The following is a 71,801-nucleotide window of genomic DNA, read 5'->3' on the forward strand; positions in this document are numbered from 1 at the left end:
GAAATAAATGGTTACAGTTTTTTAAGTATTTCATGAAATGTTGTTTTTAGAAAAGGGCAGTTTTTTTTAAAGTACTGGGGTAATTGCCCCCCCCCATAGTTACCCGGTAGAAAATTATTCCACGGGGTTTCAAATCCACTTAATCAGTCTTATTTCGAAATTCTTTAGTAAGTAATACTTAAAAGCTAAGTCTAGTTGTCTTGTTTTAATTCTTTAAATAAAATATAGGGGGGATGGTGTTGCACATGTCACCATTAATATCCGCACTATGAGGAGATTTAACTTAAAGTCCCTCTTTTTAACTCACTTGCACATTAATTTCTTTGTTCTTTGTTGTTCCTTTTCCATACAATCCATTACGTACAATTGCACTAAATATTATTTGAATAATGCAAAGATTTTAAATCTCAGCAGTCTATAATGATGTCAGTGCTTGAGGTGTCACTACAGACACCCTGGTTCGATTCCAGACTGTATCACAACCGGCCCGTGATTAGGAGTCCCATAGGGTGGCTCACAATTGGCCCAGCGTCGTCCGGGTTAGGCCGGTGTAGGCCGTCATTGTAAATAAGAATTTGTTCTTAACTGACTTGCCTAGTTAAATAAAGGTTACACACACACACACACTCATCCAACATATTACTACTTTACTCAAAAATGATCTAAATGTTTCTGTCTAGACAAGTGGATTATTTATCTTAAGGCTTTCCTACTTATATATTTAAAATCTCTCTCTATATATATTTTAAATATACAAGTAGGAAAGCCTTAAGATAAATAATCCACTTGTATATTTAAAATCTCTCTCTCTCTGTCTGTCTGTCTGTCTGTCTGTCTGTCTGTCTGTATATATATATATACACAACGTTTTCAAAATTTCAAAACATTTGATCAATTTACCACAAAATTATTTTGTTGAAATATCTCCAAAGTTGTGATGACACAGAGGACATTTTTTGTTAAGCAAGAGCAGTGGCAGCCAGGGAAAGTGTTGGTAAAATAATTTAGTGACATCTTGTGGTCTTAATGGGAATTACAGGGAGGGAGCAGTTACTCCAGTGTGCTAGTTACCCCCTAGTACGTATTTATCCCCGGAAAAGGGAGTGGTTTTGGATGGTAAATCTCGGTAACCGGGTTCCCGCCATTCAACCCTAGACAGCGTGTTCCCGTTCCCGCCAATATCCAGCAGCGTCGCACAGCCATTGAAGAGGAGTGGGACAGCATTCCACAGGCCGCAATCAACAGCCTGATCAACTCTATGCCAAGGAGATCTGTTGCACTGCATGAGGCAAATGGTGGTCACACCAGATACTGACTGGTTTCCTCATCCAAATCCCTACTATTTTCTTTAAGGTACAGTATCAGTGATCAACAGATACATATCTGTATTCCCAGTCATGTCAAATCCATAGATTAGGGCCAAATGAATGTATTTCAGTTGAATCATTTCCTTATATGAACTGTAACTCAGTAAAATATTTGAAATTGTTGCATGTTGCGTTTTATGTTTTTGTTTAGTCTAGTAGACCCATATCTTCTGCACATCAACCATTCCAGTGTTTAATAGCTATATTGTAATTACTTCACCACCATGGCCTATTTATTGCCTTAACTTACCTCATTTGCACTCACTGTATATAGACTTTTTGTTTTCTTTTGTTCTACTGTATTATTGACTGTATGTTTTGTTTATTCCATGTGTAACTCTGTGTTGTTGTATGTGTCGAATTGCTATGCTTTATCTTGGCCAGGGCAGTGGCAAATGAGAACTTGTTCTCAACTAGCCTACCTGGTTAAATAAATAAAGAAAAATATGTTTTACAGTATTGTACAATGGCTATAGATATTATTATTGAGCTGAGTTCAGTGTATATTTTCCCTTGTACATGCAGATGGATGGATGGATGTACAGAAAGGGTGAGGTAGGGTGAATCAGCATTCTCTATGTGTTATGGGCCTTTTGAGATCTAAAGCAGTCTTTTGAGATCAAAGAGAAAGACTGGGAGAGGTAAGAGAGAGGGATACTAAGCCAGGCTGGGTGACTTTTTGGCCTTTTAGTTCTTCCCCAACATTTCTGTCTATGTGTCTATGTTCTCCAGGGAAATCTAGAGAGGGCATGAGAGGAGGGAGAACAAGCCTGAAAGACAGAGAATTTGATTAAATTAATTATTTGGGCTCTGAGCCAATTAGATGGCTCTGATGATCTCATAGCTCTGACGATGATATGGAATGTGTGTGTGTGTGTGTGTGTACAGAAGCATATTTTGTGGCGTATTCCATCCATGGACATGATTGTGAAAAAGCACTGAACTCCCTCTGCTGGTGTTGAAGGGTAAGGACTAGAGATATGGCGCTGTCTACCTACTGTAAACTATTACCACAGTAAACTCATTATATGGTGCCTACTTTGCAATTCCAGAGCACTTTGATAAAAGGGCTTAAACTGCATTGTAGGGGTAGGATGAGAATCCTGGTGGAGGTTGTAGCTAAGTGTTTGACTTAGTATCACCTGTTGTCCCCTCTCCTCCATTCTCTTTTGATCCATTTTAGTTCACCAGCTGAGGTATGCTCTCAGTACAGGCCTGAGTCTGAGTCTTACCGGTGTATCACGTTTCTAAGACACCTGTAAGTGTGGTGCTGCTGAGAATGTGTGGGAAGGAGCTCCTGCTTGTCATACCGTTGGTGACAGTTTAGGTTTCACTGTTGAGAGCAGCACAGCCGGTGGCCTTTAACATGGCATGATGATTAAATATTCTCTTACATACAGTTTAAGAGAGAGAGAGTTATGGAGAGCAGAAGTGGGGAAGAAGGCTAGTCCACAGCTCCAGTACTCCCACCACTTATAGAGAAACCCCTTCTGGGAGTTGTCATTACAGTTAAATGAGGAAATACTGAGATATTCAAGTCCTGTTGAGAACCAGATTCACAGCCAAACACCAACCCCTCTGAAACATGTTTACATTCAACCAAGAGGGGAGGCAGTACTGTATATGAACGGGGAGAGGATCTACAAGAACAACAAGCGATAAAGTGATTGAAGGAGTGAAACACCTATTTATTCTACATTGATTTACTCCTCTTCACTCTCACTCCATCTTCTTTTAGCAGATTCCCTCTTTCTTGACTTCACAGGAATGTGCTTTGGCCCTGTGTGTATTCTCCAAGGTCCCGGGCTGCCAGGGTGGGGTGGTGGGGAGTGGGAGGCTGGGTTAACCCAGGAGAAGAGAGGGGGAGTTGGGGTCAGCCGGGAGGGAAGGTGGGCTTTTGTAGTGGCAGGGGCCTCTGTTTAAACTGAGATTAGTTGCTGACCTGTCCTCTGTCCTATGAACATGAAGCCCTCAGAGGTGCCCTGTTCCATTTCACAGCCCTTACCACCACTGTTCAGAACTCATCCAATGTTCTCCAGAACACTTATTCTCAAACCTTTTGCCTTGGGACCCACCACAAGCATCTCATCTATTAAAGTGACTTAGATCTCTTTTCCAACTGTTCAGTCAGTTTTTGTATATATTCATACCTGTTCATACTCGATATGCTGCTTGTCCACCATTATAGGATTTATTATCAAAACTCAGTCTGTCAATAGTAGACCTATTACTACGATATGAAAATGTGTCTGGTAACACAAGATTTAATTAAACACTGCCATAGACATAATATTTCCAATCTGCCAAAGACATCAAAGTCTACTCCAAGGTCCACAGTGGATAGCCATTGTTACTTTGCTTTCCTGGTTTGTGTTTCCTATTTAGAAGACCATTGAGAGGATGCCCAGACTTGTCAGACTAGGGGATTTTGTTACTATACTCTGCAGCCCAGCCAGTGAGAGAATCCTCTTGTGTAAAACTACACACATACTTCACTGATTACAGGCTTACTATACAGCAGTGTATACAGTGTGGCAACGCGTCATTCAAGGCAGGTGGGCCTGTTTTGCATGTTATTTTGACATTAATACGTGTCACATATCAGTTTGCAAACAATGTAAAACAATTAATAATTGAGTTAATAAAGACGCATAAAAAAATCTATTTTTTGCTTTCTTGAGTAAGGCAGCTCCAAATGGCAGGTGTTTCAGCCTAGCTCAGTGCTTTCTCTGAGGGAGCCAGCAGAAAATACAGAGGGTAGAGGTTGTTAATGTTCTCTAGTTGCGCCGTTATTGGCTCAGTGTTTTGTCATTCATGAGGACACTACGTCACCGCAAAATCTATAGGTAGAGCTAAACAATACAAGCCCCTTTGGTGCTGCCATAGATTTACATTAGAAGTGCCCATCCAAGAAGGCTCAAGGTCATCAGCCACAGATAAAATCACATATCTACAGTAGCTTTGATTGGACTGATGCCCATGTCAACAACATACTTTCAAAATCTTAGCTAGCTAGCAGTCATCTTCATGAGTCAAGTCGACAATCTACTGGCAAATCCTTTTCAATCCTTGTCATATGAAGAGAAATTATAGATAAAACATATCGGTGATCATCGGCCATTGGACATTATCATTAAACAAGAAGTTGGAAATTGCAAATTCAACAATGAATGGTTTGGAAGGAATCAGTAGCTAACTGCAAGCATTGCAAAGCAATCAGTAGCCTGCTATTCAGTGGAGAGGGTGTGTATTCCAAACCGCGCCACCTTCCTGTTCACGTGAGCACAGCACAACAACGTGAGTCCAAAAATGTATTGTATGCTGCTGCATAAATTACGTAATATGCCAGGGAGATATGTATACTGTAGCTAAGAAAGTAATACTAAGTGTATGTTGTGTATTAGTAGCCCATGTGCCTCACCCTAATAATTTGGTCCCTTTCCCCTTCATAACTTACATTTACATTTAAGTCATTTAGCAGACGCTCTTATCCAGAGCGACTTACAAATTGGTGGATTCACCTTATGATATCCAGTGGAACAACCACTTTACAATAGTGCATCTAAATCTTTTAAGGGGGGGGGGGTTAGAAGGATTACTTTATCCTTACTACTGTTCTGACTTGGTGGTGCACATGTAGCCTATAACCTTTTTTAAGAAATGTCATCATTGAATATTGTAAGAGCTTTCATTGTCTGCTTATATGCCCCTTTTATTTATCCTACAGTTCTGACTTGGTGTACAGGGAGAATACTGTAAGAATGGCCTATGTTCTGAATTCTGCCGTTGTACATTTCAAAAGTGCTGAACAAATAGTTATATTGACTACTTCCGTCTTAGCTTGCTCATTAATATCTTAATCAAAATTACATATTGCATCTCATCTGCTCATCGTCCCCTCATGCCATAGTTTGTTCATCTCAATTGTCAGTAGAAGCAAAATTTGTTTAAGCAAGTCAGCCATATCAGCTATGTTTTTTAAAAAGGCAGTAAATGAGGCTGAATGAACTGTTTCACTGACAAGGCTCCGCTGATAGCAAGGTGTAGTGATGGTAAGGATTCACTTCATGGTGCTGAAAGAAAGCTCTGCTGTTGAGACAGCTTTATGTAGGCCCTAACAGTTTGTGGGCACAGTTTGTCGCCGTTATAGTGCAATTAATGTATTGCTTAGTGTTGTGCTGTGTAGTGGCTTTGCTGGCATGTATATACAGTACAGTATATCTGATACTGAGTGAAACTATTTATTTTATCATTACTGTACATTTAATTAGAAATGGAGGTGGTTGTTGATGTCCTATTCCAAGAAAAGAATCATACAGAGATACGTTCTCATTAGATAGTCTTTATTGGGTAATTAGCTGAGGAACAGTTTGTAATTTGTGGGATTATCTCAGACGTTCCTAATCCTACAGTCCCTGGTTCGAATCTAGGCTGTATGACACGCAGCCGTGATTGGGAGTCCCATAGGGCGGAGCACAATTGGCCCAGCATTGTCCGGGTTTGGCCGGGGTAGGCCGTCATTGTAAATAAGAATTTGTTCTTAACTGACTTGCCTAGTTAAATAAATGTTAAATAAAAATATAGACTCTAACATCTGACCCTGTGTAATCACTGTGTAGTGTCAGATTACCAAACATCTGACCCTGTGTAATCACTGTGTAGTGTCAGATTACCAAACATCTGACCCTGTGTAATCACTGTGTAGTGTCAGATTACCAAACATCTGACCCTGTGTAATCACTGTGTAGTGTCAGATTACCAAACATCTGACCCTGTGTAATCACTGTGTAGTGTCAGATTACCAAACATCTGACCCTGTGTAATCACTGTGTAGTGTCAGATTACCAAACATCTGACCCTGTGTAATCACTGTGTAGTGTCAGATTACCAAACATCTGACCCTGTGTAATCACTGTGTAGTGTCAGATTACCAAACATTTGACCCTGTGTAATCACTGTGTAGTGTCAGATTACCAAACATCTGACCCTGTGTAATCACTGTGTAGTGTCAGATTACCAAACATTTGACCCTGTGTAATCACTGTGTAGTGTCAGATTACCAAACATCTGAAAATGAGCTGATTGAGCAGAGGGCACTACTGCCATGACTATCCTAACACACGCACGCACGCACGCACGCACGCACGCACGCACGCACACACAAACACAACCACGCACAGACACACACACATTTATCAAAAGAGAGAGCTGAGGACCGTGAAGGGGTGAAGAGTAAAATGAGATTCGTGAGGTCCCAGGGGTACGGACAGGTGGAAACACAAACACTGAGAGGAAGAGAGGGAGACTAGAAAAGTATAGCTGGATTAAGATGACTGGGTTTTACTGCGGTCCAGGGGGTTGTCATTGGACTGAGGAAATTCACTATCACGCTCATGTAATGACTCCCGGACTTTGTTGATATCTATTTTGTTACAAACTTATTTGATGTTGTTTTGGCACATGCTTTGGTGACACAAATGGATTTCTCCATTGCCAATAATACAACCTGAAATGAGCTAAGACTGAAATGGGAGTGGAAATGAGAGTAAGAACTAGGATTAAAATATAAGATTGTGAAAGGGCATATGTAATGTAAAACATGTTGTGGTGTTCAGACCAAGTCGAAACACTGAATCTGAGTTACTGAAAATCAACTTGCCAAATGCCTTTTGTCATGATTATTATGGCTATTATAAAAGAGAAATATACAGTGGTGTAAAGTACTTAATTAGAAATACTTTAAAGTTCTACTTAAGTAGTTTTTTGGGGTATCTGTACTGTACTTTACTTTACTATTTATATTTTTGCCAACTTTTACTTTTACTTAGCAGGACAAGAAAATGGTCCCCTTCACGTACTTATCAAGAGAACATCCCTGGTCATCCCTACTTCCTCTGATCTGGTGGACTCACAAAACAGAGAACATCCCTGGTCATCCCTACTTCCTCTGATCTGGTGGACTCACAAAACAGAGAACATCCCTGGTCATCCCTACTTCCTCTGATCTGGTGGACTCACAAAACAGAGAACATCCCTGGTCATCCCTACTTCCTCTGATCTGGTGGACTCACAAAACAGAGAACATCCCTGGTCATCCCTACTTCCTCTGATCTGGTGGACTCACAAAACAGAGAACATCCCTGGTCATCCCTACTTCCTCTGATCTGGTGGACTCACAAAACACAAATGCTTTGTTTGTAAACTATGTCTGAATCCGTAAATCTGTAAATTAAAAAAGAAATGTATATATATATATTCTTGCCATCTGTTTTGCTTAATATAAGGAATTGATACAAGTATATTTTAGCAATTACATTTACTTTTAATACTTAAGTATATTTAAACCCAAATACTTTTGGACTTTTACTCAAGTAGTGTTTTACTGGGTGACTTTTACTTGAGTCATTTTCTATTAAGATATCTTTACTTTTACTCAAGTATGACAATTGGGTACTTTTTCCACCACTTGCAATACAACATCTTGGTCTGCCCTGTCAAGGGAATAAAAGAAAAACACTGAAAACACTAAATAAACATTCCCCTGATGATGGCAAATATCGTTCCACCTTATTTTCCTCCTGTTGAAAATCTGTCACTCAATGATGTCCTTAAGAGAGAAAGAGAGATAAAAGAAATGCGGCTGTTTATTTTTCCAATCTGGCTGGAGTGTTTGTGCAGATCCCTTTGGATAACAGAGGCAGATGCTGCCAAGAGTAGATTGGTCCGGGACGGGGAAAGGAGCGTGTGTTGGGATGAGCCCTCTCAGTTTTCAGACTTTCCATGTCTCACAGCTTCTCGCTCTATCAAAGGAATCCCAAATCCCTCAATTTCTCTCCTCTTATCTTTGTCTGGAAGAAGGCCTGTGTTTCGTCAGGGGCCATGGCCCTCATTACATCTGACTGTCCCACCGCATTACGAAAAACAGCCTTACACACACACACGAACACACACACACACACACACACACACACACACACACACACACACACACACACACACACACACACACACACACACACACACACATACACACATACAAAGACACACAAAGACACAGAGACAGACACACCGACAGAGACAGACATACAGACACACACAGACAGGGGGGAGGAAGAGAAAACACCCAAAACAGCAGAAAACACCCGGTCCTTTGTTTGGCTTCTTCCCTCACGAGGCAGAGGGCCTGTTTTGGCAGATTTACAGCCAGGCCAAAGACCAGAGAGAGTGCCAGGAAGGCAGGAGAGAGGCAGGTGGGAGTCAGGGGGTCCACATCACCTGACTGATCCTGATTCATTTCTCTAGCTCTGTTGTTCACCAGTCATACAGAAGCTGATGAAAGAGTCCACAGATCTCAGAACAGCCAGATTATATAACAAACAGCCAGGTCATCTTCCATAGCAGCCAGTCAGTCAGGGAGCCCGAGGGCTCTCATTCAACTAAAATACTAGATCTGTTTTGTACCTTATTGTCACACTTTTGCTGCTTTGCTGAATGTTCTAATCATAATGTAAGATTTATTGGAATATCAGTCCAGTATCATTAGTATCATCAGCCATCTTGCCTCTATAAAGCCATAGGCAAAGCAATATTTCCTACCAGTTTTGCAGGAAACCTATTTAGTTTTTCATCTGTTTCCCTCCCCCCCCTCCCTTTTTGGTCTCTGTTCCACAATTAAACTTATATTGTTATGTCTGTACATTTACATTCCAACTCACATTCTTTAATATAAACTTGTAAGTGTCACCTCAGCCCTAGCTAGAGTGGGCCAAGCTCCCGGTGGGGAGGCTAGACAGAGAGGGGATAGAACATGTAGCTTCTATAAACCAAACCATTATCTCTCTCTCCCCATTAATAAAATAGAAAGGTTTGATCTGAATGGCCAGAAAGGGAAATTAAGTCAAAGATTAACAGGTCACGAGCCGGGCAATGTTATTGGTAGAAAATACAACAAAATATGAACATGACCTTTTAATATTAAAGTAACAAAACAGAAATGTGACCCCAACTGTCTCCAAAACATAAACAGGAAGATAAACCCTGAGATCTCAAAGTGGGGAGTCAGAACGTTAAACAACATGATTCCCCTTGTTATGTCTGGGTCAATGATACATGTCTTTATTAATGTGTCCTCAGTCATCATGGGATCGGGTAGGTCTTGAATGGGTCTCAAGTACAGACGCACTATCTCTGTCCGTCTCTCCCTCTCTCTTCATGATCTGGCATGTCTTTACAACAATGTACAGTTCATGAAGTCAACTGTCGTCAGTGGTGTAGTGGTGCCTGGAGAAGTGGATATAGTCTAATTTTGCCAAAGAATTCCTACACGTTCCACCTGGTGAAGGAAAGGTGTGAAACACTCTATGACAAACCGTGACATACACACTCAATGATAAATCCCGTATTGGTCTTTCACAGTCAGGCCAACCCAAGTCGTACTGTGCAGGTAGACTAATAGTAGGGCAACTATTGAAACAGATAAATGAGGCTGTCAACTGTACATTTGCTCATAGGCCTACCGCCATTTGCACATTGTTGTGCTTAAAATGTTAAGAAATAATAGTTTATCAACATTTTAAGCTAAACATTCTGATGTGTCTCTCTCTCTCTCTCTCTCTCTCTCTCTCTCTCTCTCTACCTACCTACCTACCTACCTACCTACCTACCTAATTTCATTAGCCAGATCTGGCATTGTGTGGGGGGACTAACATGTTGTCTAGAGTGATCTATGATTTTAAATGATTTATAACATATTTATTCAACCGTTATTTTAAACCAGGAAGTCACATTGTTTTAATATAGAATCTAATTTTCCACTTGACTAAGAAAACAGACCTGGGCCTGTACTAAAACAGTACCAGCATAGTGTTGCAACACTGCATCTGATCATCAGCCAACAACATTAAAATTCCTCACAAGTACACAGTATAGGAAAGTAGAGTACTCATTCCAGCAGAACCATCTGGCTTGCTCTATCTCTGACCCTGGCTGTGTCGCCCAAATCCTCTGGCTTATAGCACAGCTAATGAGACCATGTTAGAAAAGAACTCTCTTACAGATAGAAAAGAAAGGACACACCATATATTTTATTATATCATTCAGAACTCAACGAATTTGTGTTATATGGGCATGTGGATGGACTACTAATGGTGTATTTGGACAAATATATAAATGTTTTTCTCCATTCTCAGTTTTGACTGTTCAAATTTCTCAAAAATATTTTGATAGATGCGGTAAAGAGGTCACTGGAACTCTACCAAAACAATGGAAATGCCATGGAAACGCATGGGGAGAAGATGCTGAAGGGGATTTGTTGGCTTTACAAGGTGGCTGTTATTCAGCAGGATAATTCCATTGAGAAGGTAGATTTCTATTAAGGTAAAGCAAGACATTTACTGCAACACAATAATGCCCTCTTCTGGTAGGCTTGTCAATTCATTCTAAATAGGACAGGATAGGAGTGACACATTATTTGTGATAAAAAATTCAGATATACTGTATTGGTCCCTTTAAATCTTGATTGCTGAGTTTACTGTAATGACATTTAGAAAATCTATATACATAGGCTATCATGCAACCTTGTCGAAAATGAACTTTCATTTCATCTCTTAGGCCTATGTTGCACTCATCTTCAACCTAATAGTTTGTGTCCTGGATGACCAATGTTCTTAACAAATGTTGTCAATAATATCTATTTACACATGTTTATGTTTATTTTACGCTATGAAGAATGACATTTAATAAATTGTCCAACCTTGCCCTTTATACTGTGACGTCAGAGACAGACATACAGATACATTTTATTTGTCACATGCTTCATAAAACAACAGGTGTGAACTAACAGTTAAATGCTTATGGGCCCTTTCCAACAACGCAGAAAGAAAGAAATAGATAAATAATACAAAAGTTAAACCGTGCTTGCACGTACATGTCCACCATCTATGGTTCAACCCCCCAGAGCTGAGGCTCAACACTTGCCAGACATACAGTGACCTCCTTAATTATTGGGACAGTGAGCATTTTTTCTTCTTTTGGCTCTGTACATTTCTAAACACTTCTACACTGAACAAAAATACAAATGCAACATGTAAAATGTTGGTCCCATGTTTTATGAGTTGAAATGAAAGGAGTATTTCTGGCTGTAATAAAGCCTTTTTGTGGGTAAAAATTATTCTGATTGGCAGTGCCTGGCTGCCAAGTGGGTGGGCCTATGCCCTCCAAGGCCCACCCATGGCTGCACCCCTGCCCAGTCATGTGAAATCCATAGATTAGGGTCTAAGTAATTCATTAAAATTAACATGAACTGTAACTCAGTAAAATCTTTGAAATTGTTGCGTGTTGCGTTTATATTTTTGTTCAGTATACATTCATGTGGATGCTACCATGATTAAAGATAGTCCTGAATGAATCATGAATAATTATGAGTGAGAAATAGGGTTGAATGGCAGGAACCCGGTTACCGAGATTTACAGCCCATAACCACTACCTTTTCCTGGGATAAATAACTGTGAAAAACTAGTCAATTATAATAAATTATTTATATGAACAGCATGGTGTGAAATGGAACTGTTAAATGATATGCGATGTCTAAATCTGGCTTCTCTACATCCTCTGCGTGATGAATCATCAACGTTTAGCCTGGGGACATACAGCCCATCTCAGTCTGGAGCGCAGTTCACAACGCATGTAGACCTATCTCATCAGGGTAACTTTATTTATTGTGACAGGTAGGCCTACATTTGCTGCAGCATAGTCTATGCTACAGTAATATAAAGACCGAATGCACATCTAATTTACCCTTATCCATCTGGCTTTTGGGGGTCACCTTATTTTTATTGTAAAGATATATTTTTTAAATTGCAGCTGCAGAGTTTTAAAACAGCCTATCACTCGAATATCGTTGCTTTAAATCAGAGCACGCATGAGCACTCTGTCGCAGTCTTTCCCTTGCTCCATCAACTCCATTCAAATTACATCCAAAATAAATCATCCTGTTCTAGAGGTATATATAGTCCTATATATACCCTGGAGCTGTCCTAGACTAGGTATTACATTCAATGCAGTATTAGCCTTATATTCACCTAATTAATGATGGATTATGCATATAAGCTTCTAACTTATAGCCTCTGTCTCTTGCGCAATACGCACGCACCTGTGCTCCGCTGGCCTCTCTCCTTAAAAAAAGCCTTCTGCATCTAATTCTAGTTCTATAGTATTCAAGGATGTCATTAGAATGATGAAGATAATGACCACGAAACGTATTTAATGTCACTGTTGAAAGCAAGGAAGGAATGAAGCAACAATACAGAGAGAAAGAGGAGGTAGGCTAATAACATTAGTGGAAATATTATGAAAGGTATATCAGCCTACTAATTATACAAATATTATATTTCAAAATTACAATCAAATTTGCGTGTAACTTTGTAGTCCGCATGTGCTGCACCAGAATAGCATGTTCTCTCCCGGTATTATCATGGTTTGAATGATGTGCATAATTCCAGACATATAATACAGTACATTAATATAGTCCACACTCTAATAAATAAGCCTACTGGAGCTAGTTTCATGTATTTACCCAAAAGAGCATATTGCTACAGTAGCTACATCTATGGGCTTTTATGTTTTTCTGTCATGTGTAATGTGCAGTAGCATATATCAAATATGTATTGGATAACAGCACAATCATTTGGGCTTTTTTGGTCTTGGGCTCATAAAAAGTATTTAATATATGGTTAATCAGGCTCAGGTAGCATCAGGCTTGAATTTTCAATCAAAGCTCTAATCAAATCCAGACATACAGTGCATTCGGAAAGTATTCAGACCCATTGACTTTTTACACATTTTGTTACGTGACAGCCTTATACTAAAATTGATCAAATAGTTTTTTTTTCTTATCAATCCTCACACAATACCGCTTAATGACAAAGCAAAAACAGTTTGTTTTTTAATGTTTGCACATTTATAAAATAAAAAAACCTGATATCACATTTACATACATTTTCAGACCCTTTACTCAGTACTTTGTTGAAGCACCTTTGACAGCGATTACAGCCTCAAGTCTTCTTGGGTATGATGCTGCAAGCTTGGCACACCTGTATTTGGGGAGTGTCTCCCATTCTTCTCTGCAGATCCTCTCAAGCTCTGTCAGGTTGGAACGGGAGCGTCGCTGCACAGCTATTTTCAGGTCTCTCCAGAGATGTTTCAATCGTGTTCAAGTCGGGGCTCTGGCTGGGCCACTCAAGGACATTCAGAGACTTGTCCCAAAGCTACTCCTGTGTTGTCTTGGCTGTGTGCTTAGGGTCGTTGTCCTGTTGGAAAGTGAACCTTCGCCGCAGTCTGAGGTCCTGAGTGCTCTGGAGCAGGTTTTCATCAAGGATCTCTGCACTTTGCTCCGTTCATCTTTCCCTCGATCCTGACTAGTCTCCCAGTCCCTGCCACTGAAGAATCTACACAGCATGATGCTGCCTCCATCATGCTTCACCGTAGGGATGGTGCCAAGTTTCCTTCAGACGTGACGCTTGGCATTCAGGCCAAAGAGTTCCATCTTGGTTTCATCAGACCAGAGAATCTTGTTTCTCATGGTCTGAGAGTCCCTTAGGTGCCTTTTGGCAAACTCCAAGCCTTTTACTGAGAAGTGGCTTCCATTTGGCCACTCTACCGTAAATGCCTGATTGGTGGAGTGCTGCAGAGATGGTTGTCTTTCTGGAAGGTTCTCCCATCTATACAGAGGAACTCTGGAGCTCTGTCAGAGTGACCATTGAGTTCTTGGTCACCTCCCTCACCAAGGCCCTTCCCCCCCGATTGCTCAGTTTGGCCGGGCGGCTAGCTCTAAGAAGAGTCTTGGTGTTTCCAAACTTCTTCCATTTAAGAATGATGGAGGCCACTGTGTTCTTGGGGACCTTCAATGCTGCAGAAATGTTTTGGTAACCTTCCCCAGATCTGTGCCTTTACACAATCCTGTCTCGGAGCCCTACAAACAATTCCTTTGACCTCATGGCTTGGTTTTTGCTCTGACATGCACTGTCAACTGTGGGACCTTATATAGACAGGTGTTTGTCTTTCCAAATCATGTCCAATCAATTGAATTTACCACAGGTGGACTCCAAGTTGTAGAAACATCAAGTTGTAGAAACAACAAATTAGGATTATCAATGGAAACAGGATGCACCTGAGCTCAATTTAGAGTCTCATAGTAAAGGATCTGAATACTTATATAAATAAGGTATTCATGTTTTTTTACTTGTAATAAATGTGCAAAAATGTCTAAAAACCTGTTTTTGCTTTGTCATTATGGGGTATTGTGTGTAGATTGATGAGGGAAAAAAATATTTAATCAATTTTAAAATAAGGATGTAACGTAATAAAATGTGGAAAAAGTCAAAGGGTCTGAATACTTTCCAAATGCACTGTATCTATTTTGTTCAACTTATTTTTCATTTGCTGTTGTTTTGGCACGATTTGGTGATGCAAATGGATTTCTCCATTGCCAATAACACAACCTGAAATGAACTAAAACTGAAATGGAAGCAGAAATGAGAGTAAGAACTAGGATTAAAATATATAGGAAGATCGTAAAAGGGCATGTGTAATGTAAACATGTTGTGGTGTTCAACACTGAAAATCGTTCCACTTTATTTTCCTCCTGAAAATCTGTTGCTCAATGAAAGAGAGATAAAGGAAATGCGGCTGTTTATTATTCAAATCTGGCTGGAGTGTTTGTGCAGATCCCTTTTGATAACAGAGGCAGATGCTGCCAAGAGTAGATGGGTCAGGGAGGGGGAGAGGAGTGCTTGTTGGGATGTGCCCTCTCAGCTTGCAGGCTTCCTCTCTTGTCTTATCTCTGCCTGCAAGAAGGCCTGTGTTTCATCATTAAGTGCACTGATCCTCGAACATAATGACCACCACTTGGTCCCTCTGCGTTAGGAAAAACAGCTTTACACATACCCACAGAGATGAAGACAAAACACCAGGCCCTTTGTTTGGCTTCTTCCCTCATGAAGCAGAGGCCCTGTGTTTGGCAGATTTACAGCCAGGCCAGAGACCAGGAAGTGGCGAGTTGCTCCCGAGTGGCGCAGCAGTCTAAGGCACTGCATCTCAGTGCAAGAGGCGTCACTACAGTTCCTGGTTCGATTCCAGGCTGTACCACATCCGACCGTGATTGGAAGTTAATAGGGCGGCGCACAATTGGCCCAGCATCGTCCGGGTTTGGCCGGGGTAGGCCGTCACAGTAAATAAGAATTTGTTCTTAACTGACTTGCTAAGTTAAATAAAGGTTACATTTAAATAAAATTACAAATGAAAAAAGTGAGGCGGCAGGTGGAAGTCAGGGAGTCCCAGGGCTGCCGAAGGGGGCCACGTCACCCGATTGATCTCTACGGCTCTATTGTTTACCTGTCACACAGCAGCTGATTAAAAGAGCCCAGTGATCTCAGAACAGCCAGATTATGTAATAAACAGCCAGGTCACCTTCCATAGCAGCCAGTCAGTCAGGGAGTCCCAGGGGTCTCATTAAACTGAGATACCAGACCTGCTTTGTAACTTGTCACAATTTTGCTTCTTTACTGAATGTTCTGATCATACAACATTATTGCTACAAAAAAATAAAAACATGACCTTTTAATATTAAAGTAACAAAACGGAAATGTGACCCCAACTGTCTCCAAAACATAAACATGAAGATAAACCCTAAGATCTCAAAGTGGGGAGTCAGAATGTCAAACAATCACATTTATTTATAAAGCCCTTTTTATATCAGCAGATGTCACAAAGAGCTATACAGAAACCCAGCCTAAAACCCCAAACAGCAAGCAATGCAGATGTAGAAGCACAGTGGCTAGGAAAAACTCCATAGAAAGGCAGGAACCTAGGAAGAAACCTAGAGAGGAACATCTGAGGGGTCAGTCCTCTTATAGCTGTGCCGGGTGGAGAATATAAGTACATGGCTATTAAGGCCAGATAGTTCTTCAAAAAGTTCAAACGTTCATAGATGACCAGCAGGGTCAAATAATAATTACAGTGGTTGTAGAGGGTGCAACAGGTCAGTACCTCAGGAGTAAATGTCAGTTGGCTTTTCATAGCCAAGCGTTCAGAGGTAGAGGTAGAGAGAGAGAGAAAGAGAGGCGGAAACAGCAGGTCCAGGACAAGGTAGCACGTCCTGTGAACTGGTCAGGAGTCATCAGACCAGGTAGTCCTGAGACATGGTCCTAGGGCTCAGGTCCTCCGGGAGAGGAGGGAGAAATAATAAGAGGGAGCATACTTAAATTCACACAAGACACCAGATTAGACAGGAAAATTAAACCAGATAGCCCCCCGGCACAGACTATTGCACCATAGATACTGGAGGCTGAGACAGGGGGGGTCAACAGCAGTGGCACTGATGAGATGTGTCACACAGATGTACACACACAGTACACGTGCATATATACTTTGTATAAATGCATATATAGAACAGATAGATTTACATCCCCAAGATACATTAATACATGGTTTTGCGTAACATACAGTGCATCCCCCCCCTCAATCTACGCACAATACCCCATAACGACAAAGCAAAAAATGTTTTAGACATTTTTGCAAATGTATTAAAAATAAAACTGAAATATGACATTGTAACATTCGTCGTCTGAAGTAGACCAAAATGCAGCGGGAATGTGTATACTCATCTTCTTTATTAGAAGGAAAAACACAAATAAAATACTTATACAAAATAAACGACGAAGACAGTCCTGTAAGGCAACAAGCTATACATAGAACAGGAAACAACTACCCACAAACACAGTGACAAAAACCCTTACTTAAATATGACCTCCAATTAGAAGCAACGAAGAACAGCTGCTTCTAATTGAAGGCCAAACCAAAAACCCTGAACATAGAAATAGACTAAATAGACACAGACATAGAAATACACTAACATAGAAAATTGCCCAAAAAACCCCAAAACACACTAAACAAACACCCCCTGCCACGCCCTGACCAAACTACAATAACAAACAACCCCTTTTACTGGTCAGGACGTGACAGACATTAACAACAGTACTTTGTTGAAGCACCTTTGGCAGTGATTACAGCCTTGAGTCTTCTTGGGTATGACGCTACAAGATTGGCAAACCTGTATTTGGGGAGTGTCTCCCATTCTTCTGTGCAGATCCTCTCAAGCTCTGTCAGGTTGGATGGGGAGCATCGCTGCACAGCTATTTTCAGGTCTCTCCAGAGATGTTCGATTGGGTTCAAGTCTGGGCTCTGGCTGGGCCACTCAAGGACATTCAGAGACTTGTCCCGCAACCACTCCTGTGTTGTCTTGGCTGTGTGCTTAGGGTAGTTGTCCTGTTGGAAGGTGAACCTTTGCCCCAGTCTGAGGTCCTGAGCGCTCTGGAGCAGGTTTTCATCAAGGATCTCTCTGTACTTTGTTCATTAGTATTTATTTACAGTACCAGTCAAAAGTTTGGACACACCAACTCATTCAAGGGTTTTTCTTTATTTGTATTATTTACTACACTGTAGAATAATAGTGAAGACATCAAAACTATGAAAAACCACATATGGAATCATGTAGTAACCAAACAATGGTGATAAACAATCGATATATATTTTATATGTGAGTTTCTTCAAAGTAGCCACCCTTTGCCTTGATGACAGCTTTGCCACTCTTGGCATTCTCTCAACCAGCTTCATGACGAATGCTTTTCCAACAGTCTTGAAGGAGCACTTGTTGGCTGCTTTTCCTTCATTCCAAACCATCCCAATTGGGTTGAGGTCAGGTGATTGTGGGGGCCAAGTCATCTGATGCAGCACTCCATTGCTCTCCTTGGTCAAATAGCCCTTACATAGCCTGGAGGTGTGTTTTGGGTCATTGTCCTGTTGAAAAACAAATGATAGTCCCACTAAGCGCAAACCAGATGGGATGGCATATCGCTTCAGAATGCTGTGGCAGCCATGCTGGTTAAGTGTGCCTTGAATTCTAAATAAATCACTGACAGTGTCACCAGCAAAGCACCCCCACATCTCCTCCTCCATGCTTCACCGTGGGAACCACACATGCAGAGGTCATCCATTCACCTACTCTGTGTCTCACAAAGACACGGCAGTTGGAATCAAAAATCTCACATTTGGACTCATCAGACCAAAGGACAGATTTCCACCGGACTAATGTCCATTTCTCGTGTTTCTTGGCACAAGCAAGTCTCCTCTTCTTATTGGTGTCCTTAAGTAGTGGTTTCTTTGCAGCAATTCGACCATGAAGGCCTGCTTCACGCAGTCTCCTCTGAACAGTTGATGTTGAGATGTGTCTGTTACTTGAACTCTGTGAAGCATTTATTTGGGCTGCAATCTGAGATGCAGTTAACTCTAATGTACTTATCCTCTGCAGCAGAGGTAACTCTGAGTCTTCCTTTCCTGTGGCGGTCCTCATGAGAGCCAGTTTCATCACAGCGCTTAATGGTTTTTGCGACTGCACTTGAAGAAATGTTCAAAGTTCTTGACATTTTCCAGATTGACTGACCTTCATGTCTTAAAGTAATGTTGGACTGTCGTTTCTCTTTGCTTATTTGAGTTGTTCCTGCCATAATTTGGACTTGGTATTTTACCAAATAGGGCTACCTTCTGTATACCACCCCTACCTTGTCACAACACAACTGATGGGCTCAAATGCATTAAGAAGGAAAGAAATTCCATAATTTGACTTTTAACAAGGCACATCTGTTAATTGAAATGCATTCCAGGTGACTACCTCATGAAGCTGGTTGAGAGCATGCCAAGAGGGTGCAAATCTGTCATCAAGGCAAAATTCCAGTGTGTGTGTGTGTGTGTGTGTGTGTGTGTGTGTGCGTGCGTGTGTGTGTGCGTGTGTGAGAGATATCTAATGTGTATTACTGTTATGACTTCATTTGAATGCTCATGGGGCCAGAAGGTTTTCCTGTCAACATGACCTGACAAGGAAAACCTCCAGGCCCTGCTCATAAACAGCAGAGAGTTGACTGATTGATGCATTACCACCAACACCGTTGTGTCATTGGGATGTCATCAGTAGTGATAACGAACTATTGTTCGTTTGCCTCTGTCCACAGGGGCGTTAGTCAGTGGATTCCCAACTGCGTGTTTGACATCCCGATAAAGTTGGTTGGGTTCTCTCTCTCAACGCAGCTTTCCTGTAACACCCCATGTGATGCGCTCACACACACAACGGGAATGCGGACGACCCAGCTTGCAACAGGAAAGGGACAGACCAGTGTGGGGGGCGAGGGTGGGGCTTGGACAGGAAGTTGAGAGAAACATTAGGAAGGGGAACAGGAAATTACCTCAGACGAGACAGGGGGAAGGGGTGAGAGAGGGGGAGAGCAAGAGAGAGAGAGAGAGAAACGAGCGAGAGGGAGAGAGGAAGGAGTGAGAGAAAAGAGAGAGAGCGAGAGGAAGGATTGAGAGCGAGTAAGAGAGCGAGAGAGAGGAAGAGAGAGTAAGAGAGCGAGAGAGAGGAAGAGAGAGCAAGAGAGAGAGAGAAAGGAGTGAGAGAAAAGAGAGAGAGCTAGAGGGAGAGAGGAAGGAATAAGAGAAAGAGAGAGCGAGAGGGAGAGAGGAAGGAGTGAGAGAAAAGAGAGAGAGCGAGTGGAAGGATTGAGAGAGAGAGTAAGAGAGCGAGAGAGAGAGGAAGAGAGAGAAAGAGAGAGAGGGGAAGTAGTGAGAGAAAAGAGAGAGCGAGAGGAAGGATTGAGAGAGAGAGTAAGAGAGAGAAAGAGAGAGAGAAAGAGAGAGAGAGGGGAAGTAGTGAGAGAAAAGAGAGAGAGAGGCAGGAGTGAGAGAAAAGAGAAAGAAAGAGAATAGATAATACACACCAGGACAATACAGTACTATACTGTATATACTGTAGGGTGATGAGATGGTACGTCACAGAAACTTTCTCCAAGGTATCCCATTGTATTATAATGAGCTACTCTACGTTATAAGTTAGAAAGTAAACATCCACCAATACCCTAAGTCTATATTTACATCTCTAGTTAGGAAGTGACTTCATATCCAACATCATCCTCCTCCTCCTTATCCTCCTCTTCCTCCCCAGTCTTACTCTCTCAGGCGAGGAGAGTGACGCATAAAAATAATTCAGATCACGAACAGAGGGTCAAGAGAGAATGGGGGTACCATTCTATTTTTGGAGGGCTACCATATTTCATTTTTCAAATGATAGGTCATGGCCGGTCCCTCTTGTGGTAGATCCTGGGTTGTAGTTAAAAACATGGTTTTATCTATTTGGTGTTACAACCTTGAAATTCTTTGGGTTGGTCACTAAGAAAACAAGTTTTAAAACCCCTTCAATATTATTCGATAGCCGTCACGAACGTTGTTGTAATGATTGGACCAAGGTGCAACGTGGAATGGTTTCATCATCTTTATTCGAGTGAAACGCACAGAAAACAATAAAGAGCAAAACGAACCGTGAAGCCAATGTAGTGCTCGCAAGCAACTATACATAGACAAGATCCCACAACAAACAGGTGGGAAAAGGCTGCCTAAATATGATCCCCAATCAGAGACAACGATAGACAGCTGTCTCTGATTGGGAACCATACCAGGCCAACATAGAAATACTAAAACTAGAGTACCCACCCTAGTCACACCCTGACCTAACCAAAATAGAGAATAAAAAGGCTCTTAGGTCAGGGCGTGACAATAGCACAATAGATTTGTGGTTTGGGGGCCTCTACAAAAGCCTATATTTCAGCCCTCTACAGAAAATGGACTCGGGTGATATCATTAAAATTACTATTTTCCAGGAGAGCCCAGCTCAAGGAGCAGAGAGAATACAGTATATGGTGAGAGGGATCTATATGGCTGATGTGTTCAGGTTGGGTGTCAGCCAAAACCCCTATCCATTAAAACTCATATGCACAAATTTCAACCACCTCTCACTGGGGAGAATGAGAGTGTTTGAGACACAATGAGAGAGAGAAAGAGAATGAGTGAATGGGAATGAGGCCAACACCAGACCAGCTTTAGTCAATGGGGCAGGATCTGAATAATGACTGTTATAAATTATCCTGCTAAAACGTGAGAAATGCATATTTAAACTTTTGACCATAATGTAAAGGAAAGCAAGAGGAAGTGGAAAAGGATATAAACCACACGGGATAAATGACTGGTTTGATGGCGGCATGGACATAATGGAATAGCAGTTCAAATGTAGTTGATTTCCCTCTGACTGTGGTCATACATTTTGACCTGACGACGTCCCAGGGAACTAAAGATGAAGCACCATGTTGACTGTTGTCCATCTCAAGGTAACAGCTGAGACAAATAAAATATGTTTTCTCTAGTTAAACACAGAGAGCACGCACGAACACACACACACCTGTTTGAACACTCACAAGAGCAGTTCCCTTTCAAAGAGTATGTGCCCTTCACAGATGAGGAAAAACAAATGTACTGTGTGTACCAGCCAGATAGGCCAAACTTAAATGTCCTGTCACTGCTAATGGTGTATTCTGGGACACAGAACAAATTATACTGTGAAAACCGTGAAAGAATATTGTAAAGTACAGAAGCTTAAAGGATTAATGAACTGAAATACCTAGTGTGAGACTATGTTGGTAGCGTGACTGAATAAGATCCCCTGTGTTACCATGTAAGTGTGAGATCACCTCTGAGTAGAGGGGGTCTGTTATGGAGTCCGTACCATCTGGGAACCCCCACTGTGACAGGGGTCTTGGGAACAACCTGCCTGGGTTGAGAGGAGGAAGGATGAGGAGATGACACACAAAATAAATGAATGAGCAGAAACAACAGGAGGAGAAGAGAAACAAACAAACACAGGGCTAGTCTTACAGCCACCTGCTCCATAGACCACTGACCCTACACCCTAAACCGTACTCAGCCCCAGTAAACCTATAGCTATTAGTTGTAACTGCCAACTAACCCTAATCACCAAACCAGATCTTAAACCATTACAATCCACCAGTGCATAAAAGCCCCTTAGATATTAATTTCGAATCCTAAAAATGTAATTAGATCTACAAGGACATTTTATTGATCTGCCAGTATTTTCATTTAGAGATTCTGGTAAATTCTTTGATGTTTCCTACCAATTATTATTGGATTATTTACCATGGCAACCACTTGTTAGTATAAAAACAAAACTTATTTCTCAGTTCGGTTGGCTTTTGTGGAGATCAGACCGTTTTCATTTGCAGGGATATTTGTGAGTTTTTGACCAAGTACTGGGCTTCTGTGTCTGTCATCACTCTTTGACCGCAAATTAAAAACACCTCAAAAATCCAAAAACTTCCATTTTTCAAACATATGACTATTTTACACCATTTTAAAGACTCTCCTTTATCTAACCACATTGTCTGATTTAAAAAAGGCTTTACAACGAAAGAAAAACATTAGATTATGTCAGGAGAGTACCCAGCCAGAAATAATCACACACCCATTTTTCAAGCTAGCATATAATGTCACAAAAACCAAAACCACAGCTAAATGCAGCACTAACCTTTGATGATCTTCATCAGATGACACTCCTAGGACATTATGTTATACAATACCTGCATGTTTTGTTCAATCAAGTTCATATTTATATCAAAAACCAGCTTTTTACATTAGCATGTTTTGTTCAGAACTAGCATACCCACCGAAAACTTCCGGTGAATTTACTAAATTACTCACGATAAACGTTGACAAGAAACATAACAATTATTTCAAGAATTATAGATACAGAACTCCTTTATGCAATCGCGGTGTCCGATTTTAAAATAGCTTTTCGGTGAAAGCACATTTTGCAATATTCTGAGTAGATAGCCCGGCCATCATGGCTAGCTATTTTGACACCCACCAAGTTTGGCACTCACCAAACTCAGATTTACTATAAGAAAAATTGGATTACCTTCGCTGTTCTTCGTCAGAATGCACTCCCAGGACTTTTACTTCAACACCCAATGTTGTTTTGGTTCCAAATAATCCATAGTTATATCCAAATAGCTGCATTTTGTTCTTTCGTTCAAGACACTATCCGAAGGGTGACGCGCCGGTGCGTATCGTGACAAAAAAATTCAAAATATTCCATTACCGTACTTCGAAGCATGTCAAACGCTGTTTAAAATCAATTTTTATGCGATTTGTCTCGTAAAATAGCGATAATATTCCAACCGGGAGACCTTGTTTTCGTTCAAACACTGAAAATAGAAAATGGAGTCTTCACATGCACGCGCGCACCAGTGTCATTGTTCTCAGAACGACCACTTTCCAAAAGCCCTACTGTTTTTCGCCCAGGGACTGCAGAGTTATCATTCCCCGTTCTGGCGCCTTCTGAGAGCCTATGGGAGCCTTAGAAAATGTCACGTTACAGCAGAGATCCTCTATTTTCGATAAAGAGGCTACAGAAGGCCAAGAAATGGTCAGACAGGGCACTTCCCATATAGAATCTTCTCAGGTTTTGGCCTGCCATATGAGTTCTGTTATACTCACAGACAGCATTCAAACAGTTTTAGAAACTTTTGAGTGTTTTCTATCCAAATCTACTAATTATATGCATATTCTAGTTTCTGGGCAGGAGTAGTAACCAGATTAAATCGGGTACGTTTTTTATCCGGCCATGCAAATACTGCCCCCTATCCCAAACAGGTTAACTGACTTGCCTAGTTAAATAAAGGTTTAATAAATAATGTTTGTACCATGTTGTGTTTTCATATGTTGGTATATGCTATGTTTATATGCTATGTTTTCTGACTTGCCTAGTTTAAAAAAATTATGGTGAAACTTGCCAGCCAAACAGAAAAGCTAGGCGAAGCAATTCAAGCATTTATGAAAGTCGTAATTGAAAAAAAGTATTTTATAAGACATAAGGCGTTTACAATTATTAAGTGGAACTTTATAGTCACGCGGGAACATCACGTGCCCAGCATAGTCCTCCCTTCAAAATGATTTGGCAATAATTATTTATTCGAAAAACACAGTTCCCATCATTTGTCGAAATAAGAAAGTTTAACAGAAGAAAAATCCGCCCGTTGGACAGAAAAATGCTTTGCATTAGAAAATGTCTCATATCTGCTGTTTCCATTACACACATCTAATGATTTTTTGTGGTTGTTGCGACATTGCTTTTGTCGAATAAACCTGGGTCCCGAGTGAAGCAGCGGTCTAAGGCACTGCATCTCAGTGCTATAGGCGTCACTACAGACACCCTGGTTTAAATCCAGGCTGTATCACAACCGGCCGTGATAGGGAGTCCCATAGGCACAATTAGCCCAGTGTTGCTTATCGACCAACACCACCACATGTATTACTAATCACGTTATGAAGATTACCACCTATCCCCATGGATCGGTTTGAATGATGATGTATTAGTGATCAATTTCTACCCCATCAGGTTTGGAAGTTGACCTAGATAAGAAGCTTTTTGGTCAACATATTGCCTCCAGAGTCATCCTTAAAGCTATAACGGGTTTCATGAACAATAAAACCTCTAAAATGCCCCTGGTGCTTTCTCTACATGGCTGGACTGGTACGGGGAAGAACTTTGTCAGCCAGCTGATAGCTGAAAACATCTATAAGAAGGGCATGGCCAGCCGTTTCATCCACCAGTTTGTATCTACAGTTCTTCCCCCATCAGAGAGAGATTGAGAACTACAAAGTGAATTGCTATAATTTAATTTCTTTACCCAGAAAAGTAATTAAGTATTAGTAGGAAGGAAATTCTCAGTAATCAAAATCTGTAAGATATAGGATGTAAATGTATTTTGTGGCTATGCTGTAAGTTATTCTTCACAGCTCTAGTCTGTGTTTATACTGTTGTGTTCATCCCCATTACCCAGTCAAAGCTGCAGCAGTCGATCAAAGGCAAAGTCACCAACTGCCCACACTCCATGTTCATCTTTGATGACATGGACAAGATGGACCCTGACCTGATCGACTGCATAAAGCCATACCTGGACTACTACCAAAATCTGGATGGGGTCTTCTACTGCTAAGCCATCTTCATCTTCCTCAGGTAGGGGAGACAGACCAGCAGTGTGTTTAAGAAATTAAGTGTTTAAAAAATAACTTTTGTATTTTCTTTAACTGGACCTACGGTCGTGGCCAAAAGTTTTGAGAGTGACACAAATATTAATTTCCACAAAGTTTGCTGCTTCAGTGTCTTTAGATATTTTTGTCAGATGTTACTATGGAATAATGAAGTATAAATACAATAATTTCATAAGTGTCAAAGGCTTTTATTGACAATTACATGAAGTTGATGCAGAGTCAATATTTGCAATGTTGACCCTTCTTTTTCAAGACCTCTGTAATCCGCCCTGGCATGCTGTCAATTAACTTCTGGGCCACATCCTGACTGATGGCAGCCCATTCTTGCATAATCAATGCTTGGAGTTTGTCAGAATTTGGGTTTTGTTTGTCCACCCGCCTCTTGACCACAAGTTCTCAATGGGATTAAGGTCTGGGGAGTTTCCTGGCCATGGACCCAAAATATCGATGTTTTGTTCCCCGAGCCACTTAGTTATCCCTTTTGCCTTATGGCAAGGTGCTCCATCATGCTGGAAAAGGCATTGTTCGTCACCAAACTGTTCTTGGATGGTCTGGAGAAGTTGTTCTCTGAGGCTGTGTTGGTACCATTCTTTATTCATGGCTGTGTTCTTAGGCAAAATTGTGAGTGAGCCCACTCCCTTGGCTGAGATGCAACCCTACACATGAATGGTCTCAGGATGCTTTACTGTTGGCATGACACAGGAATGATGGTAGCACTCACCTTGTCTTCTCCGGACAAGCTTTTCTCCGGATGCCCCAAACAATCGTAAAGGGGATTCATCAGAGAAAATGACTTTACCCCAGCCCTCAGCAGTCCAATCCCTGTACCTTTTGCAGAACATCAGTCTGTCCTTTATGTTTTTCCTGGAGAGAAGTGGCTCCTTTGCTGACTTTCTTGACACCAGGCCATCCTCCAAAAGTCTTTGCCTCACTGTGCGTGCAGGTGCACTCACACCTGCCTGCTGCCATTCCTAAGCAAGCTCTGTACTGGTGGTGCCCCGATCCCGCAGCTGAATCAACTTTAGGAGACGGTCCTGGCGCTTGCTGGACTTTCTTGGGCGCCCTGAAGCCTTCTTCACAACAACTGAACCGCTCTCCTTGAAGTTTTTGATGATCCAATAAATTGATTTAGGTGCAATCTTACTGGCAGCAATATCCTTGCCTGAGAAGCCCTTTTTGTGCAAAGCAATGATGACGGCACGTGTTTCCTTGCAGGTAACCATGGTTGGCAGAGGAAGAACAATGGTTCTAAGCACCACCCTCCGTTTGAAGCTTCCAGTCTGTTATTCGAACTCAATCAGCATGACAGAGTTATCTCCAGCCTTGTCCTCGTCAACACTCACACCTGTGTTAACGAGAGAATCACTGACATGATGTCAGCTGGTCCTTTTGTGGCAGGGCTGAAATGCAGTGGAAATGTTTTTGGGTGATTCAGTTCATTTGCATGGCAAAGAGGGACTTTTCATCTGATCACTCTTCATAACATCCTGGAGTATATGCAAATTGACATCACACAAACTGAGGCAGCAGACTTTGTGAAAATTAATATTTGTGCCATTCAACTTTTGGCCACGACTGTACAGGCAACCATTATACTATCTTTCCCACAACTGTAGTGACTAGTATTTTACTTAGCTGAAAGTCAGCTGTCAATAAGTTATTTCTGATCCCTTAATATTTACTGTGTGTTGCTCATCTCCATAGCAACGCTGGAGGAGATAAAATAGTTCAGGTGGCCCTGGACTTCTGGAGAGCAGGGCGAGACCGAGAGGAGATGGAGCTGAGGATTTGGAAACACCGCTCTCCTTGTCCGTGTTCAACAAGCAGAGTAAGCCAGCTGTTCACTATCACTCTTTAGATGCACTGTTGTAACTCGTTCTTGTACTTACCAAATCATGCATTGAAAGTTCAAATCACACGTGTCTAATGTTAAGATTCGTCCCTTTTGTGTTTATAATCCTGGGATTAGAAAACAAGGCTTTCTAGACCTCAAATACAAAATTCCTGTTCTTTTATTCTGTCCATCCTTGTTTCTTCTCCCTAACCCATCTTATTACTGTCTCATTCCACCTTTCTCATCTTCTCTGTAAAGGTGGGTTCTGGCACACTAGTCTGAGCCTGGTGGACTTCTTCGTCCCCTTCCTGCCTCTGGAGTACAAACACTGTCTGATGTGTGGCATGGCTGAGATGACCGCCAAGGGCCTGAAGCCCAACCAGGAAGTGGCTAACCAGACGGCCAGAGAATTGATTTACTTCCCCAAAACAGAGAAGCTCTTCTCCGTAAAGGGCTGCAAGACCATCAGCAGCAAGCTGGACCACTACACAGTGTTGCAGAGTGAACAATCTACGAATCATGATGAGTAGTAATTTAGGATGAAAGGTGATTTTGTAGGTCTGATCAATCGGTCTGCAGTTGCCGACAGCAAAGAAAAAGGGAACAGCTGCTGCCTACTCTACTGTGGGGACATTCTTAATGAGAACATCTCCGCCAGTGACAGAAAGTGGATGACCCTCAGGTATCCTGACATCAACAGGCTTGCCTGCTGTCAGACTTTTCTGAGGAGTGCAGGGGACTTGTATAGGCTGGCTTTCTCCCTTTCTCACACCATCCTTTTTCACAAGCATTGCTCTTAATCAGTTTTAAAGGACCCCCCCTTCTCAGAGCGCAGTCACATATGACTCTTGTTGTGAGGCAATATGCAACCAAGAAAATCTGAAAAACAAATGACAAACATTTAAAATGTTTTATTTAGTCACATTCCTTTGAGCACGTTTCAGAATTTAGTTACAAGACACCTTGTTGCAAAATATGCCATCTGATGTTTTCTCCATCTCCAACACACGGTTTAACCACAGATGTCCGTTATTCCATGCCAGCCCCAACTCTGGCTGTATGTTACAGGCACAGTCTGTATAGAGGAGCGGTTGCCCGGACACAGATTAAGCCTAGTCCTGGACTATTAAACAAGGTCAATGGAGAGTCTCCATCAATGCTTTAGTCCAGTACTAGGCTTAATCTGTGTCCGGAAAAACGTCCCATAGAGTTCTTTATTTTACACCAGCAGTACAGCATTAATGCAGCCGTCGTTTTCTGGGTTATTTGTCACCTGGGCGTATTTACCTGAGGAAGAAGAGACATTTTAATCCCTACATTTCATAAATTGAATTACACCGACAGATTGTATGCAGTTTTATATTAGTGTTGTCAGGAGTGAGATCAATCTAATACATTGCCATCACTCACTATTCTTTACTTTGGCCTCACCGTCTTATAAATCAGACATTTCTGCACCGTTTAATAAAAGTATACATCCTCCTGTAGCAATGCCGGACAAACACCAACCCCCACAATTCTGCAGCCCTCTGGTTAAATAAATAACATATATAGGGCCGGTTTCCCAGACAGTCTAGGCTTAGTCGTGGAGTAAGCATGTTTAATGGAGAATCTCCATGGAAAGTGCTTTAGTCCAGAACTAGGCTTAAATTGGTGTCCGGGAAACCGGCCCATACTGATCCAGATAAATATCCATAGACACAGCCATGTGAGAGGACAGGAGCTGACTCACCCCAGATGACCTTTCCCCCCTGCGTTACCAGGCCCAGCTCGCTGACGTTGACCTCTACCACGGTTCCCTTGGTGATGACCCCCAGGGTGGTGTAGAGGGGTGACGAGGGGTTCTTCTTCACACCCAGGATGGGAAGACAGAATGTGGCCTTCAGCTCCGGGTGGGTCACGTGGGCCTTTTTGAAGCGTAGACCCTGAAGAGAGGAAAGGGCAGAGGCGGGTGGGACATTTACTTCAGGGTTTTTTGCCTCTTAACTAGGAACATCATTGAAAGAAGTGGAAAAATCTGTTCAACACAGAAGTTTGCCAATGGTCCCCAACGAGCAAAAAGGTTTAAGTCAAGTCAATTTAAGTTGTTTTACGTCATTTAGTTGAGTGCACTGGTTGTAACTAAATTGCTCTAGACTGATACATTTGTAAAATGTAGTCGCTCACACAGTGATGAGGGTGTTTACAGGTCAAAGTTTCAAACACTGCAACTAACTGAGAAAGGCGTCAACATGCCAAATACTGTATATTAGAGAACACACACATTAGGGCTGGGCGATACATTCAAATTAATGATCTTTTTGCATGATATTCCAAATTGCCTGTATCGCATAATTTAGTTTTGGATTTATGAGTGTTTATATCCACTTGTTCTCATGTCTTTTTGGTCTTGTCTCGTTCACTCCTTCTGTGGACCTTTCCATTCACACCAGAGATCTGTATATAATGACGAGATGCTCATGTCTCCGCCCTAACACTGGGAGTCGTTGTCCCAAAGGCGGGAAGGCAGGTGACAAGCTTAGGTTAAAAATAAGCCCATAGAAACGCATTGGCCTTAATTTGTACAGACTTTGGCGAGAGTGAAAGCTCTGATTCGGCTTTTTCTCCCAAGCTCCTCCCCCTACCACGCAAACAGTTTCAACTTGCTACTTGCATTTGAGATTTGGTCCAACAGAAATTGCTCATATAGACACCGAAACACATGGAGACATTTTAATGTAAGATGATAAATTAACCTTTCGAACCATACCCTGTTGATGTTTCAACTCAAATCTTGAGCAGAGCATACACTACTAAAAACAGATGTACCAATTTTCATTGTGGAAAATGAATGCTCAGTTTCACACGCATTACTGTACCATTTATCACTAGCAGCATTTTAGTCAAATAAAGATTGCAATACAGGCCGTTTAGTTGGTTTTATAAAATGTGCAATAAGCATTAAACAATTATATGGAATTGGCAACTCGTTCCCATTCTGAGAAATAAGGTAGGTCACTTAATTTCAACATCTGAACAAAGTTGACAGGCTAGCATGCTGTTAAAATAGATGGAGACGGACAGAAGGTTGTGTTAATAACAATTGAATTGTTTTGCCTTGTTAGCTGAATTCAGAGCTTTTGAAATGATACCTAGATCAAAGTTGGCTGAACTTGCAATATTAATATTAGGGATGCGCAAAATAAAAATCGGTGAGCATATCGGAATTGAGCGATATTATCAAAAAACGCCAACATCGGTCCGATGTCCAGTTTAACACCGATGTGCAAAACTGATGTCAAGGCTGACGTGCATACCTCTAACGTCATTACGTCATCTACATACATACGTATATATACATACATATATATACATACATACATATATATATATATATATATATGATAGATGTGTGTGTGTGTATATATATATATATATATACTGCTCAAAATAATTAAGGGAACACTTAAACAACACAATGTAACTCCAAGTCAATCACACTTCTGTGAAATCAAACTGTCCACTTAGAAAGCAACACTGATTGACAATAAATTTCACATGCTGTTGTGCAAATGGAATAGACAACAGGTGGAAATTATAGGCAATTAGCAAGACACCCCCAATAAAGGAGTGGTTCTGCAGGTGGAGACCACAGACCACTTCTCAGTTCCTATGCTTCCTGGCTGATGTTTTGGTCTCTTTTGAATGCTGGCGGTGCTTTCACTCTAGTGGTAGCATGAGACGGAGTCTACAACCCACACAAGTGGCTCAGGTAGTGTAGCTCATCCAGGATGGCACATCAATGCGAGCTGTGGCAAGAAGGTTTGCTGTATCTGTCAGCGTAGTGTCCAGAGCATGGAGGCGCGACCAGGAGACAGGCCAGTACATCAGGAGGCGTGGAGGAGGCCGTAGGAGGGCAACAACCCAGCAGCAGGACCGCTACCTCCGCCTTTGTGAAAGGAGGAGCACTGCCAGAGCCCTGCAAAATGACCTCCAGCAGGCCACAAATGTGCATGTGTCTGCTGAAACGGTCAGAAACAGACTCCATGAGGGTGGTATGAGGGCCTGACGTCCACAGGTGGGAGTTGTGCTTACAGTCCAACACCGTGCAGGACGTTTGGCATTTGCCAGAGTACACCAAGATTGGCAAATTCGCCACTGGCGCCCTGTGCTCTTCACAGATGAAAGCAGGTTCACACTGAGCACGTGAGAGACGTGACAGAGTCTAGAGACGCCGTGGAGAACGTTCTGCTGCCCGCAACATCCTCCAGCATGACCGGTTTGGCGGTGAGTCAGTCATGGTGTGGGGTGGCATTTCTTTGGGGGGCCGCACAGCCCTCCATGTGCTCGCCAGAGGTAGCCTGACTGCCATTAGGTACCGAGATGAGATCCTCAGACCCCTTGTGAGACCATATGCTGGTGCGGTTGGCCCTGGGTTCCTCCTAATGCAAGACAATGCTAGACCTCATGTGGCTGGAGTGTGTCAGCAGTTCCTGCAAGAGGAAGGCATTGATGCTATGGACTGGCCCGCCCGTTCCCCAGACCTGAATCCAATTGAGCACATCTGGGACATCATGTCTCGCTCCATCCACCAACGCCACGTTGCACCACAGACTGTCCAGGAAGTTGGCGGATGCTTTAGTCCAGGTCTGGGAGGAGATCCCTCAGGAGACCATCTGCCACCTCATCAGGAGCATGCCCAGGCGTTGTAGGGAGGTCATACAGGCACGTGGAGGCCACACACACTACTGAGCCTCATTTTGACTTGTTTTAAGGACATTACATCAAAGTTGGATCAGCCTGTAGTGTGGTTTTCCACTTTAATTTTGAGTGTGACTCCAAATCCAGACCTCCATGGGTTGATAAATTGGATTTCCATTGATTATTTTTGTGTGATTTTGTTGTCAGCACATTCAACTATGTAAAGAAAAAAGTATTTAATAAGATTATTTCTTTCATTCAGATCTAGGATGTGTTGTTTAAGTGTTCCCTTTATTTTTTTGAGCAGTATGTATGCATGTATATATACACACACACACACACACACACACATACATATACACACACACACACACACAGATATATACACACACACAGATATATATACATACATATGTATGTGTATATGTATATGTGTATGTATATACACACACACACAGTATGCTAGTGAGTAATGGCGCCATCCTTCTTACCATGGGTCGGATGAAGCGTTCATATTTGGGAGGCTTGCGGGTGAAGTTGTCACCTACGAAGCACACTTTGGTCACCATCCTCTTCCAGGCCTTCTTCTGCCTCTTGCCTGTACGGATTACTTTGAGCACCTCCGTCTCCCCCTGGGCCCGAACCTTGGGCAGGGGCACCTCCCATTTACCCTACAGGGAGAAACAGAATATCCGATCAGAGACCATTTCAGGACACCTTTAAGAACCTGTTTTCAACTAAACTGGCTTGGGCTTTGCACACGTAGGTCCAATTTCATTGAAAGTGCATTTAAGTTAAGGACTAGGCTTAATATGGGATTGCTGGAAACCAATCCATACAGTATTATGTTGACATTTGAAACAATTAGTCTGACAACAGATGGGATTCAGCTAGGTATTGTTCCCTTTTATACAAGATAATCTGTCTAGAGATGCACTGTCTTCGGTGAGACATGATGAAGAAAGGCATCGAATACTCACAGCCTTCTCCTTCCTCTTCTGTTTGATCATGTTTGAGAGGATCTTGGCGCGTGACTGTCCCTCTCTGTCCAGCAAGTAGGCTGGTACTGCTCCCTCAGGCGTCTTGTCGTCGTTCTTCTGCTTGGTCTTCCTCTGTTCGTGCATTTTGAGGCTGTGGTGAGACAGGTTGTGGTACATAGCTGTCAACAAACAGCGGTAATGGCAAATCAAAGGAAACATTTGTTTGCCCGCGCTACAGACAGCTATATTGGTCCGTTAATACAGGACTAGTAAAGCCCAGTGCACTACTTTCATTATAATAAAACAAAAAAATGTTATTCTGATTTTTCAGAGGGTGCTGCAGCATGTAGTGTACGACCATATACTTACGTCTTCTTCATCTGGATCTTCTCTGAGTGCCTCTGTTTGTGGTAGAGTTTGGCCTTCAGACCAATCATCTTCCTGGCTTTATGTGAGCGCTCATGGGCCTCACGGCTCTCCTTCTTCCTCTTCCTCTCCTGATGGTCCAGGCGCTGGCCATGGCGCTTACGATGTAACTCAATGTGTTCGTTCTGGGGCTGGGGTAAGAGGCAAAGAAGAATTACAGTTCGACTTCTTTTTTAAAGGGTTGTGGTTTTCTGAATGTGTTTTAAGTAAACAAACATCACAAATAATGAATGATTTCTGAATATATAAAAGGTCGGCTTACTTGGCTCAAAATATGTTTGGAATGATGACCATTAAAGTAACTTGGTTAGCTAATTGCTGATTGATTAGCGTTAGCTACTTGAGGTAAGGCAATATCAAAACAATTCAGTCCAGCGGGCGTATTCCTAAAGTATGTTTCATAGTAATTTCAATAAAATGATATTAACTATTGTGCATCGGATTTGCAAATATGTATCTGAAACAAGCCGTGATTTTATATCCAGAGCAGTTCGACCAACATAACACATTTGAGACACTGTCGTCAGGCGTCTGCCACATGTTAACTAGCCAGCTAGCTAACATCCTATCAAATATGTTATATAGAACGTGAACCGTGGATATCTTACCATTTTGTGTCTTGAATGTTACGTGTTCAGGTACAATACTTATTTTATGGAATTGGTTGTTTCAAATGTGTTTTTCTTTCGTCGTTTTGACTTAAGGCTTGGGTCGTTGGTGTTTATTTTCCCCGAAGCCAGAATTTTAGAGGAAGTACGTAATTTGAGTGTCCTCAAACAAATTCCGGAAAGAAACCTGGTGCGAGGGTTCAGAACTGTCCCGTTGCGCACTATATATAAACTGTACTAAATTGACGAGTTACCTATAAATTATTAATACAATTTTAAAAAATCAGGCCAGTTTTAATACTCATTACACTTTGCTTTTTAAAATGTAAAACCGGAGGTGAAATTCTGATGGGAATGTATTTTGAAGGTTGCTTTCATGAGGAAAGTGTGCGGAAAATGTGGATAGATTTCTTATAGTTGCATCATTGAGATATGAATACATTACTGTTTTTGATTATTGTTATCATGAAAAATGATGGCCAGGCATTTAAAGAATGTGTTTAGCTTATTTGACAGTCAGTTCAAGGCCAACAGTAGGTGCTAAGTTTAGAGTTGAGCAGGGGCGAAACTGCCATCAAGGCAAAGGGTGGCTACTTTGAAGAATCTAAAATATATATTTTTTTATTTTTGTTTAACACCGTTTTAGTTACTACATGATTCAATGTGTTATTTCATAGTTTTGATGTCTTCGCTATTGTTCTACAATGTAGACAATAGTAATAATAAAGAAAAACCTTTGAATGAGTAGGTGTAAAAACTTTTGACTGGTAGTGTAAAACACTGTTTAATAAAATCAATTAGGCTATATGTACTGAACTTGTCTGATCCTTTAAGCATGCTGTTTGATTAAATAATTATGATACAAATTACTCAAGAGCTAACCAGAAATCAAGCCTAACCAGAAGGGAAAAAAACGGTTCCCGACGCTCCTCCCGCTGCTGCTGGCCTTCACAGATTCTGCTATTATGCTCCTGAAGTTGCCGGTAATAGGCTACACCAGCAGTCAGCAACCTTTATCATTTGGAGTGCCAATTTATCTTACAAATTTTACCAATCTGAGTGCCAGTTATGATTTGCATATGCACATTTTTGTGGAACAGTTTCATTTAGTATCTCAAAATCATTATCTGTGGTTAATCTACATTCTAAATCTAAATGAAAATTATACAAATCTAAAAGTGACTTGCCATTGCCAACTATGTAAAAATGTCCTACATAAACACAAAACATAAAAACATTGTAGCCTGCAGGTAGAAAATATCCTGATAAAAATAAATATTCTATTAATCACATTGGCTACCCATGACCTGTCTGTAACAAACTTGAAATATTGTATCAACAATCAACTGGATCACCTGAAACTTGCTCTACCAAACTTGAAACTATTAAAAAAAATTAAAAATTAATTGAACCTTTATTTAACTAGGCAAGTCAGTTAAGAACAAATTGTTATTTACAATGAAGGCCTACCAAAAAGCCTCCTGCGGGGGTTGGGGGCTGTGATTAAAAATACATTAAATATAAATATAGGACAAAATACACATCATGATAAAAAAGAGACAACACAACACTACATAAGAGACCTAAGACAACAACATAGCATGGCAGCAACACATGAAAACACAGCATGGTAGCAACACAACATGACAACATGGTCGCAGCACAAAACAGGGTAAACATTGTTGGGCACAGACAACAGCACAAAGGGCAAGAAGGTAGAGACAACAATACATTATGCAAAGCAGCCACAACTGTCACTAGGTGTCCATGATTGAGTCTTTGAATGAAGAGATTGAGATAAAACTGTCCAGTTTGTGTGTTTGTTGCAGCTCGTTTCAGTCGCTAGCTGCAGCGAACTGAAAAGACGAGCGACCCAGGGATCTGTGTGCTTTGTGGACCTTTAACAGAATGTGACTGGCAGAATGGGTTTTGTATGTGGATGATGAGGGCTGCAGTAGATATCTCAGATAGGGAGAAGTGAGGCCTAAGAGGGTTTTATAAATAAGCAACAACTAGTGGGTCTTGCGACAGGTATACAGAGATGACCAGTTCACTGAAGTTTATAGAGTGCAGTGATGTGTCCTATAAGGAGCATTGGTGGCAAATCTGATGGCCGAATGGTAAAGAACATCTAGCAGCTCGAGAGCACCCTTACCTGCCAATCTATAAATTCCGTCTCAATAATCTAGCATGGGTAGGATAGTCAACTGAATCAGGATTAGTTTGTCAGCTGGGGTGAAAGAGGAGCGATTACGATAGAGGAAACCAAGTCTAGATTTAACTTTAGCCTGCAGCTTTGATATGTGCTGAGAGAAAGACAGTACCTTCTAGCCATACTCCCAAGTACTTGTATGAGAAGACTACCTCAAGCTCTAAACCCTCAGAGGTAGTAATCACACCTGTGGGGAGAGGGGCATTCTTCTTACCAAACCACATGACCTTTGTTTTGGAGGTGTTCAGAGCAAGGTTAAGGGCAGAGAAAGCTTGTTGGACACTAAGAAAGCTTTGTTGTAGAGCGTTTAACACAAAATCCAGGGAGGGGCCAGTTGAGTATAAGACTAAGATTCTGTGCCCTCAGAGTTTCCAACGCTAGTTACATCGGGACAAACACAGCTGTAGGCTATTTGTGCACAGGATAAGAAGTAATCAGGTATTTTATGACGTTTCCACTGGATAAGAGCATTACATTTGTCCTTTTAATGTTGAGTGGTTATCGAAAGAGCGAGCACTGGAAATATTGTTCAAATACTTTGAGGAACTTTTGTCATTCTCAATTGATTCTAAAAACAGACTTAGTTTACTTGCTGTTTGAGGTGAAGAAAAATTACTTTGAGAAGCTCCACAGCTCATTAGTGGTGGTGAGTAATTAAGACAATTAGAAATACTTTAAGACGTCCCCAAATGGGCACATTTATAGGCCTACATTTGCATGCAGACCATGTGGACTATTCCTCCTCCTATAAGCATAATCAGGTGTGCGTCCTTACTCAACATTGACAGGAGTGTTTCAAACAAAAGATGATATACAAATTGACAAAACTCAAATGGAATGAAATAAAATAAAAAATAGTTTCTCACAAGTGTAGCATAGGTTGTGAGTTCTGCAAAACACATGTCCACTCCAACAATGAGAACTGTAGGCCTAAATGACTGTAAGAATAATACAGGCCCTAAAATGAATACCCGCCACCTGCCAAATGCGGGTAGATTTTGGCACTGGCGGGTAAGATGTCCATTTCCCCAGCCACGTTGGCAGGTGGTTAAGGCTCGACAGTGTGAGCATTCCACTCGCATTTGAGAATAAAAATAGTGAAGTATGATCATATTTATAGCAAAGTAAATGCTGCAGTAGCTGTTTTATAAATGAGAAACTACCTGTTGAATATATTCCAACTGGCAGCGGGAAGAGCTTCATCGGATTGGTCGACTTGATTACCAACCAGAGCAGAGGATGGCCATTTGTTTGAAATCAAACCCCTCAGCCAATTAGATGACCAGAAACTTCTACAGGAGGCCAGGATAGCTCTGATAGAACAGGTAATGGAAATGACATCATCATCCCAACTCAACAGAAACCCAGAAATTGGTAGATCACGAAGCAAAACGTTTGGGAACCCCTGATCTAGTGTGGATGTAGGAAGATACGCCTACTGATAGCTAACATCACTTTACAAATAAGAGTATCAATCAAATTCAATCAAATGTATTTATAAAGCCCTTTTTACATCAGCTGATGTCACAAAGTGCTGTACAGAAACCCAGCCTAAAACCCCAAACAGCAAGCAATGCAGGTGTAGAAGCAAGGTGGCTAGGAAAAACTTCCTAGAAAGGCCAGAACCTAGGAAGAAACCTAGAGAGGAACCAGACTATGAGGGGTGGCCAGTCCTCTTCTAAGTACAGCACAAAGCTGTGTAAAAGCTATGAGCTGAACCACCCAGAGATTCTACAGTTAGTATTTAAATTGTTCTCCTTCACAGGTTTTGACACGGTTCCAGGAGGGGGAAGAGGAAGAGTGATTTCATATATGTTACGAATCCAATTTGTACAATATGTTATGAATTTGTTGTGCTTATCTTCAAAAACTGCATAGGGACACCGTTTGATAGTGCTGTGTACACAATGAGATCTCTGCCTATGTACTGTACCGTAGTCTCGTCGTGGATTTGTGAGTGTCCATAGAAGGAGAGTGCCCACAGAAAATAGGTGTTCATAGAAGAAGACATTATTAGCAATGCAGTAGTGGGTTTGTTGGTGATAGTAGTACTACGGTAGTAACAGTGCCCCTATTAGTAATACTACGGTAGTAAGTGTTGTTTATCCCTCTGTAGGCTCTGAGGCTGGGGGAGGGTGACAGTGGGGGAGGAGCACCTGAGCTCGGTGACCTGGCTCAGAGACGAGAGGCTAGCCGGGACATCCAGAGTTGCCATGACAACGCCCAGGCCGAGAAGAGGTACTTTAATATTGCCGGGGCGGCAGGTAGTCACTGGTTTGAATCCCTGAGCTGACTAGGTGAAAAATCTGTTGATGTGCCCTTGAGCAAGGCACTTAACCCTAATTTCTCCTGTAAACCGCTCTGGATTAGAGCATCTGCTAAATGACTAAAATGTAAATGAAACCTCACATAGTGACAGACCATCTTCTACTTATACCAATCAATCCACAATGAAAGTAAATAGCCATTTCTGAAATGAATCATGTCATTATTGGAGACACTTAAGGGCAGTGTGAATTGTACTATTCGTTTTGCTGTTTGTCTTGCTCATCTCCAGTGGGTCTTGTTGCCAGCGAATGACGAATCCCTTTCATCACTATTCTAAATGCAGATTGTAATAGAACTGTATCAGAGACATACAGTAGACTCATCAGTTAGCACCATAGAGATAGGATTCTAGTGCACAAAAACCTGTTTTAGCATGGGCAGCGCCAATGCGGAATTTCACCATTTTGAAGTAGTCAACTGGGTGGGACTCCCTATGGGTTAAGGAAGGATCACATAATTCCATCCAGGTCACCAGGAGGGATCAGCCAATGATTTATACCCGTGAGGAAACATTACATAACTGCAAATAGCAGTAAATCGCCAACCTTGACTTTATACCTGTTCAAACAAGACACTAGGTGGCAGTGTGCACCCTTTCCGTTTGTTTGCCAGCTCACAGAATTTGGACTACAAAATGGAGACAGTCTCCATGGCGCCGCCCATGTTCTCACAGACGCCATAATCGGACAGGTATAATGATGCGAAGTCCATGTTTAGCACCTTTTACCAGGGTCATATTCACTTTTTTCTAAAGTGTGCACTAATAAATATGTCGCAGGTCGTAATGAATCTAATCTTTCCTCCTCGGTTTCAGGGCTACTCTACCGCCCTGCGAACTCTGACGCCACCTTCTCCTTCTAGCTAGACAGCTACAAGGCCATGAACATCCAGCACCAGAACACCCTGCTCAACAAGATGGCTGGCCTCGCCTGATGACATCACCTCCTGTTCCTAAACTACAAGAAATGGCTGCAGGACTTGAGATTGTTGCACTTCGAAACTGAACCGTTATGGTTTGACAAATCTCGGCATCCAGTTCAAGCATGTGGCATGGCCATGTTTTGTGTCACAAGAGATTAGGATTGGACTAATGGACTTTTGTACCGAACAATAGCACAATTCAGTGGTTATAGTATGTTTCTGTGGAATATACATGATGTTTGAATGTAAATGTAATCCAGGAATGCCACCTGTCAATACTCTTGTAAGGTTGTTTGCTGTGCAAACAGATTAATCAAGAACATGGTAGTCTGTGTATGAGCGCATATAGTAGTGCTGCTGAACATATTGTAGTAAAATGTATAGACATTGTATGAAAGATGATCTTGTGATGAAATGTGTCATTTCCATGAGTATGTAACTATCACACTTCAGGTGTCCACAGCACTGTACACAGACAACTGACCTTGCAAAGGTTTATTATTATTAAGTCCCATGTGGCTCAGTTGGTAGAGCATGGAGCTTGCAATTTCAGGGTTTGAATCCCACAATGGGACCAGTATAAAAAAAAAAATGAAAATGTATGCACTAACTACTGCAAGTCGCTGTAAGAGCATCTGCTAATTGACTAAAATGTAATTATTAATCATTTGAATCATACATTCATATAAAAAAAAAATGGTTTTCTAAAAACAAGATCAATGTGACATTACATGGAATGAGGATTGTTCTGGAAAACATTGTTAAAAAAACAAATTTTGGCTCGCATCAGTGCATCAATGAAGTCATGAAGACGATCACAGTGGTCTTCACTTTTCATACCCCTTTGTACTCATGTGCACAGTAACCTGTAAAGAGAGGCTCAGCTGGGATACCACGCCTGGGGAGGGTGGGGGGGAGAGAGTTACCAGTCAAGAGAGAGAGGACAGGAAGAGAGAGTTACCACATTGTATACTACCGTCAAGAGGTGATGATTCTTTTTACTACGACTGGGGGGCCACCATGGAATGAAATAGAATAATAATACAGAGAAGTAAACTCAGCAAAAAAAGAAACGTCCCCTTTTCAGGACCCTGTCTTTCAAAGATATTTGGATCTTTATGAATTAACTTCACAGATCTTCATTGTAAAGGGTTTAAAACACTGTTTCCCATGCATGTTCACTGAACAATAGACAATTCATGAACATGCACCTGTGGAACGGTCGTTAAGACACTAACAGCTTACAGACAGTAGGCAATTAAGGTAACAGCTATGAAAACTTAGGACACTAAAGAGGCCTTTCTACTGACTCTGAAAAACACCAAAAGAAAGATGCCCAGGGTCCCTGCTCATCTGCATGAACGTGCCTTAGGCAAGCTGCAAGGAGTCATGAGGACTGCAGATGTGGCCAGGGCAATAAATTGCAATGTCCGTACTGTGAGACGCCTAAGATAGCGCTACAGGGAGACAGGACGGACAGCTGATCGTCCTTGCAGTGGCAGACCACGTGTAACAACACCTGCACAGGATTGGTACATCTGAACATCACACCTGCAGGACAGGTACAGGATGGCAACAACAACTGCATGTCCGCAATAGGCTGAGAGAGGCTGGACTGAGGGCTTGTAGGCCTGTTATAAGGCAGGTCCTCACCAGACATCACCGGCAACAACGTCGCCTAAGGGCACAAACCCACCATCGCTAGACCAGACAGGACTGGCAAAAAGAGCTCTTCACTGACGAGTCATGCCGTTTTGTCTCACCGGGGTGATGGTCGGATTCGCGTTTATCGTCGAAGGAATGAGCGTTACACTGAGGCCTGTACTCTGGTGCGGGATCAATTTGGAGGTGGAGGGTCCGTCATGGTCTGGGGCGGTGTGTCACAGCATCATCGGACTGAGCTTGTTGTCATTGCAGGCAATCTCAACGCTATGCATTACAGGGAAGACATCCTCCTCCCTCATGTGGTACCCTTCCTGCAGGCTCATCCTGACATGACCCTCCAGCATGACCATGGCACCAGCCATACTGCTGGTTCTGTGTGTTATTTCCTGCAAGGCAGGAATGTCAGTGTTCTGCCATGGCCAGCGAAGAGCCCGGATCTCAATCCCATTGAGCACGTCTGGGACCTGTTGGATCAGAGGGTGAGGGCTAGGGCCATTCCCCCCAGAAATGTCTGGGAACTTGCAGGTGCCTTGGTGGAAGAGTGGGGTAACATCTCACATCATGGCAAATCTGGTGCAGTCCATGAGGAGGAGATGCACTGCAGTACTTAATGCAGCTGGTGGCCACACCAGATACTGACTGTTACTTTTGATTTTGACACCCCCTTTGTTCAGGGACACATTATTCAATTTCTGTTCGTCACATGTCTGTGGAACTTGTTCAGTTTATGTCTCAGTTGTTGAATCTTATGTTCATACAAATATTTACACATGTTAAGTTTGCTGAAAATAAATGCAGTTGACAGTGAGAGGATGTTTCTTTTTTTGCTGAGTTTATGTATCTCTATGGGCACGACTTACTGGACCATGCGACAGCGGTGCTTGGCTAGACGACTGTAGGCATCGTTTAGGTCCCTCACATCCCTGTCACTCCACAACCGCTCCCCTACAGCACTGGCACGGGGCCTGAGCATAGGAGAGAAACACGTTATGGGACCAAGACTTCTTAGTAATTAAACTGTAGGCTATAACATTGCTGAACATATGTGTGAGATAGATGAGAGAAAGGATGTTTCATTATTATTAATGTGGTGTTGCCTGGTGTACCAGAGTCTAGGGGTCAGGTTGGTAGCATCCACATATTCTCCCCACAGACATGCCTCTCCTCCAATCACCAGCTTTTTCTGGGTATCTGTGCCTGGGTTCAAAGGGTAATTTAGGGGTCAGGGGGTAATCACATTCACATAAACATCATATGTAAACATTTATGTATGTCAATATCTGTATTTAATCTTACCATGTAAACAGAGTTTCTGGAGGGATATTTTTCTGCTACTTCAGTCAACAGGCTTGCACTTAGTTGCACAGAAATCCAAACCGTGTGACCATCGGCTCATAAGAAAAAAAGCAGATTGCTTTTGGCACGGGGAGCGTTTTCCCTATTCAGACTCAGAAAGTGGGTGACCTCAGAACTGTGTCACATGAATCCACTAGCACTCTAGAACAGCAGGGCCAGGCAAAGTCTTTATCAACAAACTATAAAGCGAGTCATTCACTGTATTGGTTTTTGCTGCCCTACTGTTAATATTGAGTGAGGTATCGTCAGTGGTGGAAAAAGTACCCAATTGTCATACTTGAGAAGTAAAGATACCTCAATAGAAAATGTCTCAAGTAAAAGTCATCCAATAAAATACGACGAGTAAAAGTCTAAAACTATTTGGTTTTAAATATACTTAAGTATCAAATGTACATGTAATTGATAAAATGTACTTAGGTATCAAAAGTAGAAGTATAAATAATTTAAAATTCATTATATTAAGCTAACTAGGCGGCACGATTTTCATGTTTTTTCATTTACAGTGTGCCCCTGGCTAACACATCATTTACAAACGAAGCATGTGTTTAGTGAGTCCGACCAGATTAGAGACAGTAGGGACGACCAGGGATGTTCTCTTGATAAGTGTGTGAATTGGACCCTTTTCCTGTCCTGCTAAGCATTCAAAATGGTACAAGTACTTTTGGGTGTCAGGGAAAATGTATGGAGTAAAATGTACATTATTTTCTTTAGGAATGTAGTGAAGTAAAAGTTGGCAAAAATATAAATAGTGAAGTAGATACCAAAAAAAAAAAGACTTACGAAGTACTTTAAAATATTTTTACTTAAGTACTTTACACCACTGGGTTTGTGATGAGTGTTGGGGCCAGTGTGCAAAACGACAAACTAAAAACTCCTCAAACCTTAACATGAACAAGCACCAAATAAGTTGGACATTTTAAGGATGCACGAGTTGAACTAACACAGCAAAGACAAGTAAGAGCCGAGGAATGGTACTTTCTCAGAAATAAAGCCTGTCCAAAGCATCTATATGGGCTGCCAATGTAAACGCAGCCTAATTCTGATTGTTTTTTCCCCATATATATATATATTATTTTTTTTAATTAGTGGAGAACAATATCAGAATTTATCTGCCTGTGTAAACACAGCCATATAGGGCACACACCATTGAAGTTCTGTGGGTCGAACTTGTAAGTGGCCTACCAGTCTTGGCCGTAGGAGATGCGGTTGAGGTACCAGGGTGTGGATAGCAGGGTCTGGTAGCCTGATGCTGTGACCCTCGTCATCTCAGCCTGGTACTGCTGCTGGTTGCCTTTCCACATGTGGATTAGTGAGCCTGCCTTTAGCTACATACAGCAGACACACACATATATACACATGCAACATGTGATTGAGAAATAGCCTTAGCAATTAGGAGTATTATTAGTACTAATTAGGGTAGAGTAGTATTTTTTGGAGAGAAAAACATTAAATAGAAAAACAAAATGCCACAGCAGAGCTCTCATGGATAAGCTTGCATTCAAGATGCGAAACATAGCAGTGACCAATTGAAGGAGCGGTCCTCTTGTCAGACGCTTCCGGTGGGGTGGTTTATATCAGTGCATTGGCATTTGTCTCTCTTTGGGGTAGACATCACAATACAGAGTTGGCTGCATTTGTAAGGTTTTACAGTGCATTCAGAAAGTATTCAGACCCTTTGATTTTTCCCACATTTTGTTAGCCTTATTCTAAAATTTACATTTTAGTCATTTAGCAGACGCTCTTATCCAGAGCATGCATTAAATAAATGCATGCATTTATTTTATTTAAAAAAACATCTTGTACTGGCCCCACGTGGGAATCGAACCCACAACCCTGGCGTTGCACACACCATGCTGGCGTTGCAAACACCATGCTCTACCAACTGAGCCACAGGGAAGACTAGATCAAATAGTTTTTTGCCCCCACTCAATCTACACACAATACCACAAAGCAAAAGCAGGATTTTAGAAATGTTTGCAAATGTATTAAAAATAAACTGAAATATGATATTGACATAAGTATTCAGACCCTTTACCCAGTACTTTGTTGAAGCACCTGAAGCAGCGATTACAGCCTCGAATCTTCTTGGGTATGAAGCTACAAGCTTGTACACCTGTATTTGGGGAGTTTCTCCCATTCTTCTCTGCAGATCCTCTCAAGCTCTGTCAGGTTGGATGGGGAGCATCGCTGCACAGCTATTTTCAGGTCTCTCCAGAGATGTTTGATTGGGTTAAAGTCCGGGCTCTGGCTGGGCCACTCAAGGACATTCAGAGACTTGTCCCGCAAACACTCCTGTGTTGTCTTGGCTGTGTGCTTAGGGTCGATGTCCTGAGCGCTCTGGAGCAGGTTTTCATCAAGGATCCCTCTGTACTTTGCTCCATTCATCTTTCCCTCGAGCCTGAGTCTCCAATTCCCTGCCGCTGAAGGTTCTCCCATCTCCACAGAGGAACTCTGGAGCTCTGTCAGAATGGCCATTGGGTTCTTGGTCACCTCCCTGACAAAGGCTCCTCTCCCCTGATTGCTTAGTTTGGCCAAGGGGCCAGCTCTAGGAAGAGTATTGGTGGTTCCAAACTTCTTCCATTTAAAAAAATGAAGGCCACGGTCTTCTTCGGGACCTTCAATGCTGCAGAATTTTTTTGCCAACCTTCCCCAGATCCGTGCCTCAACACAATCCTGTCTCAGAGATCTACGGACAATTAATTCGACCTTATGGCTTGATGGGACCTTATATAGAAAGATGTGTGCCTTTCCAAATCATGTCCAATCAATTAAATTTACCACAGGTGAACTCCAATCAACTTGTAGAAACATCAAGGATGATCAATGGAAACAGGATGCACCTGAGCCCAATTTCAAGACTACACACACACATACATATACACATACACACATATATATTTTTTTTTAATACATTTGCAAAAATGTCTAAAAACCTGATTTCGCTTTGTCAGTATGTGGTATTGTATGTAGATTAATGAGGATTTATTTATTTAATCAATTTTAGAATAAGGCTGTAACGTAACAATGTGGAAAAAGGGAAGGGTTCTGAATACACTGTATGTCAACTTCTTGCTCATAATGTTTAACATGGTACAGTGTTGCTGGTCTTGAATGTAACCCTGATATAAGAGAAGCATTGTGCAGCTGAAAAACAACGCATCATGAATGCCAAGTGAACATGTACAGAAAGGAAAATAACTGACAACGTAGGAATTGTCAGGGATAGTATTTGGAAAGTAATACACTGCAACAAGCCATGAAGATGTATACTTCGGGCCCCCTGTCAACATTGTAATACAGTGTTTCTCAATAATGGTCCTGGGGACCCAAAGGGGCATTTTATTTTTTGCCCTAAAATTACATAGCTGATTCAAATGATCAACTCATCATCAAGCTTTGATGATATGAATAAGGTTTTTAGTGGTAAGGCAAAAACACCCCTTTGGGAACCCAAGACCAGGATGGAGAAACATTTGTAATGGATTTAAACAAGACACTTTTTCAACTGAATAGGCTGCTCTCAAAACCAGCAAGAGCTAATGGCACAATATGGAGCCAAACCCGCCTTCCAACAGTCACCATCGCCATACAACAACTTTCTTCCAGAGAGCAGAGATTTCGATACAGCTGTGCAATATCCAAGCGCAAACCTGTTGAGTGAGGTCTTTCAGTTTTTAATCACCATTTTGGCATTTTCAGCCTTGGCGTGTTAGGCTAAAACTCAGAGCAATTTCCATAAATAAATAAATAAATAAAATACGTTGAGAGTATAAAAACACCATCTGATGAAGCCAACTGACCCTTGAAGCCGAGTGGCTCGGCTCTGTAGTACTTCTGCCAGTCCTGTCCATAGCTAATGTAGTCTAGGTACCAGGGGGCGGAGAGGATGGTGGTGAAGCCCGCCTCCGTCACCTTCTGAAGCTCCTCCTCCACCTTGTTCCCCATCCACACATGCACTACCGTGTCCGACTTCAACTGCAAGTATTACACTGATTTGTTAGACTCAGAAAACATGTTTGTCTGTGCATTATTTGTGGATGTGGTGGTCAGACTTGGGTTTCAAATAGCCGATCGATTCAAATACATTGAGCGTTTGCTTGAGTCTGATGGGAATTCGATTAAGCTTCCTCGAATGGGTGGCATTTTCAGTTTTGGGACTTTTCTATTGGTCTATTAATCCAGGCAAGCTCAAACAGACACAGACTTTAAGTTCTGGTGGTTATCAGATAGTATTAGTATTATCTTTTCCTTTCCAACTCTAACAGGGGGGAAACTATAGAAGCCAAGCCATGAAGCTAAATGTACTACTATGTAAACACAAGGTAAGAATTGAGTAGGGTAACTGAAGATATTTTGATTATAGAAGTATCAGAATTTGATTTCAGAAAATGACCCTTTGATTTCTAGACATCGGAGTGGCTACTTTTCAATCTGCCAGTGCTGATAACTGCTGTTGTTCGGCTACCTTAACACCGTTGTCAAAGACCTCCTGCCAGATCATGTAGCCCTTGTTGGTAGTGGTGACGATATCCAAGAGCCTATCATGTGACAGAAAATAACCACATGATAACGTGAATAATTAAGCTTCAGAAAAAAAGAGTGGAAATCAAGGAGAGGAAATCTTTGAGAACATATGGATAAGTTACGGTTTCTCAGGTTGGCCGAATGACTGATCAACGTAATTTGTTTCACTTTAAGGCCATCCAGAGGTCTGAATGAAGCCACACCTCTGCATGTAGAAAGACTCCAGCTTGCTGTAGTCCATCCCAAAGCCTTGCTGCTCCATGAACTTCTGGATGTCAGGGTTGGACTTCCTGTGGATCACAGAGGCAGAAAGTAGAAGTGATTTTTATTGATGTGAGCCAAGACACGGCCTACCGTACGGGTTTCTGTGATTTAATTTCCATTGAGTGTCAAACAAGCCAGTGTCACATGGCTGTTGGCTATTGACAATTATTGTGGTCATACATTTGTAGTGGATGAGGAGTCTGTGGTTAAGTGGGTGCTGTGGTTAAGTGTGCCATTAAACCCCTACAACTCATCCAGAACGCCGCAGCCCGTCTGGTGCTCAACCTTCCCAAGTTCTCTCACGTCACCCCGCTCCTCCGCACACTCCACTGGCTTCCAGTTGAAGCTCGCATCTGCTACAAGACCATGGTGCTTGCCTACGGAGCTGTGAGGGGAACGGCACCTCCGTACCTTCAGGCTCTGATCAGTCCCTACACCCAAACAAGGGCACTGCGTTCATCCACCTCTGGCCTGCTGGCCCCCCTACCTCTGTGGAAGCACAGTTCCCGCTCAGCCCAGTCAAAACTGTTCGCTGCTCTGGCACCCCAATGGTGGAACAAGCTCCCTCACGACGCCAGGACAGCGGAGTCAATCACCACCTTCCGGAGACACCTGAAACCCCACCTCTTTAAGGAATACCTGGGATAGGATTAAGTAATCCTTCTAACCCTCCCCTACCCTCCCCCCAAAAAAGATATAGATGTACTATTGTAAAGTGGTTGTTCCACTGGATATCATAAGGTGAATGCACCAATTTGTAAGTCGCTCTGGATAAGAGCGTCTGCTAAATGACGTAAATGTAAATGAATATATTAACTGTAACTCCCATTGGAAAATGCATGTTAAATGTCCCTGTCTCACCAGCAGCTGAAGTTGACCTCGTCTCCTCCCAGATGGACGTAGGCATCAGGGAACACTGTGCTGACTTCCTTGAAGAACATGCTCATAAAGTCATAGGTTGTGTTGAGCATGGGGTTGACCGGTCCGAACGAACCAGAGGGGCTGGCTCCAGAGTAACAGGGGGTCAGCAGGTCCTTCTGCCCTGGAAGGGGTGAGCATGAGGGGGAGGGAAGCATGAGTGAGATGGGTGCATTCGAGAGGAAAGAGGAGTCATTTGGTGCAGATAAAACCAATGCAATATCAGGTAGCTGCATATTTCAGTTAAATTCTTACAAAAATATTATGAAAATGTGCATGTCTAAAGGACAAAAGACAACCCTGACCCCCTAGAAATGAACCCCTCGATACAGCCAGAAAATGTTCATCTGAATGACCTCACATTCACCTTTGCCCCATGACTGAGTGTGCCCAGGGGTGTCAAACTCGGGGACAACCCGAATGCCCCTTAGGCGAGCAAACTCGATGATCATCTTCACATCAGAAGGCGTGTACACATGTGTGTACGGCTGGTATGCTCCCTGCAGTCACAGGATAGAAAAAGTTATCTACACACATTTGACATTTATATGAAACATGCATCATTTATGCACGTCCTGTACTTCATGATCACAATGAAGTTTAGACTGGTTATATATCCCTACATCTATGATTACAGATGTGTTAGCAATATGATGGCTCTACCTAGCCCTCCAATAGGCCTTGTGAAGCACTGACCATATTCTTTTCACATTTCACTTCCACCATATCCCCTTCACCCATCTAGTCCTTTCAGGTATGTGAAAACTGAAGGCATAGCAGCTGAAATGGTACCAGGATATCAATAACAACGCCCATCCACTCACATGTTGACTCAGCTGGGGGAAGGTACGGCTCAGGTAAGGGAAGGAGGGGTCATCTACTATGTGCCAGTGGAACACATTGAATTTGTTCCACGCCATGGCTTCCTGTGTATGGATTGGGGGAGAACATGATGTTATGAGTATGACGTTATGTTATGCCATTATTACAAATTGAAAATGATTTGAACATATGGCCAATGCAAACATTTAACCATAACAACACAGTGAACTGAAATCAGGATCCATGTATCGTCCTCTTACCAGATTGGCTAAAATGACTTTGATGGGCAGGAAGTGACGAGAGGTGTCCAATAAGAGGCCTCGATGTGCAAACCGTGGGAAGTCGTGAATGTCTGTCCTATTGATGCTTTTCTGTGAAAATAAAACAATTTTAAAATGAAAGTATTATTGAAATATTGGTACAATTTAAACTACTTATATATAATGAATACTGAGGCCAAAACCACAATGTTGGATTGAAAATAGCTTGCTAAATTGAGGGCAACTGAATGTCCAAATGTGTTGATGCAATACAAAACACTTGGAATAATAACAAATGAAAACCGGTGAGGTAGTTTACTTCCGCAATCATACGACTGGTGTTCAGACATTGGTAAGGCCTCCTGGTTGAATGTAGCAAACTATTCACATGGCACTAACGCAAACTTACTGCTCCATATTCATCCTTATACACCAACTGGCTAAAAGTCTCCAGACCTAGCAATTAGGAAACGAGACACAGACAATGGTTAATCAACAGTCACAATCGCAACGATTGCAAAGACATGCTTTACAACTAGGGATGTGCACCTTACCATTTCAAGAGGATTCGATACGCATCTAAACGTATGGGCTCCGATACCATACAGGACAGATACGTTTTAGTTTAGTTTGAAACGATTCATAAGAGTCGGTTTGATATGTGGTGTGTGTGTAAATGATGTATGTCTATAGTGCATGTACTATGTAGGCCCCTGAGTTGAGCCATAAGGGAGACTAGGCATCTACCATCTCATTACCACTATCAGATTAGGTGGGTGCACTGTAGCCTGTTTTTGGTCCCCCACTTTGGTTCTGAAATCACCATCACACACTTGTCATTTTTGCAGATTAAATGTTTGAGCTAGTATCAATATTTATCGTTTAGAAATTAGCTATGACAAAGCCAATACATGGCACAACTTTGGATTTCACCCCCCCACATATCTCAAAATCAAATGGGTTTGATCGTTTGGAAGTTAACAGAGTGATCTTCTCTTCTCTCGCTTCTGCCACACAGTTCTCCTCGCAAAAGTGACTGCTGTCCTCGTTATGAAGTTATCAACTTTACCCTGTATATCAAAAAACGACCAAATACTCTGTTTAAAGCAAAACTACCAACACTATTGCAGACGCTCTTATCCAGAGCGACTTACATGAGCAATTAGGGTTAAGTGCCTTGCTCAAGGGCACATCAATAGATGTCACCTAATCATCTCTGGGATTCGAACCGGCAAGCTTTCGGTTACTGGCCCAACCTCTTAACCGCTAGGCCACCTGCCGCACAGTGCGCAGTTTGACTAGGCTACTGATATCGCCTTGAGTTGTTCTGCATTCAAAATGACTTGTAGATCAACAACAAAATAGTCACATGCAGTTTGACACTGAAGGATAGGACTTCAGTTGTCACAATAGATGGTCTTTTCGGAAGGTATGAAGAACGTAATATGAGCAACAACAACACATTGAACTGCTGATTCAGAACGTTTGAATAGATTTTCTGACCGATGTATGCTACATTTGGGTCAGTTTGTGGTCCGCGGACCAATGCAATTGTATCTTAAACATTTGAATCTGTGACCGACGGGTATCGGTGAATTGTTACATCCCCATTTACAACACACTGCTGCAAACCTGGATATGTCTCAAATCAAAGTTAGCCATATGCACAGGAAACAGTGTAGTGTTGTAAACAGTACAATGAAATGCTTACTTGCAAGCTTTCCTCTCAGGACAACAGTACTATGGAAAGTATAAGTCTCAAAGATCAGGTTATGGAATGGCCAATTAATTAGGTCCGATTTCAAGTTTTCATAACAATCAATAATTGGTATTTTTGGCCACCGATTTGCAGATTTTATTTATTTTTTATAATATTTTTTAATTAGGCAAGTCAGTTAAGAACACATTCTTTTTTTCAATGACGGCCTAGGAACGGTGGGTTAACTGCCTTGTTCAGGGGCAGAACGACAGATTTTTACCTTGTCAGCTTGGGGATTCAATCTTGCAACCTTACGGTTAACTAGTCCAACGATCTAACCACCTGCTATACATTGCACTCCACGAGGAGCCTGCCCGTTACGCAAATGCAGTAGGAAGCCAAGGTAAGTTGTAGCTAGCATTAAACTTATCTTATAAAAAACAATCAATCAATCATAATCACTAGTTAACTACACATCGTTGATGATATTACTAGTTTATCTAGCCTGTCCTGCGTTGCATATAATCGATGTGGTGCGCATTCGCGAAAAAGGACTGTCTTGCTCCAACGTGTACCTAACCATAAACATCAATGTCTTTCTTAAAATCAATACACAAGTATATATTTTTAAACCTGCATATTTAGTTAATATTGTCTGCTAACATGAATTTATTTTAACTAGGGAAAATGTGTCACCTCTGCAACAGAGTCAGGGTATATGCAGCAGTTTGGGCCGCCTGGCTCGTTGCGAACTGTGTGAAGACTATTTCTTCCTAACAAAGACAGCCAACTTCGCCAAACGGGATGATTTAACAAAAGCGCATTTGCGAAAAAAGCACAATCGTTGCACGACTGTACCTAACCATAAACATCAATGCCTTTCTTAAAATCAATACACAGAAGTATATATTTTTAAACCTGCATATTTAGCTAAAAGAAATCCAGGTTAGCAGGCAATATTAACTAGGTGAAATTGTGTCAGTTCTCTTGCGTTCATTGCACGCAGAATCAGGGTATATGCAACAGTTTGGTCCGCCTGGCTCGTTGCGAACTAATTTGCCACAATTTTAGGTAATTATGACATAACATTGAAGGTTGTGCAATGTAACAGGAATATTTAGACTTAGGGATGCCACCCGTTAGATAAAATACGGAACCGTTCCGTATTTTACTGAAAAAAATAAACGTTTTGTTTGAGATGATAGTTTCCGTATTCGACCATATTAATGACCTAAGGCTTGTATTTCTGTGTGTTTATTATACTATAATTAAGCCTATGATTTGATATTTGATAGAGCAGTCTGACTGAGCGGTGGTAGGCACCAGCATGCTCGTAAGCATTCCTTCAAACAGCACGTTCGTGCGTTTTGCCGGCAGCCCTTCGCAATTCTTCAAGCATTGCGCTGTTTATGACTTCAAGCCTATCAACTCCCAAGATTAGGCTGGTGTAACCGATGTGAAATGGCTAGCTAGTTAGCTGGGTGCGTGCTAATAGCGTTTCAAACGTCACTCGCTCTGAGACTTGGAGTAGTTGTTCCCCTTGCTCTGCATGGGTAACGCTGCTTTGAGGGTGGCCGTTGTCGATGTGTTCCTGGTTTGAGCCCAGGTAGGAGTGAGGAAAGGGACGGAAGCTATACTGTTAGACTGGCAATACTAAAGTGCCTATAAGAACATCCAATAGTCAAAAGGTATATGAAATACAAATCGTATAGAGAGAAATAGTCCTATAATAACTACAACCTAAAACTTCTTACATGGGAATATTGAAGACTCATGTTAAAAGGAACCACCAGCTTTCATATGTTTTCATGTTCTGAGCAAGGAACTTAAACGTTAGCTTTTTTACATGGCACATATTGCACTTTTACTTTCTTCTCCAACACTGTTGTTGCATTATTTAAACCAAATTGAACATGTTTCATTATTTATTTGAGGCTAAATTGATAGTATTTATGTATTATATTAAGTTAAAATAAGTGTTCATTCAGTATTGTTGTAATTGTCATTATTACAAATAAATAAAAATTGTCCGATTAATCGGTAGCGGCCTTTTTTTGGCCCTCCAATAAATCGGTACCGGCGTTGAAAAATCATAATCGGTCGACCTCTAGTTAGTACTTCCTGTAGCTCTCAAGGTCTAGACACAAGAAACTCTAAAGGCAACCACAAAAGTTGCACCTGGGTTATGAAAACAAGTGGAATGTTATAAGCATGCAGAACAATAAAGGGTTATTACAGTATGAAAATAGAGGATGTCGTGACGTCTTGAACAAACCTCTTCATCAGAATATAAACAGTGTGTAGAATAAAAGCCATGACCCCTACCTCTCAGAGCTCCCCACACCTTAGGTGCTTTCAGCACAGCAACAGGAGAGTCCACTGACAGTTTGTCTGTGGAAAGGCAGAGAGAACACAGTCCTATGTTGTGTTTTAAAATGTGTTAACATCCAATAATGCATATTGATTCAAAGACAAGCATGTGTCATGGTTACCCATCTACTTCTTTGATGTGTAAGTAAATACATTCATTTCTCTATTAGTTTGGGGCCTTGAAACTCGTCCACAACCAAACTTGCATGTGTACCACTGGTGTGCATTCATGAAACAGTAGCTAAGGGCCTTCACAACAAAGACCTGACCGTTGAATAAATCCATTATCTCCAAAACAATCCAGGTAATCCCTCTGTGGGATAATCTCAATTGCATTTCCTTGATTCCTTGCGTCTGCTCTTCTCAACTCCATCTCAAAACCCATTGGATGAGAAGGTCAGAGGTACCGCCCTTCTGACCATCTCATCCAATGGGTCTCCCTCTTGGTCTACTACTTACGTAAAATATACTGGCAGACGTAAACCGCACCAGAGGATAATACTCCCCTAAGCACTGGTGTGGGATGATGAGACCCCGAGCCCTCTGGGGAGGCCCCTCCACTATACGACTGAAGTCTCTTCCATTTGCATTTATCCTGCTCCAGTCCAAACTTGAAAACATGGGCCCATAGTCACTGAGTCTCAGGAGTGCTGATCTGGGATTAGGTCCCCCCTGACCATATGCTTTAGAAATCAGATCCTGTGTTAGCACACTCTGAAAGTCTTTGTGCATACAGACCCTGTCTTAGAACACCAGCACCTGTCTTTTCTTACTAGCACTGACTTTGCTGACAGCAGTTTTATTGTGGTAAAATGTACATATTATGACTGAGATATGTAGTTGTCTCTCCTAGCTACCTTAAGATGAATGTGTAACAGTATAGCTTCCGTCCATCTCCTCGCCCCTACCTGGGCTCGAACCAGGGACCCTCTGCACACGTCGACAACTGCCTCCCACGAAGCATCGTTACCCATCGCTCCACAAAAGCCGCAGCCCTTGCTGAGCAAGGGGAACAACTTCTTCAAGGTCTCAGATTGAGTGACGTCACCGATTGAAACGCTGTTAGCTTGCACCCCGCTAACTAACTAGCCATTTCACACCGGTTAAACTCACCCCCTTTTGACCTCCTCCTTTGCCGCAGCAAACAGTGATCTGGGTCACGGCACCAATGTAACAGTATAGCTTCCGTCCCTCTCCTCGCCCCTACCTGGGCTCGAACCAGGGACCCTCTGCACACATTGACAACTGCCTCCCACGAAGCATCGTTACCCATCGCTCCACAAAAGCCGCAGCCCTTGCTGAGCAAGGCGAACAACTACTTCAAGGTCTCAGAGTGAGTGACGTCACAAATTGAAACGCTGTTAGCGCGCACCCCGCTAACTAACTAGCCAATTCACACCAGTTACAAATGCACTATAATTGTAAGTCGCTCTGGATAAGAGTGTCTGCTAAATGACTAAAATGGAAAGGTAAGACAAACACCATGCCTGTGCACTCACATGACTCGTCAGATGTCACACTGGGGTAGCTGTCACACTCAGAGTCAGCTGATGTGATCCACACCTGTAATTCAGACATGTCAGAGGCCAATGCCTTTTTGCTCTTGTTTTGCCCTTGCTTTCTGGAACTGGTAAAGATGTACTCATCATACCTAAAGGAAGGAGGAACAAAACCAGTGTGTCATGTTTGTGACAATTGGTCTAGAACCCCAGGAAGAGAAGGAATGTATGTAAGTAGAATGTCTATCCATAATACACTTCAGCAGCAAGCCATTTGTATTTATACATTAATTTATCTCGTACTTTTGAAAAACGTTCAGATTGATACATCTGTAAGCCTAATTAAATAAAAATTGACTACCGGCATTTAAAGCAAACGTTATTGAAATGGGACATCTGAAGTTTAAACAATAACAAGCGACACCTTTTGAGGTAAACAGTTTAGGGTTGGGGCTGGAGAAATGTAACGCCTCATTCATAAACTTATGAGGCAATTAATTTATACTCTTCAAGAATCAATGGGTACATTCATTTAAAAGTAAAAAAAAAAACACGCATATTGCCACTTTAAAAGGAGCTAACGCAAAACAAATAAATCATGAAAGCATGCTGATGCCTGTTATTTACCTTCGATATGCATTTTGAAGAAGTCTGCAGCTCGCACCAGAAGACGATTCTTTAGCGTCGAATATATGGAAGCTAGCACCGCTGAGTTTGAATACTACCGTGGATATTTGGACTTTCTGAGGCAACGGCCAAAGAGATCCATACGGAGAATCACCCAAAGTAGGCTCCTCGTCTATTTCAGCGTCATTATAATCATAATCTTGCGTTGCCCAGCAGACAACAACCGCGAGCAACAACGCTGCAAACTTCAGCGTCGCAAACATGATGTCCTATGGTGTTGCCAGTCTGCTGACAACTGGCAAGACTGTATTAGCCTCGAGCGGGTGGGGCTTGAATCAATGTGGAAATGGGACGAAATCTAATCTAGCAAATCATATAAGACATCTCATATGTCTCTGTTTATCTATTGAGCCATGAGACAGTACATCACTGAAAACCGAGCATTTGTTTGGTTAATGGTCAAGCAGCCAGTGTAACATGTGACCATAGGGACTGGCTAGATGACCTTTCAATCTAGCTATCTGAGGACTTTCAACTCATAAATAATGTAAAGGAAATATAAATACATTATTTATGATTTAGAGGTCCTCAAGATAGCTAGGCTATTTATTGTAAATGCCTACTACAAGTATGAATATCTAGAATATTTCCACAAACACATTACAACATGTTTATGTTTATTTGCTCTCATCCCCACCGGATGGATTAAAGTCTTATTGCCACATAAATAGATCATGGTTAAAAAAAGCATATGAACAAAATACATAAGCAGGTTGAGGGGTAATCTAGCCAGTACCTATGGTCACATATTACACCGGCTGCCTGAACATTGACCAAAGGAATGTTCGATGTTCAGTGAGTAAGAAGACTTTATAATATGACTCCTTGCTCTTTGAACGTTCTAGAATCAACCTTTTCTCAAGCTTTAATTTTCTCCAGCAAGTGGCGATGTTGTCACAAAAACAGTCATGTTTCACAAAGTTGTTTCAGACTCTAATGATGTTTTCATTCAGTATCACATCAATCTCAACAATATCTCACCATTTCACAATTTCTAAGTGGATTAATTATTTGTGACAATATGTTTCGGCAGTAAAACTTTTGGAATTTTGCCAATGTTGCATGCCAAAATGACCTATATCCATCTAAACGTACTGTCTGTCCATTATATTTTACAAATATGAACACATTTAGGTGTAAAGACCCTGGCAGGCAAAATGTAGATTCCACGTAATTTGTACACTAGACTATGTTGGGTCATGGCCAGGCCTCTGGTCACGTGTATATTGGCACACACGTACAGAGCCTCCAGAAAGTATACCATACCCCTTGTCTTATTCCACATTTTATTGTGTTACACACTGAATTCATAATGGATTAAAGCAACAAAACACATCTCACCCCTCTACACACAATACCCCATAATGTCAAAGTGAAAACATATTTTTGGAAATGTTGCAAATTTATTGAAAATTAAATACAGAAATGTCTCCCTGAAATATTCATCTCTGAGTCAGTACATGTTTAATCACCTTCGGCAGTGACTACAGCTGTGAGTCTTTCTGGGTAAGTCTCTAAGAGCTTTGCACACCTGGATTGTACAATATTTGTACATTATTATTTTCAAAATTCTTCAAGCTCTGTCAAATTGGTTGTTTATCATTGCTAGACAACCATTTTTAAGTCTTGCCATAGATTTTAACTGTGAGGCAGTCTTTTTGGTAAGCAACTCCAGTGTAGATTTGGCCTTGTGTTTTACGTTATTGTCCTGCTGAAAGGTGAATTAATCTCCCAGTGTCTGGTGGAAAGCAGACTGAACCAGGTTTTCCTCTAGGATTTTGCCTGTGTTTAGCCCCATTCCGTTTGTTTTTTGTCCAGAAACACTCCTGATAGAGAAATATGTGATTCCAATGACATCAACAACCAATTAGTATACAATTAGTAGGCAATACCTACTCACAATTGATCAAAATCACATGATGCACACCTATGATGTCATTGGAAACGTTTATCTTCCTCTATGTTTTAGTACAAAACGTAGAAATGCACCATTTTCACGTTGATGTTGATGACTATGAAGTTGGAAAATGATGACGTTTCCCTTTAAGGAAGTTGACTTCATGGAAATCAAATGTAGCCTAATATAAATCATATTTTGTGCATTTTATCATTCAGTAGGCCTCGTATGGTGTGGAAATCTGAACTCATGTCTACATTACAGAGTGTAGGTAGGCTATAGGCTATATAGGCCTTCTGACGGATCAGGATAAAATGTGTCTGTTTGTAATAAAGGGCACAGTTCTGCAGGTGAGTAAATTGTACTACTCTTAGATTTGAGTCGGCAGACTCTTTCTCACTGACTATTTTACTGTTTTATTACTTCTCCCTTCCGTTGTCATCCTACCGCCTCTGCTGCTGCTGCTCCGTTCCCATCACACTACTTTGCATAGCTTACCTCTCCCACTCCGCTTCCTCGACACGAGGACGTTCCTCCCCCTTTCTCACTATAAACACACCCATTGATTTTACCGAGGGAAGACCCGAATCAACCGAGCGCACGGTATGCACTATCCACATAGAACTGCTATAGGATCAGAAGCAAGTCTGGAGTCAGTCCGCGAGCGCAAACCTTTATCTTTATTTCTTAAATCTGGACGGAACGACGAATGTTGAACTGAAGATCTCATCACTGAACGACACATTTGGATGAGTCGAGTCCATTGACATCTATATAGGATAGAAATATTGTCCAGATCCTTTCCAAATAAGGCTATTCCTTTTTGAGGAACCCAAGACGCGCATTCTCCCAAGCACAAGTGGCTTGCTTGAACCAGCATCGTGGCTACTCTTCCAGCAGTGGCATGTTCGAGGGATAAAGCAGACAAAATTGAACTCCTACTTTCACCCAAAGAGGTAGGAATGGCACATAGTCTATTTGTATTTTTCACATTTGAGAATTGTTATTGCCATTATTGTTGGTGTTGTGATATAGGCTCCATGCATGGAGGAGCTCTGATGGAGCATTTGAGAGGATCACATCTACCAGTATTGTGTATTTTATGTGGGAAACGCCTGATTTAAGAACATAGCCTAAAGACACCATCCTGTAATGGATTTTGCAGCATGACACTTAAAGGAATTCCTCAAACATCTGTCTAGGAGATGCCATATTAGAATAGTTTAGAGGACAATATTCAGAGGCAACGTTGTGTTTTTACATTTGCTTTATCATGTTAATTGGCTGCATATATTCTAACATACTTTAACGAGAGAAGCAAGACAAAGCAAAGATTGAGCTCATATAGCCTAAAATGTGTTATTTTTAGGGCATGAAGAGGACTTTTAGCATGTGTACGTCTTTTATAAATATATTCAAGCAAATCCCATCTAGAAACACTGAGGCTATATTTATAAAAATAAGAAATCATCCCTTACAATTGTAACCATTATAATGTGTTGTCTTCTTATTGATTAAACCCGGTCTATTCTGAATGGTCTCCCTGGGTGCCCTTCACAGCTGCTCCCGGTGTAACGAGATTAACGGAGGGCATCAGGTGTGATAATAGTGCCAACATAGCTGCTGATGTGTCATTAATGTGCCTTATTCGGTTAAATTCGGCAAGGAACACAATTTTAGTCCCGTGGAGCGTTGGGTTTAACAACACAATTAACCTCTCGCGCAGAGACGATGACAGCGACTCGGGGACCGCCGGCATTGTATTGGTTACATGACAATTAAGACTGATTGGATTTGAATATACACTCGTAGATGACGGCTGTTTACACTGACGGGTTACATTGGCATTTTGCCCAGTGATAGGGTTTATTTTTCCTGCAGGGATTGGACAGTTATAGGATACACATGCCTTGCTGTTTACTTTTGCAAGTTTTCTCCCTGCCTAGCCCCCCCACCTCTTCTCTCTGTATCCCTGGTCCACTTTGAACACCTGGCAATGATTTGACAGATTCCAGCCAGCCCCAGACATCAGATCAGACAGGGTCTGTGTGTGTATGTGTCATGACATCATCCGGCACAGCAGCTATCTGTCTGCCTGTCCCAGTCATATCAGCGCCTCTGGCAAACAGGCATTGCTTTCTTGATCCCAGCCCAGGGAGCGACCCTGCTGATATTGATCATATCACACACCCTGCCTGAAATCAAAATGAGACTGAGAGGTTGCATTCCAAATGGCACCATATTCTCTATATAGTGCACTACTTTGACCAGAGCCTATAGGGCTCTATAGGGAATGGGGGCCAATTGGGATGCATTCTGAGAATGTGATGGAGACTCACTACCCCTCCTTAGGACTGTGTAGAGATGAGTAATACACTCTTACAGGGTTTGGCTTGGCTTGGACTAGCTTCCATTTATATTCATGGTTTCTGGTTAGAAAAAAGACTTTGAACTGTAGGCTACATCCCAATGCTTTAAATTTAAATATATTATCATGCATTTTTCTATGATGTGTTTGTATGGGTTTCCATATGTTTGTATGTGTTTTCTTTTTAGAATCACTCATGCCACTGGCTATGTCTATTACTTGATTATTATACAGTATAATAATGCAAATACAATTCATAATTTGTTCTCTTTCTCCAGGATTCAATGAAAATGTCTGTGTGCGTCCATGAGAACCGCAAGTCGCGTGCCAGCACTGGCTCCATGAACATCTACCTGTTCCACAAGTCGTCGTACGCTGACAGCGTCCTGATGCACCTGAACACGCTGCGGCAGCAACGTCTCTTCACCGACGTCCTCCTCCATGCCGGGAGCCGCTCTTTCCCCTGCCACCGTGCCGTGCTGGCCGCCTGCAGCCGCTACTTCCAGGTAAAAACACTGTTACCCAAGGCAGGGTACTGTTGGTGTTTGTCATTGGAAAACAAGTCACGTTTAGCTGCCATGCTAACACTAGCTGGACTAAATGCTAATGCGCTAACTCTTGGTTTCCCACCTCCTTGTTTGTCCGTCAGGCTATGTTCTCTGGAGGTCTCCGGGAAAGCCAGGCCAGCGAGGTTGACTTCAGGGACTCCATCCACCCTGAGGTCCTGGAGCTGTTATTAGACTACGCCTACTCCTCTCGCGTGGTCATCAACGAGGAGAACGCAGAGTCTCTCCTGGAGGCCGGGGACATGCTGGAGTTCCAGGACATCCGGGACGCCTGCGCCGAGTTCCTGGAGAGGAACCTGCACCCGTCCAACTGCCTGGGCATGCTGCTGCTGTCCGACGCCCACCAGTGCACCAAGCTGTCTGAGCTCTCCTGGGGCATGTGCCTCAGCAACTTCCCCGCCATCTGCAAGACAGAGGACTTCCTGCAGCTCCCCAAAGACATGGTGGTGCAGCTCCTGTCCCACGAGGAGCTGGAGACAGAGGACGAGAGGCTGGTCTACGAGGCCACCCTCAACTGGGTCAACTACGACCTGGAGAGGAGGCACTGCCACCTGCCGGAACTGCTGCAAACTGTCCGCCTGGCACTCCTCCCCGCCATCTTCCTCATGGAGAACGTGTCCACGGAGGAGCTGATCAACGCCCAGTTAAAGAGCAAGGAGCTGGTGGACGAGGCCATCCACTGCAAACTGAAGATCCTCCAGAACGACGGGGTGGTGAACAGCACCTGCGCCCGGCCCAGGAAGACCAGCCACGCCCTGTTCCTCCTGGGAGGACAGACCTTCATGTGTGACAAGCTGTACTTGGTGGACCAGAAGGCCAAGGAGATCATCCCCAAGGCGGACATCCCCAGCCCCAGGAAGGAGTTCAGCGCGTGCGCAATCGGCTGTAAGGTCTACGTGACCGGCGGGAGGGGCTCGGAGAACGGTGTGTCCAAAGACGTGTGGGTCTATGACACAGTGCATGAGGAGTGGTCCAAGGCGGCGCCCATGCTCATCGCCCGCTTCGGCCACGGGTCAGCCGAGCTGAAACACTGCTTGTACGTGGTTGGAGGACACACGGCCGGCACCGGCTGCCTCACCGCCTCGCCCTCGGTGTCCCTGAAACAGGTGGAGCAGTTCGACCCGGCGGCCAATAAGTGGACCATGGTGGCTCCGCTGAGGGAAGGCGTGAGCAACGCGGCGGTGGTCAGCGTCAAGCTGAAACTCTTCGCCTTCGGCGGCACCAGCGTCACCCACGACAAACTTCCCAAGGTGCAGTGCTACGACCCGCAGGAGAATTGCTGGATGGTTCCGGCCTCCTGCCCGCAGCCCTGGCGCTACACTGCCGCCGCCGTCCTCGGCAATCAGATCTTTGTGATGGGCGGGGACACAGAGTTCTCGGCGTGCTCGGCCTATAAGTTCAGCAGCGATACCTACCAGTGGACTAAAGTGGGAGACGTGACGGCTAAGAGAATGAGCTGCCAGGCCGTAGCGTCAGGTAACAAACTGTATGTGGTGGGAGGCTACTTTGGCACACAGCGGTGTAAGACTCTGGACTGTTATGACCCAACACTGGATGCTTGGAACAGCATCACTACCGTACCCTACTCCCTCATCCCCACTGCCTTCGTCAGTACCTGGAAACATCTCCCAGCCTGACCTGCATGGCATTCTGGGATAGCCCCACACCTCCATCCCAACCCCCCTCTCATGAGGTATGGTGATCAGTCTCTCTCTCTCTCTCTCTCTCTCTCTCTCTCTCTGTCTCTCTCTGTCTCTCTCTGTGTGTGTTGTTTGTTTGTTTGTTTGTTACTATCTGTCAGTAGGGGAATGAGATGGAATGTATTAGTGATACACTGGGCAGTCCAGACTGGAGAGTCCAAGCGATTTCAAGTATTCTCAGCTGAGCTGAGTGCATAAGACAGTTTCTTGTTGTCAGTTTTTCTAATAAACACTCTTCGTCACATATCTATTGGGCTGTGTTTTGAGCTCTCATTGTCACATATCTATTGGGCTGTGTTTTGAGCTCTCATTGTCACATATCTATTGGGCTGTGTTTTGAGCTCTCATTGTCACATACTGGGATGATATAAGTAAAATTCCCAGCTCATAGGTTAAAGACAGCTGTTTTCATTCAATGGCCAGTAGATAAAAATCCCGTTCTCCCTCAGTCACCCTACAAAGATCCTGATTGAATCAAGCACAAATGGACTATTGATAGAGTAATTAGATTGCCATGCGATTTTGGCCATGGCTGAACTGCATGCTTTGAATACTAACCAAGCAGCCGCAGCTATTTGATTTGTGTCTATCGATACCAGTGAAAACCACAGATACAGGGAGAAACAAAATACACCAGACCACTGTGTGGCGAGAGGGGAGTGAGTGATAGGATGGGGGATTGTATGTGTAGGTTATGAGAGTTATGAGACGGCAGGGTTGGGGTGAGACAATTTTGACTTTGTGGCTGGCCTAAGGGGAAATCACTCAGTTCTGCCTACAGGACAAGACTCATAACAATAAACTTCAACCTACACGAGGCAGTGAAGGAGGAGGCACACAGGGGGTAATTGAAACAGAACAGAATACTTTTATTGTCCCTGTGGGAGAAATTTGTCTGAGGGGGTTGAGAGGGGGGAGGCCAATTAGACAAGTTACATGCCGGCAAGCTACAACATCCTGGTGAGGCTAATCCACTCTCAATTGCCTCTTTTTGATGGGTTTATGGTGCTCTGGGTGGGAGGTGAGAGAGAGAGAGAGGCAGTCTGGAGTTACTGAGATGAGGAGAAGGCAGAGGGTGGTAACAGGGAGTAAGGCTTTGGTGCCTGTCTTTCAGAGAGAACGCGGCTGCACAGCCATGCAGACAAGCAAAACACAGCCAGTACACACACACTCCGGCCCTGACAAATAACAGTGCCTGGACAGGAAGTGAGTGTTTACTGTTGCTCTGAGCAGCCCCAGTCTCTCCCACCTCTCCCCTGTGCCCTGTGTCTGTGTGTCTGTCTGTGTGTATCTGCAAAGCCTTATAGTAACCACTCTCTGTCTCCTTGACGATAAGCAGGCCAGACGGATGTAGAGCACAGACCATTGGCAACCCTGCTCATTCTGAACACTGGAGACCCTGGTGTCATAATCCGACTCTCTCTTTCACACACGATCGCATAAAGGCAGACACATGCACACATGCGGACAGATGCACACACACACACACACACACACACACACACACACACACACACATGCAGACACACAATTGGCAGACCTTCTCATTTTGCAGACCTTGGTGAAATGGCCCTCAGCTCATGAGCCAAAGAGAGGGGAGAGACAGAGGGAAGGATAGATAAATAGATTGATTGGCCTGGGATACTGATGCGCCTCTCTGCTCCACTATTCTCTGCTCTCCTTTGATGAAATGCTCCCTGACTTAAGTGCACATTTTTCTTCAGTGACTCATCTCTGAAACAGAGACTGCAGTGAAAGCTTTAACCCTCTAGACTAGACCAATGCAAAATACTGCTTTTGGGTGTACAATTATTTCAAATTTCAGTCACTGATTTATTGTAAGGCCTGATCCTCTCTTTTGCGTAGGTGCCCATTTTTCTGTAAACAGTCATAGTGTGGAGTGGTGACTCCACACAGAGACACAGTGACACTGATGTATTACTGGCCACTAAATAGTGGGAGGGGAGGAGAGAAGGGTGAAAAACAGATCTCTCCTCTTCAGTTAGTCTGTTTTCACACTTTTTTAGTTGCTCAACACTCCCCAGGGGGACTCCCCTCTACACTTCCCTCTCCTCTCTCTTCATCCCTCCCTTTTCCCTTCCTCTCTCTCCCTCTATTAGGTCTAGTCCGTACTGCTGGCTTGTACTGGTTACAGCCCCACTAGGTATCTGGTGTCAAGCAAATTCATGCTTTTGTTCAGAGATCTGCTTTAGTCTCGCAAGGGTGCCAATACTGATAAAATCCAATTTGTTATCATTCCATTTTGTAACTTCCAAGGTTGGTAAGGACTGGGAAACTCCAGGGTATAGAATCCTTCAAAATCTGAAATGAGGATTTCATTATCAGTCAGCTAGCTCCTTCCACTCATGCGTTGGAGAGGATAGAGATGCTTGCTTATTGTTATTCATCCTTTGCTATGCGATGACCTCCAGGCAGATATCCCCATCACTAGGCCAGTATAACTGGATCTTTCTGGAAGCTTAAATGAGAAAGGCCTCTTCCGGGTGGCAGAGTTGGCGGAGCGACCGTTATGCACTCGTGTGTGTGTGTGTATTGTGTGTGTGTGTGTGTGTGTGTGTGTGTGTGTTTGCCTGTGTGTGTCCGTGTGCGTGTGTGTTTGCATGTGTGTGCCTGTATGTGCGTTTCCTCTAGCTACCACAGCCAGTTGTAAGATAGGGCCACATGGGAAGAAGGCGAGAGATGGGGGAGGAGGATATGTATTTAAAATGGATATTAGACTCGCGTTACACATGGGGCCTTCCCAAGGCTATAAACCATCTGCGGTGTAATGCTGAAAAAAATAAAGCTTTTAAAACCAAAAAGTCAGAATAAGATGCAGAGCGGAAGTCAAAGGCCGTCAGATTTGAAATATCTAGCTGGATTTAGATTTGGGGGAGCGATAAAAAGAACCCTAACTGTGTCGGGGGAATGGCAGTAAAGTGGATGATTTCACAAAGGAGTCCATTAGCCTTCTAGCCTAATGCATGATATCTCTGACAAGTCTCTAGAGAAACAGGTGCAAATGCCACGGCAGGCAAGGCAGTGTCTGTTTAGTTGTTTTTTTTTACTGAGGGGAGAAAGAGAAGGAGTTAGGGGGGACAGTAAAGGAATGAAGATAGGGTCTGGAGTCTATCTGAGGGATTTTTCTGTCCCTGAACTTTTGAATCTTAGCAAATGTGTTAAATTGTCTACTTTTGAGCCTTTTTTCGAGGCGCAAAAGCAGAGATATTTTCCATGACGCCTTAAACACTGTTTGTCTAATGGGTATTTTTTTCTCTCTCTCTCTCCTTTTTCCTCAGATTTCTCTGTTTTGCATCATGCACTGGATTCCAGCTGTGAAGATAGAATCACACTCTTTAACTTCCTGTTTGTGCAATAAAAAAAAAAGAATTTCAAATTTTCTTCATGAAAAACGGAACCATTGTATAAGTGTGAAAACACACCTTGATCCACCCTAATGCTACTGTGAGTTTACAGACGTTTAAAGAACCATCAACGCTCCTGAGAGGACCTTGTACACAGAATGATGTCAATGATGTCATATCGTTTCTGAGAGAGAGGTTTGGACGTTATTCATGCAAACAAACCCAACAACCTGCTGCTTGTACTGTAAGATCCAACAACCTGCTGCTTGTACTGTAAAATCCAACAACCGCCTAATCCCAGTGTACTATCGGCATACCGCGCCTGTGCTTCTCAGCCTTCCATGAAAGACCCATCAACATATCAGTCAGTCACACACTCACACAGCCGGGATTTCTTTCCATTCAATCATGAAATACTTGTACTACGGACCATGTCTTTGCTCTTCTCACTCTGATAATTCTGTGATATGAAATTAGAAAGAAGAAGAAACATCCTCTGCACAGGGCCTTTAATTTAATAGCATGAAGGAGGACCTGTTTGGACATAGGATACATATGAGGGGAGAGAGGAGAGTGACCAGATACGGACTCCTCTTCAGCTTGATTATAACCAACTAATCCATAAACAGTTTTCTCTCCCTAGTGTATCTGAGACTTTAGATTCTTCTTGTTCCAGTCGTTCTGCCCTCGCCAAGGAAGAGGAGAGAAAAAGACAGATTGACAACCTCCTCCCCTCCTCTTCCTGTCCCCATCACCTAGTAGGCGTTTGGGGTTTAAAATGTTGTTATGGGTGTTGGAAGTTCCTCTTTTGCAGTTTGCTGTGAGCCCTGGCTCTAGCTGTCACTATGTGTTGTGAGGACTTGGAAGTGCCAGCACCAGCTGAGTCTGAGAGGGGAGTTGGGGAGAGGGTGAAGGAGGGTCATGTCCTGACATGTCTACCGATGCCTCCTCCAACCCCATTCTTGCAGTTGGTCACTACACTCTCCTGATCCAAAATAACAATAATCCAAGAAGAGAAGTGGACAATGCAACACAGAACTGAAGAAAATTCTAATTCAAGCTCAGTTGGACACTAAGGGCTTGATTCAATCTGTAGCGCTGAATATCAGGGTTACAGCGTGATTGAAATTGAAAGGCAATGTTTCCATATTCGCGGAGACTGCATTCACGGTAATAGCTGCATATGTCGGCTCAATCCGAAATTACCTTTAAAATGTTAAGCTTCCTATACGGATTGCATCTAGCCCTGAAGGGTTTGCTCTTGCACACTATTTACTGTTGTTCTGAAGTAATTCCAATGAGCAGTATTGTTTTGTTGGATCACTGATGGATAGTTTTTCTACTTTGCCTAGAAGATTATTCTGAACTCTTCAGAGCATGTACCATGGACATGGGGACTCAAGTATGATTGGCATGATGAACTTCTCTGGTCAAGAGCATCTTGTTACCTTCCTAACCAAAACTGAAACGTAATACATTCTTGTCTTATCATTCTCCAGTGTATCATGTTTCATAAGTCTTAATTTATACAAAAATGACTTTACTTTATTTATTGTTTCTCTGCCTGCATTAATTTCCAGGTAAATTAAAGTAGATCTTTTTAAGGGTAAATCATGCATGACCCTTTTTATAGATGCTCTATTTTATTGTTTATCCTTTGGTCTGCTTTTTTTGCACAGTTCAGTTTCTCCCAAAGTGCAACCTGTTCCAACCATTTGGTCAGTGAGGTGAACAGGTCAGAGGTCCGGGGTTAGGAGTCAGTGTAGGGATGGACACTTAGATTACCTAGAGTGCAAGTGGCCAGTGGGTGGGTCAACAAGGCCTTGCTTAGAGAATGTGTTTGTTTTAGAGGTGGACTCTGGGTAGAGTAACATCTCACATTTAAATGTTGACTCTGCTATGAGGCATATCTGCTTTATTCTAAGTCCCACACTCAAATATTCAATATTCTGACATGAGATGAGCGTATGTAGCTCAGACTTCTGTGTACATCATTTATCAATGTCCATGGGAGACTTGCATGAAAAATACAAGCTAAGCATGTAGATCTCAAGTCAGAATACTGCCATTTTAGTGTAGTGTGAGTGTGAAGATGAGGAAGAGGATGTGTAGTTAGCTGAATCCTGTAAATTTAAAGGGCAGGCAGACACCGCAGTGCTCTTCACCCTATGGGCACTGATGTATGGGAGGGAATATGAAAGGGGAGAGTTACAAAGACCAACAAAGAGAATGTCTTAAATACTTGCGTCCAAAATTTTGTACCAGTAGTTTATTTCTGGATGTTTTTGTCTGTTTGTCTGTCTGGGTGGCCAAAATATTGACATGTACAGTTTAGCATGATGAAATCATTGTCAAGGTCAACATAAAAGCTAACGGTTGTATAGATTTTCCCAGGCAGGATGTGTTCTGGATGGATTCAGTGAATGGCCTCAATCCCTTGTATTCCACATTCCTGTTTGATTATTTGAGCCACCCACCTCCTTTCCTTCTCCCAGCCCACCTTCCACCTCCCAGCCCTCCTACCACCTCCCAGCCCTCCTCCCAGCCCAACTCCCACCTCCCAGCCCACCTCCCAGCCCACCTCCCAGCTCCCAGCCCAGCTTCCAGCCCACCTCCTAGCCCACCTCCCAGCCCAGCTCCCAGCCCACCTCCCAGCCCAACTCCCACCTCCCAGCCCTCCTCCCAGCTCCCAGCCCTCCTCCCACCTCCCAGCCCTCCTCCCAGCCCAACTCCCAGCTCCCAGCCTTCCTCCCAGCTCCCAGCCCACCTCCCAGCTCCCAGCCCACCTCCCAGCCCACCTCCCAGCCCAGCTCCCAGCCACCTCCCAGCCCAGCTCCCAGCCCACCTCCCAGCCCACCTCCCACCTCCCTGCCCAGTTCCCAGCCCAGCTCCCAGCCCTCCTCCCACCTCCCAGCCCTCCTCCCACCTCCCAGCCCAGCTCCCAGCCCACCTCCCAGCTCCCAGCCCACCTCCCAGGCCTACAAAAGCACAAACTGTTTAAGGAATTCTATGGAGAACTCATTGGCTCCTTGATGTCGACCCCCTAACCAACCCGCCCACAAAACACTGCACCTTTCTCCTCACCAATCAGATAAGAGGGTTCCTTTTAGAACATAAGTTACCCTGGCAACGGTCAACAGTGAGTGCCCCTCCAATTTACAAGTGATTGTTCAGTGTCATTTTTTTCCTTCTCTCATTTCTCTTTTTGCCCCCTCTCTCTTCCCCCTTTATTGGGATTCAGTCACTTACGTGTAGTGTGTTCTGACTGGCTTGCTCTAGGCATTCATCCAAATTATGTCAAATTCTTTATAAACACTTTCAATGTGCATTTGCTTTCATTTTTTTCTGTCATGTTTCAATTTTTTTCTAACATTGTTTTGTACATGTGACAGATTTTTTTTTCACAGTGTGAAATTCATGGCAAAATAAATGAGTTTTTCCTCTTTACTGTAATCACTTGCCTTACCTGTCTTTATTTGCAATTGAGCTTTGATATATTGCAACTATTTGTGTAACTATTTGGTGTACACACACAATGACCTCTAAAGAAATGTATTTTAACACTATGCTTAAACCAACATCCAATGTCTTTCCCAGGCTAAACTCATGAAGGCACGTGACGGTTTTGCATACAGGCTATCTATCATTCCTAAGACAAACTTCCCCCATAAAGCTCCTGCAAATATTTTGACATAGCTCTTGAGTAGTAGGAATGAGGAAAAGTACAACCCACTCATTCCAGCAGTAGCACCATAGCCTTGGGTTCCGAAGGCCTAGCAAGCTCATTATTGCATGTTTCACATATTTAGGCAGCTTTAGAGGGAATGTAGTTCACTTTAATTGCCCCACAGTATTAAAGCCCACTGTATTATCCCTCCACACAGCCTTTTGTTCTGGTAGAGGAGAGACTAAAATAATCCTATCTACTGTATTCCTGTGGCTTTCCATCTCCGCTCAGTTCTGCTCTCACTCTGTTCTCTGTCTGTTCTCTCACTCTGTTCTCTCACTCTGTTCTCTCTTTCTGTTCTCTCACTCTGTTCTCTCACTCTGTTCTCTCTGTTCTCTCACTCTGTTCTCTCTGTCTGTTCTCTCACTCTGTCCTCTCTGTCTGTTCTCTCACTCTGTTCTCTCACTCTGTTCTCTCTGTCTGTTCTCTCACTCTGTCCTCTCTGTCTGTTCTCTCACTCTGTTCTCTCACTCTGTTCTCTCACTCTGTTCTCTCACTCTGTTCTCTCTCTGTTCTCTCACTCTGTTCTCTCTGTCTGTTCTCTCACTCTGTTCTCTCACTCTGTTCTCTCTGTCTGTTCTCTCACTCTGTCCTCTCTGTCTGTTCTCTCACTCTGTTCTCTCACTCTGTTCTCTCTGTCTGTTCTCTCACTCTGTCCTCTCTGTCTGTTCTCTCACTCTGTTCTCTCTGTTCTCTCACTCTGTTCTCTCTGTCTGTTCTCTCACTCTGTTCTCTCACTCTGTTCTCTCTCTGTTCTCTCACTCTGTTCTCTCTGTTCTCTCACTCTGTTCTCTCTGTCTGTTCTCTCACTCTGTTCTCTCACTCTGTTCTCTCTGTTCTCTCACTCTGTTCTCTCTGTCTGTTCTCTCACTCTGTTCTCTCACTCTGTCCTCTCTGTCTGTTCTCTCTGTTCTCTCTGTTCTCTATGTTCTCTCACTCTGTTCTCTCTGTTCTCTCACTCTCTCTCACTCTGTTCTCTCACTCTGTTCTCTCACTCTGTTCTCTCTGTCTGTTCTCTCACTCTGTTCTCTCTGTCTGTTCTCTCTGTCTGTTCTCTCACTCTGTTCTCTCACTCTGTTCTCTCTGTCTGTTCTCTCACTCTGTTCTCTCTGTCTGTTCTCTCTGTCTGTTCTCTCACTCTGTTCTCTCACTCTGTTCTCTCTCTGTTCTCTCACTCTGTCCTCTCTGTCTGTTCTCTCTGTCTGTTCTCTCTGTTCTCTATGTTCTCTCACTCTGTTCTCTCTGTTCTCTCACTCTCTCTCACTCTGTTCTCTCACTGTTCTCTCACTCTGTTCTCTCTGTCTGTTCTCTCTGTCTGTTCTCTCTGTCTGTTCTCTGTCTGTTCTCTCTGCCTCTTCACTCTGTTCTCTCTGTCTGTTCTCTGTTCTCTCTGCCTCTTCACTCTGTTCTCTCTGTCTGTTCTCTGTTCTCTCACTCCGCTCTCTCTCTCTCCTCTCTCTGCTCTCTTTCTGTACTCTCTCACTCTGTTCTCTCTCTGTACTTTTTCTCACTCTGTTCTCTCTGTTCTCTTTCTCACTCTGTTCTCTCTGTTCTCTTTCTCACTCTGTTCTCTCTGTTCTCTTTCTCACTCTGTTCTCTCTGTTCTCTTTCTCACTCTGTTCTCTCTGTTCTCTTTCTCACTCTGTTCTCTCTCTCTGTACTCTGTTCTCTCTGCTCTCTCTCTGTTCTCTCTGCTCTGCTCTCTCTGTTCTCTCTGCTCTCTCTCTGCTCTCTCTCTCCTCTCTCTGCTCTCTATCTGCTCTCTCTCTCTGCTCTCTCTCTCCTCTCTCTGCTCTCTATCTGCTCTCTCTCTCTGCTCTCTCTCTCCTCTCTCTGCTCTGCTCTCTCTCTCTCTGCTCTGCTCTCTCTCGGCTCTCTCTGTTCTCTCTCTCTCTGCTCTGCTCTCTCTCTGCTCTCTCTCTCTGCTCTGCTCTCTCTCTGCTCTGCTCTCTCTCTGCTCTCTCTTTCTCTGCTCTGCTCTCTCTCGGCTCTCTCTGTTCTCTCTCTCTCTGCTCTCTCTCTCGGCTCTCTCTGTTCTCTCTCGCTCTGCTCTGCTCTCTCTCGGCTCTCTCGGTTCTCTCTCTCTCTGCTCTCTCTGTTCTCTCTCTCTCTCTGCTCGGCTCTCTCTGCTCTGCTCTCTCTCGGCTCTCTCTCTCTGCTCTGCTCTCTCTCGGCTCTCTCTCTGTTCTCTCTCTATCTGCAGCTTGGGAAGGAACAAGGCGAAATAGACTGCCCAGATACTTTCCCTTTTTCTGCCATGTCACCTAGGCAACGGTGACCTTTATCTGCTGAAAACTGTGGGGGCTGAGGAAGGAAAAAGGAGAACTCTCTCCCTCCCTTCCCTCATCTCTCACTTCCTACACCCTCCACTCGCTCTTTCCAGTGCAGAGAATACGGTACATATCTGCTTGCCAACTGTGGACTCACTGTGTTTAACGTTTCCTTGTCCCTCTAACAAGTTGAATATCCCATTAGTGTGGAGACTGCAAAGCAGAGAGCACAGCACAGCACAGCCCAGCTGCTTAATAAGACAGCATCCCAAATGACCCTATTTAGTGCACTACTTTTGACCAAAGCCCTATGGAGTTAGGGTGCCATTTGGGACTCAACATAACACTGCATTCCTCTAGCACTGTGGAGTCCAGCTCCTTTCCTTTCTGCTCTGCTTAGTGATTGGTGATTGGTGACAGCAGGTTCTGAAACACCAGTTTAACTGGCTCCAGTCCTCACTCGCCATAGACAAACACAACACACGTAC

At 42.8% G+C, this 71,801-nt stretch overlaps 3 protein-coding genes, 1 long non-coding RNA gene and 1 pseudogene across 6 annotated transcripts in view; 3 read left to right on the forward strand and 2 right to left on the reverse strand.

The window, feature by feature from the left end:
- Positions 1 to 19,547: 19,547 nt before the first annotated feature.
- On the forward strand, positions 19,548 to 28,006 carry LOC106568598 (torsin-1B-like; annotated as a pseudogene).
- A 91-nt stretch (positions 28,007 to 28,097) lies between these two features.
- LOC106568932 (ribosome biogenesis protein NSA2 homolog) lies at positions 28,098 to 34,104 on the reverse strand. Its single transcript, XM_014139775.2, has 6 exons — positions 33,896 to 34,104; positions 33,231 to 33,418; positions 32,862 to 33,012; positions 32,373 to 32,552; positions 28,934 to 29,126; positions 28,098 to 28,488 (listed from the first exon to the last, which is right to left on the reverse strand). The coding sequence occupies exons 1-6, from the start codon at positions 33,896 to 33,898 to the stop codon at positions 28,421 to 28,423; spliced, it is 783 nt and encodes a 260-aa protein (XP_013995250.1). The 5' UTR covers positions 33,899 to 34,104; the 3' UTR covers positions 28,098 to 28,420.
- Positions 34,105 to 39,836: 5,732 nt separating this feature from the next.
- Positions 39,837 to 55,804, reverse strand: LOC106568911 (beta-hexosaminidase subunit beta). 2 transcript variants are annotated; one of them, XM_045692491.1, is made up of 14 exons: positions 55,361 to 55,804; positions 54,734 to 54,885; positions 53,190 to 53,255; positions 49,575 to 49,621; positions 49,166 to 49,276; positions 48,908 to 49,009; positions 48,451 to 48,583; positions 48,027 to 48,207; positions 47,105 to 47,191; positions 46,843 to 46,915; positions 46,178 to 46,352; positions 42,128 to 42,218; positions 41,882 to 41,986; positions 39,837 to 40,254 (listed from the first exon to the last, which is right to left on the reverse strand). In XM_045692491.1, exons 1-14 carry the CDS (start codon positions 55,621 to 55,623, stop codon positions 40,191 to 40,193), a joined length of 1,650 nt encoding a protein of 549 aa, XP_045548447.1. In that variant the 5' UTR covers positions 55,624 to 55,804; the 3' UTR covers positions 39,837 to 40,190. The 2 variants fall into 2 exon arrangements, with proteins under 2 accessions (XP_045548447.1, XP_045548451.1); XM_045692495.1 differs by lacking the exons at positions 49,575 to 49,621; positions 55,361 to 55,804.
- A 2,084-nt stretch (positions 55,805 to 57,888) lies between these two features.
- Positions 57,889 to 67,911, forward strand: LOC106568903 (ectoderm-neural cortex protein 1). The gene is made up of 4 exons (XM_014139709.2): positions 57,889 to 58,273; positions 59,964 to 60,191; positions 60,335 to 61,944; positions 65,251 to 67,911. The coding sequence occupies exons 2-3, from the start codon at positions 59,970 to 59,972 to the stop codon at positions 61,886 to 61,888; spliced, it is 1,776 nt and encodes a 591-aa protein (XP_013995184.1). The 5' UTR covers positions 57,889 to 58,273; positions 59,964 to 59,969; the 3' UTR covers positions 61,889 to 61,944; positions 65,251 to 67,911.
- Positions 67,912 to 71,713: 3,802 nt separating this feature from the next.
- LOC123726106 (uncharacterized) overlaps positions 71,714 to 71,801 on the forward strand; it is a 77,283-nt gene continuing 77,195 nt past the window's right edge. For both annotated transcript variants that reach the window (XR_006758414.1, XR_006758413.1), the window contains exon 1: positions 71,714 to 71,801. This exon is cut by the window's right edge and continues 272 nt beyond it. This is a non-coding gene — a long non-coding RNA (uncharacterized lncRNA).

Source organism: Salmo salar, chromosome ssa01, assembly GCF_905237065.1.
Source record: "Salmo salar chromosome ssa01, Ssal_v3.1, whole genome shotgun sequence".
NCBI classification, from domain to species: Eukaryota; Metazoa; Chordata; class Actinopteri; order Salmoniformes; family Salmonidae; genus Salmo; species Salmo salar.

Coding starts and splice junctions, on each gene's coding strand:
- LOC106568932 (XM_014139775.2), bottom strand. Junction 33,013..33,230: donor AAGATCCAGATGAAGAAGAC/GTAAGTATATGG, acceptor GTCTCACCACAG/CCTCAAAATGCACGAACAGA. Junction 28,489..28,933: donor GGGGGGAAAGGTCATCTGGG/GTGAGTCAGCTC, acceptor CTTCTTCCTCAG/GTAAATACGCCCAGGTGACA.
- LOC106568911 (XM_045692491.1), bottom strand. CDS start 55,623: ATGTTTGCGACGCTGAAGTTTGCAGCGTTGTTGCTCGCGGTTGTTGTC. Junction 42,219..46,177: donor CGAGCCACTCGGCTTCAAGG/GTCAGTTGGCTT, acceptor CTTTGAACCCAG/GCACAGATACCCAGAAAAAG. Junction 40,255..41,881: donor CACCGCTGTCGCATGGTCCA/GTAAGTCGTGCC, acceptor CACCCTCCCCAG/GCGTGGTATCCCAGCTGAGC.
- LOC106568903 (XM_014139709.2), top strand. CDS start 59,970: ATGAAAATGTCTGTGTGCGTCCATGAGAACCGCAAGTCGCGTGCCAGC. Junction 60,192..60,334: donor CCTGCAGCCGCTACTTCCAG/GTAAAAACACTG, acceptor TTTGTCCGTCAG/GCTATGTTCTCTGGAGGTCT.